Here is a 72,089-nt window from a genome sequence, read left to right as displayed (position 1 = left end):
TGGTTCCACACATAGCCAACCACTCTGATCTTCAAGAGGACCAATTTTATCCCTTACAATCCTTTTGCTCTTAATATACCTGTAAAAGCTCTTTGGAGTATCCTTCACTTTGACTGCCAAGGCAACCTCATGTCTTCTTTTAGCCCTCCTGATTACTTTCTTAAGTATTTTCTTGCACTTCTTATACTCCTCAAGCACCTGATTTACTCCCTGTTTCCTATACATTTCATACAAGTCCCTCTTCTTCTTTATCAGAGTTGCAATATCCCTTGAGAACCAAGGTTCCTTATTCCTATTCAATTTGCCTTTAATCCTGACAGGAACATACAAACTCTGCACTCTCAAAATTTCTCTTTTGAAGGCTTCCCACCTACCAATCACATCCTTGCCAGAGAACAACCTGTCCCAATCCACTCTTTTTAGATCCTTTCTCATTTCTTCAAATTTGGCCTTCTTCCAGTTCAGAACCTCAACCCTAGAACCAGATCTATCCTTGTCCATGATCAAATCGAAACTAATGGTGTTATGATCACTGGAACCAAAGTGCTCCCCTACACAGACTTCCGTCACTTGTCCTAACTTGTTTCCTAACAGGAGATCCAATATTGCATCCCTTCTACTTGGTCCCTCTATATATTGATTTAGAAAACTTTCCTGAACACATTTTACAAACTCTAAACCATCTAGACCCCTAACAGTATGGGAGTCCCAATCAATGTATGGAAAATTAAAATCCCCTACCACCACAACTTTATGTTTCCTGCAGTTGCCTGCTATCTCTCTGCAGATTTGTTCTTCCAAGTCTCGTTGACTATTGGGTGGTCTGTAATACAATCCCACTAATGTGGCCATACCTTTCCTGTTTCTCAGCTCCACCCATAAGGACTCAGTAGACAAGCCCTCTAATCTGTCCTGCCTGAGCACTGCTGTAATATTTTCCCTAACAAGCAATGCTACTCCCCCACCTTTCATTCCCCTGCCTTGATCACATCTGAAACATCAGAACCCTGGGATATTAAGCTGCCAGTCCTGCCCCTCCTGTAGCCAAGTTTCACTAATTGCTATAATGTCATAATTCCACGTGTCAATCCACGCCCTCAACTCATCCGCCTTCCCGGCAATACTCCTAGCATTGAAATATATACACCTCGGAAGATTTTTACCACCACTCACAACAGCGCCTCTTTCACCTCAGACGGATGAAGAAGTTTGGTATGGGCCCCCAAATCCTAAGGACTTTCTACAGGGGCACAATTGAGAGCATCCTGACTGGCTGCATCACTGCCTGGTATGGGAACTGTGCTTCCCTCAATCGCAGGTCTCTGCAGAGAGTGGTGCGGACAGCCCAGTACATCTGTAGATGTGAACTTCCCACTATTCAGGACATTTACAGTGACAGGTGTGTAAAAAGGGCCCGAAGGATCATTGGAGACCCAAGTCACCTCAACCGCAAACTGTTCCAGCTGCTACCATCCGGGAAACGGTACCGCAGCATAAAAGCCAGGACCAACAGGCTCCAGGACAGCTTCTTCCACCAGGCCATCAGACTAACGCAACTGTATTTCTGTTATGTTGATTATCCTGTGGTACATAATATTTATTATAAATTACTATAAATGCACATTTCACAATTGGACAGAGACGTAACGTAAAGATTTTTACTCCTCATGTATATGAAGGATGTAAGTAATAAACTCATTTCAATTCAATTCAATTTCATTAGGGATTCGAAGAGATTTGGTTTGTCACCAAAAACACTCGCAAATTTCGGCAGACGTACTGTGGAGAGTATTCTGACTGGCTGCATCACTGGCTGGTGCGGGGGGTGGGAGGGGGCGACTGCACAGGATTGAAGTAAGCTGCAGAGAGTTGTAAACTCGGTCAGCTCCATCATGGGCACTCGTCTCCGTAGTATCAAGGACATCTTCAAGGAGCGATGCCTCAGAAAGGCGGCGTCCATCATTAAGGACCCTCATCACCTAGGACATGCCCTCGTCTCATTGCTCCCATCAGGGAGAGGTACAGAAGCCTGAAGACACACACTCCGTGATTCAGGGACAGCTTCTTCCCCTCTGCCATCCGATTTCTGAATGGACATCGAATCCATGAACACTACCTCATTATTTTTTAATTTCTTTTTTTGCACTAATTTAATTTAACTATTTAATACATATATATATACTTACTGTAATTCAGATTTTTTCTATTACGTATTGCATTGTACTGCCGCCAGAAAGTTAACAAATTTCACGACATATGCCGGTGATATTGAACCTGATTCTGACTCTGAGAATAAAACCGGCTCGGTGTAGTGCTGGTGTGACGGGGTGGTTGATGATCGGCATGGAGTCATCTTCTGTGCCTTATCGATGAGAAGTGAGATGGGAGAAACAATGACATTGGATCATTGGGAGTTAATCCTGTCACCTCCGATTCACTTTTCAGGACACGGGTGGCCCTGGTGACACCCACATTGGGTGGCCCTGGAGAAGGCAGTGGTGAACATCTGCAGTCCCTCTGGAGAAGGTGCTCCCGCGGTGCCGTTGAGGGAGTTTATACCCACCGGGCAGGTGGATTATATTCCCAAGCGGGCATGGTGTGGAGCGTGCCAGGGGAACCTGCAGGTGGTGGTGTTCCTAATGACCCACAGCCCTTCCAGGTGGTGAGGAACTGCCTCCTCCAAGAGGACCACAACCTTGTTTTGGTTTGGAGGCTTGCGTCCCTCAGTGACCCAGAGAGCCATGCTGGCTGGAGTCAGGGCTTTGTGCTTTGATTCCTGGTAGGGTCACCCATGCCAAACAAATCAAAGGTCAGAGACCAGACCAAGAGTGGTCCACCGGTCCTCCAGGTTTGGGTGGGTTCAGCTCAGGGCTAACAAACCTGACTGATCAAAACAAAATTGTTACGGAAACAGCAATGAAGAATCCTTCTACATTTGAGTGCAACAGTATGACATTCATTGAAGGAGGACAATAGACAACACAATAGGTGCAGCAGTAGGCCATTCAGCCCTTCAAGCCAGCACCACTATTCACTGTGATCATGGCTGATCATCCACAATCAGTACCCTTTTCCTGCCTTCTCCCCATATCCCTTCACTCCACTATCTTTAAGTGTTCTATCTAACTCTTTCTTGAAAGAATCCAGAGAATTGGCCTCCACTGCCTTCTGAGGCAGAGCATTCCACAGAACCACAACTCTCTGTATGAAAAAGTTTTTCCTCAACTCCGTTCTAAATTGTCTACCCCTCATTCTTAAACTGTGGCCTCTGGTTCTGGAGGAACTTCACTGCTGTCCTTAAACAGCCTCAGTGCAATGGGGTGTAAGTCAGAACTGCCTGGGTGAGCTACAGCAATGTCGGTGATTGATAAGCTTTGAGTGAGGAAGTGGAGGGAGAGTGAGAGGTCGAGATCTGCATTGATGGCGGTGGAAGCGAATGTTTAGGGTGGGCGACGGGCTGACGTGCTCTAACAAACAAGAGCCTCTGTGAGTTACGAGGTCCAGGTAAAAGGATGGAGTAATTGAAATGAGGTGCGGGTGAACAGAGGCACTACTGGAGACTGGGATTGATGTTAATTATCGTGCAGTCAGGAGTACTGCAGGCGGGTGACACTCACTTATCATAGAGAGCTGAGCCGGCAGCAGATGAAAACTCACTAATCCACTCAAGCTAATTAACTGGGGCAGGAAGGTTGCCAGTTTGAGATTACACTCTGGTTTAAACTCTTGTTTTCTTCCTAACGGATAAATACATGTGTATTCCAATCCATGCCCTCTTTGTGAGCAGCTCTCCCATCGCCGTATGCTCCTCTATTCATCCCGCCCTCACCATTAGGAGCCGTGAATCAGGCATCTCCAATCTCCACCACCCACCTCTCTAAAATAATCCCTAAAACCTACTTCTTCAACTGGGATTTTGCTTAATGCTGGACAAATCTTTGGCATTATTTTAGTGAGCTGTTAATCTGGTGCCTAAAACCGGGTCCAAAAGTATAAACATTCAACAGTGACTGACAGTAGTTAGTTGTTGCAATGTGCTTATGTAGCGTTTGTATTGAGTTCGGGTTCCTGTCATCGACACCAGAGACCAAAGGTTGGAAGTCCAGAAGCTGACATCCGATGGCTGAGGCCTGGAGACCAGACGCCTGGCGGCCCGTCCTGGAGTTGGAGGGCCGTCCATGTGTGTGGCTGGGTTGGATGGAGGGAGGAAAGGGCCTTCATTTGCTGCTACACACATCAAAGTTGCTGGTGAACGCAGCAGGCCAGGCAGCATCCCTAGGAAGAGGTACAGTCGACGTTTCAGGCCGAGACCCTTCATCGGCCCAAAACGTCAACTGTACCTCCTCCTAGAGATGCTGCCTGGCCTGCTGCGTTCTCCAGCAACTTTGATGTGTGTTGCTTGACTTTCCAGCATCTGCAGAATTCCTGGTGTTTTCATTTGCTGCTGTTGTTCTGTTGCCTGTTGTATTATGTCTTGCTGTGTTTAGTGTTGTCTTCCTAAACATTGTGGGCACGCTCTGCTGACGCTGGAATGTGTGGTGGCACTTGTGACTGCATAGGTGTTAGTTGTTAACTCAAAAGATGCATTTCACTGTATGTTACAATGTACTTGTAATAAATAAATCTTCATCTAAATCTGTAGCATATGGACTGTAAATGCAGTGTGAACCTGTTGGAGAATCATATAGCGTGCCTGCTCTGTATTAACATAACAGTAACATTTAAGAGGTAGTCGTTTGCTTGTCAGACTGAGCGCTAAAGCTATCCACACGCTGAGTCTTCTTGCGCCTGCTTACGACTGCTCTTTCCAGTTTGTGTCATTGCTGCATCCCCATCCGATGCGCCAATTCAAATGCGCAGGATCAATAGAGAGCAGTGAACTCTGCCCGAAACATCATGGGCACGTCCCAGCACTCCATCTGTAGTACAAACGTACCTACAGGAAACACTGCCTCAGGAAGGCAACCTTCATTGTCAAGGTCTCCACCACCTGTACCATGCCACCTTCTCACAGCTACCATTAGGCAGAAGCCTGGAGTCCCAGACCAGCAAGTTCAAGAACAGCCACTTCCCTTCAACCTTTTGCTTCTGGAACCAACTTGTACAATCCTAATTGCTACCTCAGTATAGTAACACGACTGATGTGGTGATCACTTTGTACTACAATGGACTGTTGTTCTAATTGTGCACTATCTTACAAAATGGTGTACACTTTATAAGTTATGTTTTTCTTGTGATTGCTGGTTAACTAGAGTGGCAGGGTGGAGGTACGTCTCTACCAGAGGTGTAAGGCGCTCTTTCCCTCCACTAGCCTGCAAGGTGCAGTACCTGCTTAGGGCCCCCCCCCCCCACTCGATCAGGGTCATGTGAAGTCATGGGAGCTGGTGGTGGATGGTCATATGAGCAGCTGGTGCACATCACAAGTCCTGGTTATGCAACCAGTGACACCAGACAATCTCTGAAGAGTATTGATAATGGCTAGGCTCACCTGTCTTGTAAAGACACTGTCCAGAAGAAGACAATGCCAAAACACTTCTGTAGAATTTGTCAAGGACAATCATGGTCCCAGATCTTAACCATCTATGCCATATGACACAGCACATGATGATGATAATGTATTATCCCTACGATGCTGTTCCAAGTGTTGAACCTGTGACCAAACATTTTAATTCCAATTCCCATTCTCATTCTGAAGTGTTGATCCATGGCCTCCTCTTGTGCCAAGGTGAGGCCACCCTCGGGGTGAAGGAGTAACACCTTATATTCCATCCAGGTAGACTCCAACCTGATGGTATGAATAACGATCTTTCCTTCTGGTGAACAAAATTCTCCCCCCTCCTCTATTCCCCACTCAGACCTTTAACTCCTTCTCACCTGCCTATTCCTCCCTCCTGACCCTCCTCCTCCTTCCCTTTCTCCTTTGGTCCACTCTCCTCTCCTATTAGATTTTCTTCTCCAGCCCTTGACCTTTCCCACCCACCTGGCTTCACCTATCTAGCCTCTTATGCTAGCCTCTTTCCCCTCACCCCACCTTTTAATTCAGGCACCTCCCCACTTCCCTCTCAGTACTGAAGAAGAGTCTGGGCCCAAAACATCAACTGTTTACTCTTTTCCATACAGGTTGCCTGACCTGCTGAGTACCTCCAGCATTTTGTGTGTGTTGCTTTGTATTTCCAGCTTCAGCAGATTTTCTCGTGTCTGTGCACATTTGTCCTTCTGCAGATGGTGATAAACTTGTCTTTGACCTTGTTATATAAGAGGAAATGATAAGGCAGTGTAACATTCACTCATGATTTAGTGGTAGATAACATTAATGCCGCTAAGTACCAGACAATGACTACCTTCAACAAAGGAGAATCTCAGCAGCTACCTTCGGCATTCAGTAACATCGCCATCACTGAATGCTCCCTCCACTGACATCCTGGCGGACCCCACTAACCAGAAACACAACTAGATCAGCCGCCTGGATACTACAGCTTTAAGATGAGGACAGAGGCTGAGACTACTGTTGAGAGTGTGTCACCTATGGACACCCCCAAGCCTCCCCATCTCCTACAAGGCTTCACCTCCTCTGTTGTGAGGAACGACAAAGGGCAGTAGATACATCTGCATTTGGTGGCCTCCCCTACATCCACGAGGCCCAGCGCAGAATGGGCACCTGTTTCGCAGAGAACCTACACGCACTCCACAGTGGCCATCCCGAGCTCTCAGCTGTTGACTATTCCAGTTCCCCTTCCCACTCCCACTCCCACACCGACCTGCCCATCTTCAGTCTCCTCTATGGCCAGGACGAAGCCCAAATCAAACTGAAGGAGCATCTTGTATTCCACCTGGGTAGTCTACAACCCGAGGGCACGAACACTGGGTTTGCCAATTTTAGGTAATCCTCCTCTTTTCTTTTTCTCTCCTCCTGCCCCCCCCATCCTCTCCAGTGGTGTTCTTATTTTTGTCCTCGTCCTTCCTGCGCCCCCACCCCCCATCCCATCCACTCACTACACACACACACCACCCTGAGGCTCCCTCATCAACACCTCCCCCCACCTGTTTCTGATTTGCCTTTCTCCTCTCCCCTTTATGATTCCCACACTTACCTTCTATACTTACCCGATCCAAGCCCATGGTGTCCTGTCTATCTCCCTCCAGCAGCCGTCTCCATTCTCTGTACTCCTCTCCCTACCTTGCTCCATCTGCTTTTTTTTTTAAATCGTGCTCTGTCTCTGTGTTCCTGACCCCCATCCGGTGGAAATGTCCCCTCCCTCGACCTCCCAGCCAAAACTGATCCAGCTCCTCCAAACACACCCAATGTTATTCCAGTTACTAGACCACTGTCAGTCAGTAACAACCAAACCAGCAACACCCATACCAGTGACACCCAAACCAGCAACACCCATACCAGTGACACCCAAACTAGCAACACCCAAACCAGCAACACCCATACTAGTGACACCCAAACTAGCAACACCCCATACCAGTGACACCCAGAGTGCTGAAACCTAGACCGGTGACAACCAGATCAGTAACAGGTGGTTGATGACCCCAAGACTGGTGACACCCACACCGATGACGCAACTAAATTCTCTTAGAGTATGAAAAGCTTTCCATAAACCCAGGACCCCCATTAGAAAACCATTAGGCAGTAAAGACACAAGGGTGTACAGTTACAGCAGGAATCTTTGAAGAAGAAAGCAGCCCCTAATCCATTTCCACTGAGTGTATTGGTACAGTGAAGGGTTTGAGTCAGCTGATTAGACAAAACCAGAACAGCATCTATTATATTACAGGCCAAGTGGTGTGGAACTGATCATTGTACTCACACAGACAGGGACTGGACCCTCAGTCACACCTATAGATAAATATAGTTGGGTCAGAACAAATGCAACATTAACATCTGGTGTTCTTATTTAAAGTAATGTTAGGGAATTTGGCTCCATTTCTAGTTGTATGTTCAATGCGTTTCTGGTCTGATACTCACGCTGCTCACGTAGTCGCATGGCTCTTTAGGGTTAATGATGTACGTCCCACTGTTCGGAGAAATACTCACAAAATGCTGGAGGAACTCTGCAGGATGCTGCCTGGCCTGCTGAGTTCCTCCAGCATTTTGCGTGTATTACTTTGATTTCCAGCATCTGTAGATTTTCTGTTAAGAGTCAGGAACTAAGAACAGGGAATATCCCGCAAGTTGAGAGCATCCATGGACAGAGAGAGGCAGAATTAACGTTTCAAGTTGAAAACATTAACGGTTTCCCTCTCTACAGATGCTGTCCAACCTGACGGGTATCTCCAGCTTTTTCTGTTTTACTTTGTGGAATTCCAGCTGTGACCCCAGTCCATTCCACAGCTGCCCAGTTCCATTCACGCAAGCACTGATCTGCTCTTGCTGACCAATCGAACCCTGCAGGTTACCACCTTTGCATTTCAACCAGTTTCCCTGTCTCTCACTCTCAAGTGTCACCAGAGCTGTTGAGAGCCTGGTGGTTCTGCTGGGTTAGAGGCAGAGACTTCACTGCCAACCAAGTCAACCCCAGCACCTGAAATCTTAGAGTGACACAAGTCAGGAGGCCATTCAGCCCACCATTTTCCATGCTTGCTCTCCGGGATGTATTCTACAAACCCCCACCTCCTCTGCAGATGTTTCATTGATCAGGAGCCACAGCTGTTCACAAAGGAAGCAGAACTATTTTATTGAAGGCTCCTGTGTTTCCTCCCAGCCCCCTGTCAGCCTGCTGAAGATTCCTCAAAGTTCTAATAAAGGGCCATCAACGCAGGACACTCACTGATCCTTCTCTCTCCTCAGGCGCTGCCTGGCCTGACGTGCATCGCTGGTGCTTTCTGCTGTTTAGCTCAGATTTCCAGTGCCTGCAGCTCTCTGCTTTCCTGTCACCGCCCATGAGGGTTTAAGTCTGTGAGGGACCAAGGGTGAGCACCTACCCCTTGCCTGCCTCTTTACACCACAGGCGTACAAGATTATGAGGGGTATAGATAGGATAAATGGATGCAGGCTAATTCCTGTCAGGTTGGGTGAGACTGGAATGAGAAGTCATTAGTTTGGGGTGAAAGGTGAAATGTTAAAGTGAATCTGAGGGGGATCTTCACTCAGGGAGTGGTGAGAGTGTGGAATGAGCTGCCAGTGGATATGGGTTCAGTTGGAACACTGAAGGGAAGCTTGGACAGGTACATAGATGGCAGAGACACGGAGGGCTATGGTCCAGGTGCAGGTAGGTGGGACTAGGCAGAGAACCAGGCCGTCATGGAATAGATGGGCCAAAGACTTGTTTCTGTGTTCTGACTCTCCGATCGTACAAAGGGATGGGATGCAGATGTTGGTGTGAAGCACAGATACTCAGGAAGCCTCCAGATCTGTGCTGGACACCAACTCTCTCCAGACTCAAGCATCTGGTGGGGATGACAGGTGAACTGTGTGTGTGGAAGGGCAGAATAAACTCCCCACACCCCAACCCTCCCCCCACCCCCAGCTGGGGGGGCAGACAACACTTGGGGGGAACAACAGGGTATTGGGCGCTGAACGAGTATCTGAAGCCCGTTGCCCATCCTCAGGGGCTGCAGCAGGCAAGGGATTACCTGGCTCTTTGACCCAACCAGTGATGCCCAGCTGTTCTCCAACCCTCTCTACTCCTTCTACCCCAGACCTCCGGTTCATCTTTGGATCCACAGCTCCTCCTTTTCAAGATTCTTCCAGCTGTAAAAACATCTCAAAGTCCACCCTGAAGGTACCTATACATGTGAATACATACTGAGTAATCCCTATACAAACTGTATATTACACATATTACTGCAGAGAGAAAATGCAAACTCCATACAGATAGTACCGAAGGTCAGGATCGAACCTGGGCCACTAGGTAATACTGAGTGGTTGGTAAACTGGGCAGGGTTATAACAGATGGAATTTAATCCTGTGAGTGTGTGTTAATGAAACAGAGTTAAGCAATGTTAACTCCGCTTCCCACTCCCATTCAGATATGTCCATACATGGCCTCCTCTACTGCCATGATGAGGCTAAACTCAGATTGGAGGAGCAACACCTCATATACCGTCTAGGTAGTCTCCAGCCCCTTGGTATGAACATAGAATTCTCCAACTTCCGGTAATTCCCTCCCCTCCCTTCCCCTATCCCTATGTCACTCTACCCCTCCCCCAGCTGCCTATCACCTCCCTCATGGTTCCGCCTCCTTCTGCTACCCATTGTGTTTTCCCCTATTCTTTCTTCACCTTTCCTACCTATCACCTCCCTGCTTCCCCGCCCCCACCCCTTTATCTTTCCCCTTACTGGTTTTTCACCTGGAACCTACCAGCCTTCTCCTTCCCACCTTACCCCACCTTCTTTATAGGGCCTCTGCCCCTTCCCCCTACAGTCCTGACGAAGGGTTCCGGCCCAAAACGTCAACTGATCATTTCCACGGATGCTGCCCGACCTGCTGAGTTCCTCCAGCGTGTTGTGAGTGTTGCTTTGACCCCAGCATCTGCAGATTATTGTGTGTTAATGAAATGTAGGAGGTCTAATTAGGGAAGGATACACACAATGAATGGTAGAGCCCTAGGAGGTGTTGAGGAACAGATGGACATTGATGTATATCCAAGAATCCTTGACAGCACAGGTCGATAAGCTGGTGAAGGTGGCAAATACAACACTTACTTTCATTAGCCAGAGCACAGAACGTACGAGTAGGGGCATCATAACACCACTTTATAAAGCAGTGGCTAGACCACAACTGGAGTATTGAACACAGTTCAATCATCACACTACAGGAAGGGTGTGATTGCACCAGAGATCATTCAAAGGAGATTCACCAGGATGTGGGCTGGATGGAGTGCTTCAGTTACAGGAGACTGGAGAGTTGGGGTTATTTTCCTTGGAGCAGAATTGGCTGAGGGGGGACCTATGAAATGCTTTGAGAGGTTGATCATGACTAGACTGAACCCTTGCCTCAGGAAGGACCTGGACCCATTGCAATTTGCCCATTGCCACAAGATGTCAATGGTTGATGCAATTTCAATGGCTCTCCACACGGCCTTAGACCACCTGGACAGTACCATCACCTACGTCAGGATGCTGTTCATTGACTATAGTTCAGCATTTAATACCATCATTCCCACAACCCTGATCGATAAGTTACAGAACCTGGGCCTTTGTACCTCCCTCTGCAATTGGATCCTCAATTTCCTAACTGGAAGACGACAATCTATGCGGATTGGTGATAATATCACCTCCTCGCTGACGATTAACTTTGGTGCACCTCAGGGGTGTGCACTTAGCCCACTGCTCTACTCTCTATATACTCATATAACTGTGTGGCTAGATATAGCTCAAATGCCATCTATAAACTTGCTGATGATACAACCATTGTTGGTAGAATCTCAAATGGAGACGAGAGGGTGTACAGGAGCGAGATATGCCAACTAGTGGAGTGGTGTCGCAGCAACAACCTGGCACTCAACGTCAGTAAGACGAAACAGCTGATCGTGGACTTCAGGAAGGGTAAGAGGAAGGAACACATACCAATCCTCACGGAGGAATCAGAAGTGGAGAGAGTAAGCAGTTTCAAGTACCTGGGTGTCAAGATCTCTGAGGACCTAACCTGGTCCCAACATATCGATGCAGCTATAAAGAAGACAAGACAGTGACTATACTTCATTAGGAGTTTGAAGGGATTTGGTGTGTCAACAAAGACTTCTATAGAAGTACCATGGAGAGCATTCTGACAGGCTGTATCATTGTTTAGTATGGCGGGGGGGGACTATTGCAAAGGACTGAAAGAAGTTGCAGAGGGTTGTAAATTTAGTCAGCTCCATCTTGGGTACTAGCCTACAAAGTACCCAGGATATCTTCAGGGAGCAGCATCTTAGAAAGACAGCATCTATTATTAAGGACCCCCAGCACCCAGAACATGTCCTTTTCTCTTTGCTATCATCAGGTAGGAGATACGGAAGCTTCAAGACTCACACTCAGTGATTCAGGAACAGCTTCATCCCCTCTGCTATTCAATTCTTAAATGGACATAGAACTCATAAACACTACCTCACTTTTTAATATATATTATTTCTGTTTTTGCATGGTTTTTAATCTATTCATATACATATACTGTGATTGATTTATTATTTTTCCTTTTATATTATGTATTGCATTGTTGCTGCTGCTAAGTTAACAAATTTCATGACATATGCTGGCGATAATAAATCTGATTCTGATTCTAATGGAAGTGTACTAAATTATGACAGATGTAGATGGGTACCGATGGTCATCATGGGCAAGATGGACTAAAGGGTCTGTGGCTGCTGGGTATCTCTATAAATTATCAGGTCTTATTCCAACAGCTCACTTCAAATGATAACAACTCCAGCTGTATTTGGAAAATTTGACAATTAATTCACCTCCTGTTACCCATGCCCTACTGTTGGAAATAATTTCTCTCAATTTACTGTCAAACAACACATTATGTAGTACACCTTAATTAAATTTCTCTTTAACCCTCTCTGCTGCAAGGCAAACATCCCTGATAAATTCTCTGCAGATTCTGATAAATCTATGCAGCCTCTCAAAGGACTCTGGAGATTGTCTCAGGAGGTTGGTGGAAAATATTGGATATTATAAACCATTTCCTTCCCTATCTCTGGTAGTTTGTGAGCTCAGAACTTGGCTGATAGCTGACCCAAGGCCAACTCTGTGTCAAGGTGTCCTCCGACATCGGAACAGAACTGCACTCACACACATGAAGCTGAAAGGTTAAGGTTATCTCTGTAGTCATACATGCTACACACAAAATCCTCCTGAAAAGAACATTTTCCTTTAAACTCTACATTACCATTATACATTTTCTTGAGAACATTTGTTACCAATTCATGCATCAGAGTTCCTATCTAAATTGCATTATAATTCTCCTTCCTTCAATTAAATACTTTGCCATACTGTCTGCTCCTATCCCTTTCTAAAGCTATGCTAAAAAGTCAGGGAGCTGTGATCAGTGTCTCTGAAATGCTCACCCACCAAGGGATCTGACACCTGACCAGGTTTATTCACCAGTACTAGATAATACACTAGATATTATAGTGGAGTAAAGGGAATTACAGAGGCATGAGAGAGGAACTGGCTAGATAGAATTGATTGGAAAAGAACACTAGCAGGGACGATAGCAGAGTAGCAAAGGCACAGGATATATACATCCCAGAGGACAAAGTATTCTAAAAGAAAGATCTCACAACCATGGCTAACAAGAGAAGTCAAAACCAATATAAAAGCCAAAGAGAGGGCTATAATTAGGGGGAAGTTCAAGGATTGGGAAACTTTTAAAAGCCAACAGAAGGCAACTAAAAAAAAGAGTAATTAAGAAGGCAAGAAGAAAGCTAGTCAATAATATTAAAGACGATACCAAAAGTTTCTTCAGATACATTAAGTGTAAAAGAGGCGAGAGGGGATATCGGACTGCTGGAAAAACAATGATCGAGAGATAGTAATTAGTGACAAGGAAATGGCGGATGAACTGAGTAATTATTTAGCATGTCTTCACTGTGGAAGACACTAGCAGTATGGCGGAAATTCCAGGTGTCAGAGGTTTTGAAGTGCTTTGGAGACCACAGTGGGAGCATGGCATACAGCTCCAGATCCATATAACAAAGAACATAGATACGCTGAAAAGAGCAGCAAGAATAGAGAGGTGACATCCATCGGGAAAGACCAAGCAGGCTGGGGCTTTTATCTAGGAAAGAGAAGACAGAACTGAATGGACAAGGATCTGTCAGGTTGTAAATGGTTAAGACATGGTGAAGGTGTTTCCATGTGTAAATAAATTCCTCAAACAGCTGGAGACCTACCAACCAGACCAGACAGCACAGCTCCGTGGTACATCAGAATGAGGGATTGCAAATACTCAAAGTGCTGGAAGAACTCAGAAAGTCAGGTAGTATCTATGTTAAGGAGTAAACAGTCGACATTTCAGGCTGAGAATCTGATGAATGGTCTCAGTCTGAAACATTAAATGACTGTTTATTCCTTTCCATTGCTCATGCCTGACCTGCTGAGTTCCTGTGTGTTTTGCTCTAGATTTCTAACATCTGCAGGATCTCATGTTCCCAAATACTCAGGAGCTTGGGATGTGAGTGAATAGAACAAGTCTAAAACAATCAATGGAATAATTGCAATACTCTATTTTCAAATGCAATCAAAAAAAGGAAATTGTTTCTCACTAGTCTGATACACCCTTCCAAAAGCAGGGTTAAAAATCAGACTCAGTAAACCTTGAATTGAACTGTCTGGAAAATAATGTTCAGAATTTTTTGTACTTCAAGCGGCTTTCACTGAATCACTCCATGTTTGTGTCCAACTTCGAGGAAGGCCTGCACGCACCGGTCGATATCCTCATCGCTATGGGACGCAGAGATCTGCACACGGATCCGTGCTTTGTCTTTCGGCACCACAGGGTAGCTGAAGCCTATCACGTATATTCCTGAGGAAAGGAAAGACAAGCTGAATATTAGATTGGCTTAACAAATCCTGGATAGGGAAGTATTTCCTGATAATTACAGTGTGTACGTCATCAAATCCTGCTGCAGAGGATAAAGCCAGCTGAATCTTTGCTGGAAGATTCTGATCAGCCAGCATGGGGTTGACTCAGAGGAACGATGTGGCTAACCTGGTTAATCTATCCTTCAGTCTCTGAAGTACAGAAGCCCACTCAATTCAAAACAAACCAAAGGAGTGGATTTAACTCCCACTCCAGTCTGGAAGGCCACGTCCAACAACCCTGCTGAAATCCTGGCATTCAAGGCCCTGATGGAAAGACCAATCAGATGGCAGGGAGCTGACTCAGTGAATGAAAATCAAAATGCTGGAGCTCCAAATAAAAACAGAACAGACAGGAAACACTCAAAAGGTCAGGCAGTATCTGTGGAAAGAGAAACCAGTAACATTTCAGGTGTGGAGGCCATAGTCAGAAAAAGAAATGAGAGAAAAGAAGTTAGTTTTCAGTAGCGAAGGTTGAGAGGGTTGGGTAGGACAAAGGGTTGGGAGACGCCAGAGAATAGTGGTGGATAACTGTGTGTCAGATTGGAGGACGGTGTGTAGCGGTGTGCAGTGGTGTGCCTCAGGGATCTGTACTGGGTCCAGTGTTGTTTGTCATATATGTTAATGATCTGGATGATGGGGTGGTAAATTGGATTAGTAAGTATGCAGATGATACTAAGATAGGTGGCGTTGTGGATGATGAGGTAGGTTTTCAAAGCTTGCAGAGAGATTTAGGACAGTTAGAAGAGTGGGCTGAAAGATGGGAGATGGAGTTTAATGCTGAAAAATGTGAGGTGCTACATTTTGGTAGGACTAATCAAAATAGGACATACATGGTAAATGGTAGGGCATTGAAGAATGCTGTAGAACAGAGGGATCTAGGAATAATGGTGCATAGTTCCCTGAAGGTGGAATCTCATGTGGATAGGGTGGTGATTAAAGCTTTTGGTTTGCTGGCCTTTTATTAATCAGAGCATTGAGTATAGGAGTTGGGGTGTAATGTTGAAATTGTATAGGGCATTGGTAAGGCCAAATTTGGAGTATTGTGTGCAGTTCTGGTCACTGAATTATAGGAAAGATGTCAATAAAATTGAGAGAGTACAGAGGAGGTTTACTAAAATGTTGCCTGGGTTTCATCTCCTAAGTTACAGAGAAAGGTTGAACAAGTTAAGTCTTTATTCTTTGGAGCGTAGAAGGTTGAGGGGGGGACTTGACAGAGGTGTTTAAATTTATGAGGGGGATTGATAGAGTTGACGTGGATAGGCTTTTTCCATTAAGAGTGGGGAAGATTCAAACAAGAGGACATGAGTTGAGAGTTAAAGGACAAAAGTTTAGGGGTAACATGAGGGGGAACTTCTTTACTCAGAGAGTGGTAGCTGTATGGAATGAGCTTCCAGCAGAAGTGGTTGAGGCAGGTTCGATGTTGTCCTTTAAAGTTAAATTGGATAGATATATGGACAGGAAAGGAATGGAGGGTTGTGGGCTGAGTGCAGGTCGGTGGGACTAGGTGAGAGTAAGAGTTCGGCACAGACTAGAAGGGCCGAGATGGCCTGTTTCCGTGCTGTAATTGTTATATGGTTATATGGTTAAAGGGGATATCTCTAAAAGGTAACAGTTCATGTAAATGCCCCCACCAAATCACTTGCTCTGCATTTCTGACAAGGTATCCCACTCAAGCATTAGTTTTCTTCCTACTGATGTTGCCTGACCTAACTGTTGCAAGCATTTACTGTTTTTGTTACAACAGACTGAGTAATGCAAGTTAGCTTTGCTGCAGCAGTTTGTAGGGAGGGTTCCTAAAGAAGTGAACAGGGAAAGACTGCATAAACTGGGAATCTTGACATGACAATGAGTAGCCAGTGGTACAAAATAACAACAGAGCTGGAAAAGATCAAGTCAAATTGAAAGAAAATGGTGCATTTATATAAAGTGTTGTTGAACGATCATTGCTGATGATGTAAGACATACAACTGAACCTCAAAAATGTGGTAACTGTTTCAGTGGAATTAATTGAATAACTCAAAGTTCAAAGTAAATTTATCAAAGTACACATGTCACCGTATGCTACCCTGAGATTCATTTCCTTGAAGACATTCATTTAGAACAAAGAAATATAACAGAGTCAGTGAAAAACCATACACTGAGACTAACAAACAACCAATATGCAAAAGACAAATTGTGCAAATCCCAAAAATAATAATAATAATAAACAAACAAATAAGATGGAGAACCTGAGATGTTGAGTACTTAAAAGTGAGTCCTTAGGTTGCTGGAATCAGGTTTAGTGTTGAGGTGAGTGAAGTTATCCACACTGGCTCAGGAGCCTGGTGGTTGAAGGGTAGTAACTGTTCCTGGACCCAAGGCTTCTGTACCTCCGTCCTGATGGCAGCAGTGAGAAGAGAGTATGGCCTGGATGGTGGGGTTCCTTGATGATGGCTTTCTTGTGGCAGGGCTCCTTGTAGAGGGCTTTGCCACAGATGGACTGGGCTAAATCCACCAATTCTTTTGTAGACTATTCCATTCTTGAGCATTGGTGCCACCAGTCAGGATATTCACCACCAGGAATTTATGCAAGTTTGTCAAAGTTTTAGACAGTATGCCAAATACGCGCAAACGTCTAAGAAAGTAGAGGTGCAGCCCTGCCTCCTTTGCGATGCTGCTTCCAGGACAGGTCCTCTGATATGATAATGCCCTCATGTAATCTGGCTCATGGATCTCCAGTTTCCTGCTCCTGTAGTCAATAACCAGCTCTTTGGTTTTGCTGACGTTGAAAGAGAGGCTGTCACTATGGCACCATTCAAACAGATTTTCAGTTTCTCTCCTGTATGCCAATTCTTCACCACCTTTGATTCGGCTGACAACGGTGGTGTCGTCAGCAAACTTTAATACGGCATTTGAGCGGTGCTTAGCCTCACAGTCGTAAGTATAAAGCAGGTAGGCAGCACACAGCCTTGTGATGCACCTGTGCTGATAGTGATTGTGGGGGATATAATGTTCCTCATCCATACTGATTGGGGTCTGAAAACTCTCACTAGCCTGGCTCCCTGGGATTACTCCTGAAGTTTAATATCAAGGCTGACAGTGCAGCACACCCCGGGCACTGCACTGAGGGATCTGCCAGGTTTGCGCACCTAGGTCTCTGGAGTTGGCCTCGGCCTTCTTACCCGGAGGGCGAGGGACGGTGAAGGACAGCTCCACTGTCAGGGAGCCACATGGAATGGGTCCCAAGGGAGACCATGCTCGGCTGGGTCAGGCAGACTGGGGAACAGGGAGGTCCCAGATTTTGATGGGTCATCACCTACAACCTCCTACAATATCCGGCCCTACTGCGACTGGCACTGGTTCACAGGGGACGTAGGTTCAAGATAAGGAGGCGGTCACTTTCAACTGAGGTGTGCGGACATTTCTTGTGGAGGATGGGAAATGTCTGGACTTTGCTATCCAGAGGTGTGGAGGCTAAAGTTAAAGTGGAAAAAAGTTCAGGGAATGGAGTTCATAAGGTGGATTTAGGCCCGCGGGTAGATAAGAATGGCGGGGAAGCTTAATGGACAGAGCAGCCTCTTCCTGCTTCCATTTTGTATCGAGTCAGAAGCAGCTTGATGGTCAATGGGAACGCATGGAACATCACTCTGACAGCTGGGCACAGCCACAAAACAGTAGAAGTGGTTAAATCTACAGGAAGAGGGTGCACTGGCTACGGTCACCCACACAGACAGGAACAAAACCAGAGGATGGAGCCCACACTGGACTTTCAGACTCAGTCACTGCCTTGTGACTTACCCCGTTGCAGCATGTCCTCTGCCATAGCTGATGCCAGCCGGGCATCGCCCAGCATCACCGGGCAGATGGGATGGTCTGCTCCACCAATGGTGAACCCTGCGGCTGTCATCTGACTGCGGAACCTGTGCAAAACAGCCAATCAAAATCCAGTGAGAAAGGTGTAAGCCTGCCACCTTTCCCCCTCCCAATCACCCTTGGTCAAAGTTGGAGAGCAAGGGTTAAAACGTTACAGAACCGAGCTAGGTAGATGTAATTAAAAATAGAAGAGCAAGGTTAAGGAGCTGATGGACTTTACTCAGAGACAGAACAACTGGGATTCTTTTAAGTGTGTTCCTTGCCACCACAGTTAGCTTAATGTTTTACAGAGCCAGCGACCGGTTCAATTCCCACCACTGTCCGTGAGAAGTTTGTACGTTCCCCGTGTCTGTGCGGGCTTCCTCCCACATTCCAAAGACGAATGGGCTTGTAGGTTAATTGATTACATGGGTGTAATTGGGCAGAGTGGGCTTGGTGGCCTGTTACCGCACGTATCTCTAAATTAAAAGAATAAAAAATCAATGAACTGTGTGCAGCATGAACTGCTCCACCCTGACTGAGCAACAGGGCCGCCACTCTGTGGAACAACAAACGCTCACCTCTACAGCAGTCCCCATCTCCCTGCTCTCCCTCTGCCCCTTTTGCCAAACCTTCAAACAACAGGAGCCCCCTCAATCTCTCCAAGGGAAACACCACATGTCACCCGTCATAAGAACACCACTTAGCTCCACAACTCTGCTAATTAATACAATCCTCAACCCAACTCCACTCTGCTCTACCTACAGTTCCAAAATCCCACCAGCTTTAAAACTGTCAGCATTTATAAAACCCTCAGCTGGAGAAATGCAAGGACTTTCAACACTGCAAGTGCTGTGTTACCTCACCTCATGCTCAGAGACCTTTGCCCTGAAGACCTCTATACTGTCGGGTACAACCACCTCACCCAAGGTTCTCTTCAGTGTTGTAATACTGGAGGAAGGGAGCACACGAAGGATGTAGCTCAGGAGCAGACCACTGGAGCTGGATGAAGAACTTACACTCAGGACGAAGACTGAGCTTAAATAACAGGGCGGAGGTGTTAAAGAGGCTAGTGAAAGCAGGGCTGCTGGTTGAGTGTGAATGAAACCTGGATGGCAGGACTTGCAGGACTTCAGTGCAAATAACCTACAGAATGCGCCAGAGGGAAGGCAGACTGCCAATGCTGGTTCATGAACCCTACAGACAATGTGAATGAGGAACCGAGCAGCTGGGCAATGTTACAGAGAAGGCAGTGAATGAATGAACAAGCTTACTGGGTGGGAAGCAGCAAATAAAATGCATGTGGACTCAGCAGGAAAGCAGAGATCGATTAATACACAGGGGGCTGTACCAGAGGGTGATCAGAAACATGAGAAAACCTGTAGGTGCTGGAAAACCAGAGCACACAAAATGTTGCAGAGGAACTCAGCAGGTCAGGCAGCATCAATGGAAAAGAGTACACAGTCAATGTTTTGGGCTGAGAACCTTCATCGGGAATGGAGAGGAAGGGGAGAAGTCAGGGTAAGAATATGGGGGAGGAGAGGAAGTAGTACAAGATGGAAGGTGATAGGTGAAACTGGGAGAGGAGAGGGGAGGGGTGAAGTAAAGAGCTTGGAAGTTGATTGGTGAACGAGATCAGGGCCGGAGGAGGGGGAATCTGATAGGAGAGGCAACAGAGGGAGGTGATGGGCAGGTGAGGAGATAATATGAGAGAGGGAATCAGGAATGGGGAACGGTGAAGGTGGGGTCGGGGGGCAAATGAGCATAAGTTGGAGAAATCAATGTTCATGCCTTCAGGTTGGAGGTTACCCAGAAGGAATACAAGGTGTTGCTCCTCGAACTTGAGTGTGGCCTCATTGTGGCAGTAGAGGAGGCCATGGACTGACATGTCAGAATGGGAATAGGAAGTGGAATTGAAATGGGTGGCCACTGGGAGATTATGCTTTTTCTGGTGGACAGAGTGAAGGTGCTTGGCGAAGTGGTCTCCCAATCTACGTCGGGGCTCACCGATATACAGAAAGCAACACCCGCAGCACCAGGATGACCCAAACAGACTCACAGGTGAAGTGTGGCCTCACCTGGAAGGACTACTGGGGCTCTGAAGGGTAGTGTGAGAGGGGGTGTAGGGGCAGGTGTGGCACTTGCTGTGCTTGCAAGGCTAAGTTACAGGAGGGAGATCAATGGGGAGGAATGAGTGGACAAGGGAGTCCCACAAGGAGCAATCCCTGGGGAAAGCAGAAAGTGTGGAAAGATGTGTTCGGCGATGGGATCCCATTGGAGATGGAGGAAGTTACGGAGAATTATGTACTAGACACGGAGGCTAGTGGGGTGGTAGGATTGATTAACTAATTGATCTATTTATCTCTCCCCTCAGTGGTAATTACTGACTGGCCTCAGGGGAAGGCAACACAAAGGTGAACAACCAGCATCTCAAAGATAGACTGGAGGGCACGTGGTATCCCTTAATATCCACACCAAGCAAGGCAGCATTTCATTAAAGGATGAGAGGGAACAGGCCCGGAAAATTTATTTTAAATAAAATCAACCATCTACTGAGTCTGCCTGCACAGGGTCAAGGCCGTGGAACGTGGTCTTCAGAGACACATGTCAGGAACCTCAGGGTCTTTTCTGGCTTTCAGTAGGTTTCAGTGATCTCTGATGAACATCAGCCACCTGGACTGGTCCTGTGTCCCCAAAACAGAAATATCTTGAATGTTATTTATGTTGTTTGATCTCCAGACTCAGCAGCTTTTTGAGGAGTGTTGTAGAAAGGGAAGGAAACTGCCCCGTTCCTGATCTCACTCCGAATGCCTAGTTCTAGTTTTAAACACTACAGTCTGCCCAGCTTCTCATATCTGATCCAGCCAACTCTCCAACCATAGAGTGATTTCCCCACCCTCACCGGCACTCGCCTGCTCCCCCAAAGGGAAGGAACATCAACTCAGACCATGAGAGGCCTGCGTCGGGCATTTTCATGCCTTACAAGGCGCATATTGGAAGTCTGTGTGGGGCGCCACTCATCGCACAGACTAGAGCAATCTGTGATTAAGTGCCTTGCTCAAGGGCACAATCACGCTGCCACAGCTGAGGTTCGAACTAGTAACCTTGAGGTAACTAGACGAACGCCTTAACCACTTGGCCACGTGCCCACGTGCCCAACACAAACCCCAAACCCCCAATCCATCTGCAGGATGGAAAAGATAGGAACCATGGTCCTCGAGGAACGTTGTTTCGTTTTTACTGTGCACTGTACCAGCAGTTCTGGTTGAAATGACAATAAAAGCAACTTGAAACTTGAAACTTGAAACCAGATTTATCCGGGAATAAGAGTCTTCCTTTCACCTGCAGGAACCACAAGCAAATGTCCTGACAAGTTAACCACACTTGAGACAGAGGTCAACTGGGAAGGCATGACACCTACCGCCTGGTCTTTGATGCCATGGTTTGGGCAATTGTGTTACTGTCCATCAGGAGGTCCAGAGCTTTGGAGGCACATCCGACCACAGGAGGGGGCAGGGTGTTGGAGAAGAGGTAGGGCCGGGAGCGCTGACGCAGCAGGTCAACGACAGCCTTGGGCCCTGTGGTGTATCCACCTTCAAAAAAAAAAGGGAATGGTTCAGGTCATGATGCAGCCACAATAGGACTGTCAACCCACTAATCCAATGACCAGTCTGAGAATTCTCCAGTCTAGTCCCTCTCACCTGCAAGCATCTGCCCTAGAAGCAGCTGTATTTCCTCATTTTCTTTTGAAAGCTATTTTTGCCCTTTCTCTGCCCTTTTATGCAATGCATTGCAAACCCAAGCTAAAAGCAACAAAGCAAATAATTACAAACATGAGGAATTCTGCAGATGCTGGAAATTCCAGCAACACACATCAAAGTTGCTGGTGAATGCAGCAGGCCAGGCAGCATCTCTAGGAAGAGGTACAGTTGACGTTTCGGGCCGAGACTCTTCGTCAGGACTAACTGAAGGAAGAGCTACTAAGAGATTTGAAAGAGGGAGGGGGAGATCCAAAATGATGGGAGAAGACAGGAGGGGGAGGAATGGAGCCAAGAGCTGGACAGGTGATTGGCAAAAGGGGTATGTGAGGATCATGAGACAGGAGGCCCAGGGAGAAGGAAGGGGGGGGGGAACCCAGAGGATAGGCAAGGGGTATAGTGAGAGGGACAGAAAAAAGGAGAGAGAGAGAGAGAGAGAGAAAGAATGTGTGTATATATAAATAAATAACAGATGGGGTATGAGGGGAGGTGGGGCATTAGCGGAAGTTAGAGAAGTCAATATTCATGCCATCAGGTTGGAGGCTACCCAGACGGAATATAAGGCGTTGTTCCTCCAACCTGAGTGTGGCTTCATCTTTACAGTAGAGGAGGCCGTGGATAGACATGACAGAATGGGAATGGGACATGGAATTAAAATGTGCGGCCACTGGGAGATCCTGCCAAGCAAAGTTACTTTGTTCATCATTTTAAATCTATGTCCCTTGACTGCAATCCCTAGCACAAGCTTGAGTGAGCCCAAAAGAACCCAGTCATTCACACCAGCACCAAGAGGCTCCTCACAGTTCCCTGTGGTAGCGGGACCATGTAGACTCTACCGTCTGCTGCTCCTCGGCCTGGTGGGACTGTCCCAGCGAGGGGGAAGACAAGGTGTGGATGCTCACCAGCCAGAATCAGTTGGTAACGATGTTCCAGCTGCCATTCAGTAACAGAGTGCACGGGAATCACTTAGGGCAGGTGCAGGAGTCCATGTTCTGAACCGACAAGATTTTCACCCCAGTTATCCAGCAGAATTTACCTCTCCCAGCACAGCAGAGTTGGGAACCCGCTCTGCTTATGAACACTGCACGGGAGGGGGAGGAAAAGAGCCATTGCTGGCCACTGGATCTGTGACAGGCACTGAATCTAATTCCACTGGCCAACAGCACTCGTGGGACCCGGGATGTTCTGTGTACACACTAACTACAGTGGCATGGCAACTAGGTGACACTCAAAGGTAGAAGTGACAGGCTCACAGAGGACAAATTTACCACTCCCCATGACATCACCCAGATTGACCAGGTTGAATGGGCAAGGACTGTGGCAGATAGAATAGAAATGGAAAGGAAAATGAATGGGGGAGAAATGAAAGTAAAATGGAGGACTGTGTTAGACAGTTAGATTGATCATGGAGTAGGTTAGAGTCTGAACAATATTGTGGGCTACAGGGCCTGTACTATGCTGTACCGTTCTATGGTCTAGTACGTTCAAAGGTTCACTTTGTTATCAAAGTAGGAAGGGTGATTGATAAGTTCGTAGCCTAAGGTAGAAGCAGTCAATTTTAGAAAACTTAGCACATTTATTTTTCCTACATTTACACACTTAGTCCAGTGGTCATGGAGCATACGGATCCCTTCTTTGTAGAAGTGGTCCACAGCAGGAGTGATTGATACGTTCGTGGCCTAAGGTAGAAGGAAATGAGTTATTAACTTCAAACTTTGCGTCTTCACTCAGAGTTGAACTGCACGTGCACGTAACAAAAGCTGTATAACTCATCGCCTTCTACCCAAGGCCACGAACTTATCAATCACCTCTGCTGTGGACCACCTGGAGGTCCAAGGTGCTCTTGTTACCTGCACGTGCAGTTCAACTCTTTGAGTGATAATGCAGAAAGTTTGAAGTTAATAACTGATCTCCTTCTACCTTAGGCTACAAACTTATCAATTACCCCTACTGTGGACCACTTCCGGAGGTCCAAGACGCCGACTTCTACAAAAAGATCCATATGCTCCATGACCGCTGGACTAAGTGTGTACATGTAGAAGGGGACTATGTTGAAAAATAAATATGCTAGGTTTTCTAAAATTGACTCCTTCTACCCTAGGCCACAAACTTATCAATCACTCCTTGTATGTACGCAGAATACAACTCTGAGATTAGTCTTCTCCAGATAGCCACAAAATACAGAAAAACCATGGAAGTCCTTGAAAGAAAAGAAGTCCTCAACCATTAAACCCCCCACCGCTGTACAAAAAAGAAAAAGGGACAAAACTCACAAACCCCCACCCCTCGCACAAAAGCTAACAGATGCCCACCTGGACACAGCAGTTCTGAAAGTGTGAGGTTATCCACTTCCAGGAAGAAAAAAATAGAAAAGTAGGATATTTTTAAATGGTGAGAGATTGAAACTGGTTTCAGTCAGAGGGACTAGGTGTCCTCACATGCACACTGAAAGTTAACTTGCAGATAGAACAGAGGACTAGGAAGTTGAACTGTATATTACCCTTACTGCTAAAGGATTTTGTATGAGGAACAAAATCGTGCTCCAGTTACAATGGACTCCGGTGAGACCATGGATTGAATAACTTGTATAGGTCTGGTCTTTCTTCAGAGAGAATACACTTGTGATAGAGGAGTACAAAGAAGGAATTCTGGGATGGAGTCTTGTCCCATGAGGAAAGATTAAGCAGATCACATTTAAGACTACAACATTCCACGGGTGCATGATGATACTTCACCTGGCTGGGTGCTCATAACATGGGGTCAGTCACTCAGAACTGAAGTGAGTAATTTCTTTTCCTGGTGAGTAGTAATCAGCGGTAGCACCCCAGAAGCTCAGTATATTCCAGAAATCGACTGATAGTTGCATTTTAAGAAAAGTGTGGGATTTGGGGTTAATAGAGCGGTGCTGCAACACACACAAAACTCAGCAGGTCGGGCAGCAACTATGGTGGGGAATCTACGGCAGTCCGGTCCAAAACGTTGACCGTTTATTCCCCTCCATAGATGCTGTCTGACCTGCAGAGTTCCTCCAGCACATTGTGCGTGTTGCTTGATATTTTTAGCATCTGCAGAATCTCTTGGGGCTGCGAAAAAAAGATAAGACACCGTCGTATCGAATCGGGAAGCAGATGGGTGGGGCACCATTTATGGAGGATTTGGAGCTTAGAGAGAGGCCGCTGAGTACAGCTGGTCAATGCTGATGTTGCACCATCTGTCCCCACCCACCCAACTTTACATCACTGACTTCATGCCCTGCCCTCCCTTTAGCTCAAACCAACAGAATAGCCTTCTATTCCTCCCTCCCTGGCATCCATATCTGGTAATCTCCTTAAATAATCCTTTACCACTCCCTGTGATAAAGAAAGTCTGTACCACTGTGAGTATTGAGAAGCCACTATTGGACTGGTGAGTAATTATTTACTTTCCCTACCCCTTTGTCAAATTCTGTCTTGGAGAATTCAGCCAAGCCTAGTGATTAGTTTCAATAGGTTTAGACTTAGAAATGGCAGAATGCTGATGAACCCTTCCTGCATCTTTTCCAGCTCCTTGATATAATTAGAGGCTGGATACGTGCAGTATTCCGTATGATCTCACCATGGTCTGAAATTAATTTATAACACAATGCCTCTGCTTTTCAGTTGTGTCCCTGGCCCAGGCACTCACCTGCTGCTCCACCCAGCGCCTTCCCAAGAGTGGAGTTGACGATGTGAACACGATCCATCACTCCCAGCAGCTCATCAGTGCCCCTGTCACAGAAAACAGAACAAAATTTCACTCAGTTACACTGCTCTTAGTTTACGGGAAGCATCTGAATGCCTGATTGACGTTGTGAAACGGGAGCAGTGGTGAGAAGGTGAATGCGACGTACGCTACAGAGATGGAAACAGAACACACTTACTTTGAGGAGGTTTACAAAGACATCAGGATAGATAAGGTGAATGATCACAGACTTTTCTCAGGGAGGGAAGGAATCCAAAACTGGAGGGCAGATTTAAGCTGAGAGGGGACAGACTTAGAGGGGACTCAAGGGGAAGTTTTCCACACAGGGAGTGGCTGGTATATGGAATGAGCTGTCAGAGGTGATGATAGAGGTGGCTACAATGATAATGCTTTAAAAGGCACATCAAGAGATACATGGATAGGAAGGGCCTTAAGAGATATGTTCCACATTCAGGCAAATGGCACTAGTTTAGATAGTCATCTTGGTCAGCATGGAAGAGTTTCCATTCTGTATAGCTCTATGATTCTATTATCTTTGGTGATTAAGTCCAGACCTGATAATGCCAATGGTTTTCTTCAGTGTAGCAAGTTTTCTGTGTGAGGGAGAAGATTAAGGAGTCCTTGGACAGTCAGGTTAGGGTACTGCTTGCTGGCCTGTTCCCATGGCGACTTCAGTATAACACCCCTGAAGTTTTCCACAACCCCACTCAAGTCATATGTATCAGTAATAAAGGCACCAGCCAGTATCCTCTACCAACAAAGACATTACCATTATTCAGCCAATGGCCACATTCAGGCTGGTACAGTACACCAGCTTAAGTTAATTATGTTAGGCACACCAAACACCTAATCCGCTCCTCCCCAGACACATCAGCAAATGGCTTGCCACAAGGCAGGGCTCCATACCGTCCATTGGGTCCCAAGAACCCAGTGGCATGACATTCGTCAATGAAGACCAGGGCGTTGTATTTCTCTGACAGGTCACAAATTTCTTTAAGTGGAGCCACATCGCCATCCATTGAGAAAACCCCATCCGTAACTATCAGTCGGATCCGGTATTTCTGGAAGAGAGTTTACAGTATGGAAACAGATCATTCAACTCAACTGGGCCAAGCACACCTGATCCACACACAGCTGCCTACCCCTCCACATCGCACCATATGCACCTCTCCTGCGACTACACTCAGCTCCCCTGTAAATGGGTACATTATTCAGTCCTTCTGGTAGCAACTTGACAGCATTTTGCTTGCTTTAATTGACTGAACTTAATAGGCAGAAGATTAGAGTGAAGTGGAGGAAAATTTTCACCTGAAGTAGGGTTCTGGAAGGGCAAAGGAGGCAGAAACTCTTTATATTTAATGTGTACCTGGATAAGCAACTTAGATCCTACAAGACACCATGTAAATGGAAACCTATTCCACTCCTTCACAATTCTTTGGTTAAAGAAGTTTCTCCTGAACTTTCAGCTGGATTTATACTTTACAGACACTGATAATGGCTGCTCCTACAAGTAGAAACTTCCTCTGAATCTAAACCTCCTCCAAGTGCTAACTTAAAGCCTTCATCTCGTGATTCCTTTATTTACTCCAGACCCCACTCCCCAGTTTCCTGAAATACAAGATGCTTCAGGTGTGCTTTTACTGATTAATCTTTCCGCACCCTTTTCAGTTTCAATGTCATTGTTAAGACTATGAGGAACAAAACTATTCACAGAGGAAATGATGAAAGGGCAGGGAAGACTGATCAGGTCAGGAGCTCTGGGCAAGGGTTGCAATGAGATAGAACCAACAACCTTGGTTTCCTTACAGAGTAACGTGGAGCTCCAAGACAGAGTGGAACACGGTTTAAAATGTTAGTAGAGTCATAGAAGGAAAATGGGCCCCTTGCCCACTGAATTCATGTTGGCCATCAAGCTCCCATTCCTGCTGACAGCTTATTCCACGTCTCACCACCCTCTGATTGAAGAAGCTCTCCCTCATGTCCCCTTAAACATTTCACCCTTCATCCTTCACCCATGACATCCAGTTCTAGTCTCACCCAACCACAGTGGAAAAAGCCTACTTAATATACTCTATCTATACCCCTCATAATTTTGTACACCTCTGTCAAATCTTCCCTTACTCTCCTACACTCCAGTGAATGATAGACATCCGTTAGTCTCGCGAGACCATGGATTTGCGCCTTGGAAGGTTTCCAGGGCGCAGGCCTGGGCAAGGTTGTATGGAAGACCGGCAGTTGCCCATGCTGCAAGTCTCCCCTCTCCACGCCACCGATGTTGTCCAAGGGAAGGGCACTAGGGTCAATACAGCTCGGCACCGTGTCATCGCAGAGCAATGTGGGGTTAAGTGTCTTGCTCAAGGACACAACAGGCTACCTCAGCTGAGGCGCGAACTAGCGACCTTCAGATCACTAGACCGACGCCTTAACTGCTTGGCCACGCGCCACACTACCAGCGAATGAAGTCCTAACCTATTTAACTTTCCCTGTAACTTGGGTCCTCAAGTCCCAGCAACATACATAGGGCTAGAAATTATTCTACACTGTTCTGGGGCCTTCCTGAACTTCTAGAATTGATGCTCATACTGCCGTCAGGTTAGGAGGAAAACCAGTGGGCTCCCATCCTCTACTGGGTGGTCTCCTGCAGCATCAGCTCTCTGGTATTGTCCTCACTAGTGCACTCAAGTTAACTTCCCCAGACAGCAGTCACATCTGTAGGGACCTCGCAGTCTGGGACCCACAACCATCATGAATATTGTACAGCACGTTGGAGCCACATCTTGCAGCTGGGTAACAGCCACGGGAAAAGCACTGTGGTACAGCGATGGGGCTATTGGTAAATGTGCAGCAGAGAGCATTCTGACTGGTTCAACAACCAAAAGGCTCACTTTCCAGGACTCTCTACAGCGCACGTTCTCAGTGTTATTTTTATTCGCACCGTTCATCTTAGTGTGCCAACGGCCTTTGTCAAATTTTGTTGTTTATGTATAGCTTATTTGCGAAATTTTATTGTAATGCTTTTTCCTTGTAAAGGCTTGCAAGAAATTGTTGACACTGTGGGCTGCCCAACACAATCCTCACCGATCTGACTTGACACAAACGATGCATTTCACTGTCTGTATCAATGTACATGTGACAAATAGAGCTAACGTTTTATCTTTTCTTTTCTACAGCCTTGGCATCATCCTTAAAGTGCCTAATAATGTCTAAACTTGGAGCACAGCTACCTTGTATCTGTACGCCACACCGTGAATAAATCTAAAACATTCCTGTACACATTCCACCTGTATCAGCACCTTCAACTATTTGTAAACATGAACGTGATACATCGAAACTAAGTGGTTCATTTGTCACCATTTGTTCCACAGACATGTGACAGTACAGTGCAGGAATAGGTCCTTCAGCCCATAGGCTCTGTGCCAACCATGATGCCTGTCCAAACTAGAGCACCCGGGGGTAATGCGTAGTCACACAACTCCATGCAGAGAGCACTTATAGTCAGAATAAAACCTGGGCGCCAGAGCTGTCGGACAGCTGCACTACCCGCTGTGCCACCCAGTACAAGCAGACCTCAGCTGAGTGTACCTGAGCTTCCTTCAGCTTGGCCTCCAGGTCGCCGAGGTTCAGGTGTTTGTAACGGTACTTGTTGGCCTTGCACAGCCTGACCCCGTCGATGATCGAGGCATGGTTCAGCTCGTCAGAGAGAATCGCATCGTCAGGAGTCAACATGGCCTGCAGGAGGCAAGAGGACAGAAGGGGAGCTTGTGTTAGGCTTACTTCAACATTGTTTTCAACCACATCCCATCTCCCCATTTCTCTCTCTCTCTCTCTCTCTCTCTCTCTTCTGCCCAATAGTCAGCTGCAACAACCCCCCCCCCCCGCCCACAATGTAGCGGCCAAGATTCTGACTGCTCACACGTACAGTTCCAGCTATCAAAGGACATATTTCTCAAGGAAGGAGATCCCACAGGACTTGATGGGTGATGCTTTTTATAAGCCTGTAACCAATGAATTTATATGCTTAAAGCCAATAAAAGTAAAAGGTTACAATCCCAGGGTGAGGTTAATGTATGTTTGAACAAGTCCAACCACCTCATTTTTCAAAATACTGCAATTTCACCTAGAACAGGATTAGAATGTAAATGAACAATAGACTGGAAAAGCAATAGCAGTTCTTAATAACACTGGGATCACTTTTACTCCCAGCAATACAAATCCAATTCCCATTTGTAGGTACTTGTTGAATCTGCTCCTGCTCTTTCAGATGAACGATCATAGAAATTTGTCACTTAACAGAAACTGTTCTCATCTTCTACCAGCCTGCATTGTTATTCTGTACACCAGCTAGCTTAAAAATATTAACTAGTTACCTGCCTACTTGCCACAAGAAATGGCTCACTTTGGCACTGGTGAGAACCACACAGGTTCAGAGAGGCCGTCAGGGACAGAACAATCAGTGGGACGCGCTGCCGAGGTGGTGGTAGATGCAGACACACGGGACATTTAAGAGATTTTTAGATAGGCACACGAATGAAAAAAAAAAATGGAGGGCTACGTGGGAGGGAAGGATTAGATTGATCTTACAGTAAGTTTTATGGGCACATGGTAGCATAGTGGTTAGCACAATGCTTTACAATTCCAGCGAACCGGGTACAATTCCCACCGTTGCCTGCAAGGAGATTGTATGTTATCCCCATGACTGTGTGGGTTTCCTCCCACAGTCCAATGACATACTGATTGGTAGGTTAATTGCCATTGTAAATTGTCCCGTGATTAGACTAGGGTTAAATCAGTAGTCGTTGGGCAGTGTGGCTTGAAGGGCTAGAAGGGACTATTACATGCTGTATTTTAATAACAATATGATAATAATAATAATAATAGGGACATTTAAGAGACTCTTAGATAGGCACATGAATGAAAGAAAATTGGGCTATGTGGAAGGGAAGGATTAGATTGATCTTAAAGTTAAAAGGTCAGCACAATACAAGGGCCAAAGGGTCTATATTGAACTATTTTATGTTCTATGTTCTAATCAAATATCTGCACAAGATGAAGTAGCATGGGGCTTCAAGTAGGGATAATGAGTTAACTAAGCACTGTCCTGCACAAGGCCATGTATAGGCAGCTTCTCAGTCTCAAACCCAGAAACGCCTGGAAACACTCAGATCACGCAGCATCTAAGGAGGGAGAAGCAATTAATGTTTTAGGACGGAATCCTTTGTGAGGATTGTGATAGAGACAAAAACAAGTTAGTTTTAAAACTAAAACAGAAAATGCTTGAAATACTCAGCAGGTCAGCCACGTCAGTGGGAAGAGAAACAGAGATGACGTTTCAGGTTGCAGACCCTTTGCCAGAACCGGGAAGGAGACAAAAGAGGTGAGAACTCTCTTAAATTAAGTTAGTTTTCAGTGTCTCAGTTTGTCTGCTCAGCTGCTATTGCGCTTCAGATGCATGCAAACTCAACTGATTGCCATATTCTAGGATAAAGTGTGTCCAACCTGCACAACTGAAAATAAAAACAGCGGGAGGAGAGGGAAGCAGCACACCGCGCGTGCGCAGCCCTCCGGTGAAAAATGATATCGTATCCGTTAAATAGGGGCCATGGACAATTCTGATTTGACGGAGAATGGACGTGAAAGCACAGAGGAACATCTGGAAAAATTTCTGAAACGCTCGTTCGCTGCTGTCGTTACTGTGCGGTTGGGAATCTTTCGGAGGGAAGGCCTCAAAATCCCCGGCTTTGCCTGCTGTTGGCGACCGAGATGGAGGTCGAATTGTTCGGACAGAGATGGCGCTCAATACTCAATGCCGGAAAGCTGATCAGAGCTCAAAGTTTTCGGATGACTTAGAGTCAGACCGTGGTTGGGTATGGCAAGGAGAGATTTTCTTCCTTCTCCCGTCTGCGTGAGATGTGGGACATTTGAGAGACTTTGAACTTTTACTGTGCTCATGGACTTCTTCATCAAGTTATGGTATTGTTGCACTGTTGTAACTATATGTTATAATTATGTGGATTTGTTAGTTTTTTTCAGTCTTGGTCTGTCTTGTGTTTTGTGATATCACACCGGAGGAAATATTCTATCATTTCTTAATGCATGCATTAATAAATGACGATAAAAGAGGACTGCATGTCTTCATAATCTAAATCTAAAAATTCACCCCAGCAGTTGACTTAGATTAATAATTTGTCTCAGCTTGCGATCACAAATTTCTCCAAATGGACCTCAGAAAAGCAGAAAGCTCACTCTTCAGCAGGTTATATCACTACAAAAGGTTTCAACATAAAATAGCGTATTTAGATGGTATATATCCCACCTCAAAAATCCCAGCATTGGCATCAAAACAGCTAGCATAGAGAATGGCATCTTCCCGCTTGTGAAACTTAGCAATCTTGGCCTCGAGGTTCTTATGCAAGTTCTAGGGATAAAAATACAGAGAAAGAGGGAGAATGGTTAGTTCTCTCTCCACCTTCATTCTTCCTCTGGTGAAAACATTCCCCAGATTCCTGCTTTGTGGGAGATGCAAGGCCTCATGGGTCAATGGGGGGAATGGGCATCCATGCTGAAAGTGGGACAAAGAGGGAGGATAGAGGAGAATTTGGAATGGTAAAGTTGGAGGGAAGGAAAGGAATAGGTAAAGGGTGGGAAGAGGTGATGGGGATGGAAGGAGATGAATATCTGGGATGGATAGGAAGGGAAAGGGGGAATCTGGGAAGTGTTCAAGATTGGAAGAAAAGGAGAGATGACGGGAGAAGGGAAATAAGAGAAGGAAAAAGGGAGATGTGTCCTAGATGGGTGAGAGAAGAGGGCGCACACACACATCAAAGCTGAAAGGTTGGTGTGACATGATACTTGCAGGGTGACGCTGATCTGTTGATTTCCAACAACTAGCTTATTGTCCAAGGGCCAGATTAAGAACTTCGGATCACTCAGCTCAATACTGGTGGATTAGAAGGCTTGCACTGGGTTGATCATGACATTGGGACTGTGGAGTTAAGTCCAATAACGTCACTTTAATGCTAAATGCTCTCTTGGACTAACCTGAGTGCCACAAATGAATCGGACAGAACTTAGACCGGCTCCGTACTGATCCAGGGCTTCGATTCCTGCCTGTATCACTGCAGGGTGGCTGGAAAGGCCCAGGTAGTTGTTCGCACAGAAATTCAGAATCGCTATGGAAGGAGAGCAATTGGAATCGGTGATTAACAGTGGGCACACAATAGTACACTGTCTGATCATTCCCTGGAGGTTCTATCACCACAATCCCCCATCTGAGCATGTTTCAGTTCAAGGAACCAACAGGGTTTGCCCTCTGTGACCTTCCCAAATGCCAGAGCTTTGCTGATAACACTACAAGCCCTCTGACTGGGACTTCTTCATCTCCCACCAATCACAGCTACAAATAATTAGCCATTTATATATGCACCAACAACTGCTGCCCCTTGCTATACCCCCCCCCTCCCCAGCCACTGACTATTCAACAAGCACTGCCCTCAATGACTGCTAGCCCTCTATAAGTACTACTCCCTGACAACCCCTCAACCTAGGCAGGAATACAAGAACAAGCAAACAAGAGTGGGAGCCCCTCGAGCCTCACCCACCTTTCAACATGATCATGGCTGACCTATGCTGGCCTCAACTCTTTTTCCGTGCCAGTTCTCTGTAAGCTTCCGTTCCATTATCTTGCCAATATTTATCCATCTCCCTTTTAAATATATCGAATAATCTGACCTTCACCACCCTCGGGCAGAGAATTCCAGAAATTCACTACCCTCTCAAGAGAAGACATTCCTGCACCTCTCAGTTTTAAATTTCCAGATTCTCATTCTGCAGTAATGCCTTCCAGTTCATGAATTTCCCCGTAAGTGAGAACTTCTCAACACCTAATCTGTCAAGCCCTCTTAGGACACAAACATGAGGAATTCTGCAGATGCTGGAAATTCAAGCAACACACATCAAAGATGCTGCCTGGCCTGCTGAGTTCACCAGCAATTTTGATGTGTGAAGCCCTCTTAGGATCTGGGATGTTTGAATAAGATCACCCCTCATTCTTCAAAACTTATAGGAACAAGGACCCAGACTGTCTAACTTCTTTTGATTTGGCAACCTACTCATCCCAGGAATTAGCTTGATGAATTTTTCTTGCGACTACCTCCAACGCTACTGTATCTTTTTGTAGGGAAGGGGATGAAAATTGTCCAAATGTGGTCACACCAATGCCCTGTACAACTAACAAAACATCACCATCCTTGAAATCCAACCCCTATCCATACAGGCCAGTTCCCTTCTTAGCTACTGTTGGACTTGCCTGTTAATATTTTGCGACTCATGCACCAGAACACCTCGACCCCTTTGAACTTTACTCAATGGAGAAAGTGTACAAATAGGATAATGATCTGCCTTTTGATTCCTCTTACTGAAGTGTAGGGTCGTTCGTGCACCTTCCAACATTCAGCACTATTTGCCAGGTTTTCACCTGATCACTCTATCTATCTATACCCTGCTACTGTCTCATGATGTCCTCATCACATGTCCTGTCACACATTTCCATTTCATTGACAAACTTGGAAATCTTAACACTTCCTTCCTCCTCTTACGCAAACACTGAACAACTGAGGCCAAGAACTGGTCCCTGGGATACTCTTAGTTACATCCCTTCAGCCTGAAAAGAATCAGAATCAGGTTTGTTATCACTGACGTATGTCATGAAAATTGTTCTTTTGTGGAAGCAGTACAATGTGAGGCAATATTACTGTAAGTTACAATAAAAATAAATTAATTAATGTGAAAGACGAATAGTGATGCCAGAAGAGAAGCTGCTCCTAAAACATTGATTGTGTGGGTCTTCAAGCTCCTGTTCCTCATCCTTAATGGCAGTAATGAGAAGAGGGGCATGTCCTGGTTGCTGAATGTCCTCAGTGATGGATACCCCTTTTTTGAGACATCAATTGATGGTGATGAATCAGCATGAGACTGAAAATCTGGCTGAGTGGTGCCTTAACAACAACCTTTTACTCAACATCAGCAAGATCAAGGAGCTGATTGTTGACTTCAGGAAGTAGAAACCAGGGTTCCATGGGCCACCTCGCCATAAGGTCAGAGGAGGAGAGGGTCAGCAACTTTAAATTCCTCGGTGTTATTATTTTAGAGAACCAGTCCTGGGCCTCGCTCGCAAGTGCAATTACAAAGACAGTATTGCCGTACCTCTACTTCCTTAGGAGTTTGTGCAGATTCAGCATGACATCTAAAACTTTGAACAACTTCTATAAATGTGAGGTGGAGAGTATATTGACTGGCCACATCACAGCATGGTATGGAAATACCAACACCCTTGAATGGAAAATCCTACAAAAAGTAGTGGATACGGCCCAGTCCATCACAGGTAAAGCCCTCTTCTCGCTGCTGCCATCAGGAAGGTGGTACAGGAGCCTCAGGACTCACACCACCAGCTTCAGAACAGTTACTATCCCTCAACCATTAGGCTCTTGAACCAAAGGGGATAATTTCACTTGCCTCATCATTGAAATGTTCCCAAACAAATCATCATCATCATCAGGTGCCATGCCCAGTTTGAGCTTTGACTGCCGTGGCCCACACACTCCTGTTTCGGGTCAAGTGGATCAATTCATTGGCATTCATTTCCAGTTCTCTGGCTGCTGTCTCCATCATCATTTGTCTTTGTCTTCCTCTTGCTTTCTTCCCTTCAATCTTTCCGATAGTTACCGTGCATTCTAACTCCTCTTTCCTAATCACATATCCAATAAAGTTACGTTGCCTTTCCGTGATCTCATACATTATTTCTCTTTCTGTGTTTGCTCTGTTCATGACATCCTCGTTAGATATTCGTTTCGTCCATGATATTCTTTGCATCCTCCTCAAAAACCACATCTCTGCTGCTACAATTCGTTTTCTCATGTTACTAGATATTGTCCAACATTCTGAGCCATATAACATAACTGGATAAACGTAACATTTCAGTATTCTGAGATGGGTTGTCATGCCTAGTTTAATGTTGGTCAATATACTGTTCATTCTCATAAAGGTGTCTTTTGCCATCCCTATTCTTCTTTTAAGGTCCATGTCACACTTGCCATTTGATGTCACCCAGCTTCCTAAGTAGCAGAATTTCTGTACTTGTTTTATGTCTTCCCCATTTATTCTCAGCCTGCAGATAGGATTTTCCTTCTTTTTGGATATCACCGTATATTCTGTCCTTTTGCAATTGATAGATAGACCCATTTTTGCACTTTCTTCAACAACTATATCAATTAAGTTTTGTTGTTCTTCCTCCGTACTTGCAATTAACACAGTGTCATCTGCATATCTGAAATTATTGATATTTTCACCGCCAGCTTTGATTCCCAAGATGTCTCTTATTTTTTATATTGTTTCACTGTACACATTAAACAAATCGGGGAGAAAACACACCCTTGTCTAACACCTCTCTTGATTTTCATAAACTGACTCACTTCTCCATCTATTCTTACAGCGGCAGTTTGTTTCCAGTAAAGATTTCTAATTAGGCGGAGGTCTTTCGAATCTAGATCAAGAGTTTTCTGTAGTATTTCAAATAACTTATTGTTTTTCACCTTATCAAATGTTTTGGTGTAGTCGATAAAACAATCTTTTTGCACTTGAATAGCTCGTTCTGATAGTATCCTTAACATCAATATTGCGTTTCTTGTACCTTTGTCTTTCACAAAACCACATTGCTCCTTGCCTATTTCAGCTTGTATCTTACTTTTAGCTCTTGTCATCAAAATTCTTAGAAGTATCTTGGTGATATGACTCATTAAACTTATGGTCCTATGTGATTCACATTCTACTGCTCCAGGTTTCTTAGGAAGAGTGATAAATACTGATTTTTTCATCTCTTCTGGTATTATTCCAGTCTCATAAATCCCAAACAAATAGACTCACTTCAAAGATTCTTCATCTCACATTATCGATATTCAGTGATTATTTAATTATTATTTCTTTATTTTTGTATTTGCATAGCTTGTTGTCTTTTGCACAGTGGTTGAACAACCAAGCTGATGTAGTCTTTCATTCATTCTATACTTGTTACTTCTCTATAGATTTATTGAGTATTCCCGAAAGATAATAAGCCTCAGGGTTGTACATGGTGACATAATAATAAAGGTACTTTAACCTTTGACCCTTTTGAAGATGTCCTCGATGGTGGGGAGGTTTAGTACCCGTGATGGAGTTGACAGCCCTCTGCAGCCTCTTCTGATCCTGTGCACTGGAGCCCCCCATGCTAGCTGGTGTTTCAATCAGTCAGAATGCTCTACCATACATCTGTAGACGTTTGCAAGATTTTTCAGTGACATACCAAGCCTCCTCAGACTGCTAATGGCAGACCCGCTAATTCCAATTCTGTTTTCTACAAGACAGACAGTTTTGAAACCACACCAACACACACCCTCCCATACCTCGGGCTCATAACCTGGGCACCGGCCTCATATGCGTCACTTTGCCAAATGCCTTTTGGAAAGCTAAATACACCCGATTGTTGGATTAGAATCCAGACAGTTGCTTTATTGTGGTTTTTTTCCCTTGTAGTTTTAAGTTCCTTTACACTTGTTTACATGTTTGCAAAACCACCTATTTATAAACTTTTTAATTTTTTAGCAGTTAACTTGCTTCTATAGTTGTGTTGTTCCTGCAGAAGTATAGTCCCAAATGAACTATACAAACCTGTCCAGTCAGTACCCGTTAACCAGGTTTCTTAACCAGTCCAGAATGGTTACTAGAGTAAAATGAAAGCATAGTTGAGGTTCCTTTGTTAGTCTGTACGTATATATTACATACACACACATTCCTACTGTAATTTACAGTATTATTTATTGCAATGTACTGCAGCCACATAACAACATCACGACATATGCCAGTGGCAATAAACCCGATTCTAATTCTGATAACAAATGGGTCCATAAACAAATGGCAATTTGGAAAGGGCACTGTGGAGGAACAGGACCAGTGAAAACTGGGCACGAGGAGAAGCAGTATTCATGTAATCTAGATATGCTGCTTAAACGGAGTCAAATTGTGAAAATTGCTTCCCAGGAAACAACAAGTGGAGATTCAGAATGGAGGTGCAAAGGGAGACATTTAAATAAGGGATTGGAAAGATGGAGGAATGAAACACTGGAACATAGACAGTAAAAGATGCTGGGCACTTCAATGAACAGAAACGTGTGAAACATTCCTACTGACAGGTGGACTAGAGGAGGACAGGGAGGCAGGCATGAAAAATTTACTTCATATTCCAATATACAGTTGTAGTCATATCACATATCACACATTCAACAAATTCTAGCTCCCTATATCTCTATTTAGGGAGATATAGGGTCAGAGCCGTCTCTATTTCCTGAGGAGACTGAAGTCCTTTAACATCTGCCGGACGATGCTGAGCATGTTCTACAAGTCTGTGGTGGCCAGTGCGATCATGTTTGCTGTTGTGTCCTGGGGCAGCAGGCTGAGGGTAGCAGACACCAACTGAATCAACTAACTTATTCATAAGGCCAGTGATGTTGTGGGGATGGAACTGGACTCTCTGACGGTGGTGTCTGAAAAGAGGATGCTGTCTAAGTTGCATGCCATCTTGGACAATGTCTCCCATCCACTACATAATGTACTGGTTGGGCACAGGAGTACATTCAGCCAGAGACTCATTCCACCGAGATGCAGCACAGAGCGTCATAGGAAGTCATTCCTGCCTGTGGCCATCAAACTTTACAACTCCTCCCTTGGAGGGTCAGACACCCTGAGCCAATAGGCTGGTCCTGGACTCATTTCCTGGCATAATTTACTTTTTACTATTTAACTATTTATGGTTTATTACTATTTATTATTTATGGTGCAACTGTAACGAAAACCAATTTCCCCCGGGATCAATAAAGTATGACTATGACTAGTTCCTGATCAGATTCTCTGCTTCTGACTCTCACCAGCTTACCCCCAAATTCCACTACAGCCCATCCCCCGGGAACGAACAGGTCCCGTATTTACAGACGTCCATCAGTTTGTCTGTAACTCAGTAAACACAAAAATCACTCAATATGGTAACTATACATTAACAGTACTGTAACGAGTGACATCAAAAACACGCAGGGCTGATAAGAAAGAAAATACTAAAAGCAGACATAGAAAAAACTACACCTGCTGTTTGTAGGAACAAATGCATATTAAAACTTTTATACTTAATAACATTAAGGGGGCACCTTCTTCAGTAGAAATGTCCGTAAGTTGGCTGTTGGTAGCCCTGGGACAGCCTGTATTCTAATGTGCTCCATGTCAGCCTTCCAGCCTCCATCCAAACCCTCCCTTGACCTGCACCATACCAGCCACCAAGTGCCCCATTTAGCAACACCCTCCAATACCTCACTACTCCCTGGCTCTAACCTCCTGCAGCCCGTTATGCAACCCAACAGGAGCCCTGCAATTCACCACAAGCGTCAAGAGGAGAGCACCTCACTTGGAAACTATAATTTCCTTCACTCTTAGGCCGTGTCTTCAGCAGCCTTGGCCTCAAGGGATTCAAATGTGCCAATGAAACCTTGAACAGTTGATCTGGCACAGACGCAAAGCACATTGTAGTAAAGTTCCTCAGCTGGATTAGGGAAGTGGAAAGGACAGGCCTCCTGATCCGGTTCGCCAGCCAGCAAAAATGAAGTTGAGAATGGATTTAAAAGTGACACAGTAGTAACAAGACTATCAGCAGACTATATTTTTCAATAACAAGTCTACTGGAAGACCATATCTTTCTATAGGAAGTCTCTCCGCAGAACACACAGTTGAAGTCAGAAGTTTACATACACCTTAGACAAATACATTTAAACTCAGTTTTTCACAATTCCTGACATTTAATCCTAGGAAATATTCCCTGTTTTAGGTCACTTAGGATCATTACTTTATTTTAAGAATGTGAAATATCAGAATAATAGTAGAGAGAATGACTTATTTCAGCTTTTATTTCTTTCATCACTTTCCCAGTGGGTCAAAGTTTACATACACTTTGTTAGTATTTGGTAGCATTGCCTTTAAATTGTTTAACGTGGGTCAAACATTTTGGGCAGCCTTCCACAAGCTTCTCACAGTAAGTTGCTGGAATTTTGTTCCATTCCTCCAGACAGAACTGGTGTAACTGAGTCAGGTTTGTAGGCCTCCTTGCTCGCACACGCTTTTTCAGTTCTGCCCACAAATTTTCTATCGGATTGAGGTCAGGGCTTTGTGATGGCCATTCCAATACCTTGACTTTGTTGTCCTTAAGCAATTTTGCCACAACTTTTGAGGTATGTTTGGGGTCATTGTCCATTTGGAAGACCCATTTGCGACCGAGCTTTAACTTCTTGGCTGATGTCTTGAGATGTTGCTTCAATATATCCACATAATTTTCCTTCCTCGTGATGCCATCTATTTTGTGAAGTGCACCAGTCCCTCCTGCAGCAAAGCACCCCCACAACATGATGCTGCCACCCCCACGCTTCACAGTTGGGATGGTGTTCTTCGGCTTGCAAGCCTCACCCTTTTTCCTCCAAACATAACGATGGTCATTATGCCAAACAGTTCAATTTTTGTTTTCTTTCTCCCTAGGCCTCCTGTCCCATGATCCTCACCCTTCTCCAGCCTTGTATCCCTTTAGCCAATCAACTTTCCAGCTCCTAGCTTCATCCCTCCCCCTCCTGGCTTCTCCTATCATTTCGGATCTCCCCCCCCCTCCAACTTCCAAATCTCTTACTATCTCGTCTTTCAGTTAGTCTTGACGAAGGGTCTCAGCCCGAAATGTCGACTGTACTTCTTCCTATAGATGCTGCTGGGCCTGCTGCGTTCCACCAGCATTTTGTGTGTGTCACTAGGATATTAGTCTCCCTCCATTTCAGGTGCAAACTGTCCCTTCTGTATAGGTCCCACCTTCCCTGGAAGACAGCCCAATGATCCAAAAATCTTATGCACCCCCCCCCCCAACACCAACTCCGTAGCCACGTATTAAACTGTATAATCTTCATAGTTCTGGCCTCACTGGCACATAGCATGGGTAGCAATCCTGAGATTACAACCCTGGAGGTCCTGCCCTTTAACTTAGCACCTGACCCCCTGAACTCCCTATGCAGAAACTCGTCACTTGTCTTACCCATGTCATTGGTACCTACCTAATGGACCATGACTTCTGGCTGTTCACTCTCCCACTTAAGAATGTTGATGACTCGATCCCAGCTATCCCAGGCCCTGGAGGCAACATGTCATCCTAGAATCTCGTTCTTGCCCACAAGCCTCCTGTTCGTCTGTCCCCCCAACTTCCCCTGCCACCACAGCGTGCCTCTCCTCCTCCTTCCCTTCTGCATCACAGAGGCAGACCCAGTGCCAGAGACCTGACTACCGTGACCTTCCCACTGGGTCATCCCCCCGACAGAATCCGAAGTGATATACCTGTTGTTGAGCGGGATGGCCACAGGAGTACTCTGCACTGGCTCCTTAACCCCTTTCCCCTTTCTGACTGTCACCCAGTTTCCTGTGTCCTGCACCTTCGGTGTAGCTACCTCTCTATATGTCCGATCACCCCTTCAGCCTCCCGAATGATCCGGAGAAGGAACAGGTCAGTGAGGCATTTTAGATAAAACTCTCAGCAGTTAGTTCAACAGCACCAACTCTGGTGAGGTTGACACCAGGATTACTAACCTAAGCCCTGTTCTACCATTACAATGAAAGGTCAGGTTGAGTTTGATGATAAACTTGATTGTCACCAAGTCTAGAACATTCAGGTCTATCGACACTCCAAAATTGACAGCAAACCCCATCAAACTATCCAGTACAATCTTGCTGGCCGTCTACCAACCAAGGGAAAACTGGAAAGGCTATAAACAACTGAAAAAAACACAAGGCCTTGGAGGCGGACAGATTTCTTGCTGACCTCTGAAACTTGGTGGAAAGGAATTTTGGTTACTGATTCACAATTTCATCTCTCAGATCGGGGAAGAGAAGGACCATATGCTGTATACACCACTTTATTAAATTCCACTGAGTGTATGCTCATGGTCTTTTGCTGCTATAGACCATCCATTTCAAAGTTCAACACGTCGTGCATTCAGAGATGTTCTTCTGCACATCACTGTGGTTATTTAAGTTACTGATGCCTTCCTGTAAACTTGAACCAGTCTAGACCAGGGGATCCCAATCTGGGGTCCATGGACACCTCGGTTGATGGTAGGGGTCCATGGCATGAAAATGGTTGAGACCCCCCCCCCCCACACAATCTAGGTGAAGGGTCTTGAGCTGAAATATCAGCTGTCCATTTCCCTGCATCGATTCTGCTGGACCTACTGAACTTTATATATTGCTTCAGAATCCAGCACCTGCAATCTCTTGCATCAAGAGACCAATGCCCCATTAGGCAAGGGGTCTGTGGACTCCATGTTGGGAATCCCTGCCTTCACCCTTCTCTCCTTGGTGTGTGTATCTCCCACTGTGGAGTGGAGCTAATGAGAACCTCCACTCCAGAACCTAGACACCCCAACCTCGATCATCAAGCCGCAGCACACTGAAAGGAGCTATGCGAAGCAAGTTATCTTCAGCCTGTGAGATACTCAGCAGGGTCCCCTGTGTGGTGATGATTCAGCTCCATCAAATGGAACCAGAACCAAGACCCTGGAGGGGCAATACTCCTGTCTATGATAATACCCACCCGAAAACACTCCGCTGTAAGCCTTATCCACATACTCTCCCCAGACCTTCTGTCCTGGCCTCGGGGCTCTGCAACCCCAAATCCCGGCCTCCAGCCCCGGGGCCTGAAAACAACTGGCCCCAGACCTATAGAATATCTTACCTTTACTTCCTCTCCCCGGTACCCAGCCCCGCAAGCCCCACGCCCCGCTCTCCGAGCCTCGCCCACCCCCAAATGTCCACTCCCCCCTTGTAGGTCCCGTTCCCTCCACCCCCGCCGTCGGGCCTACCTCCCTCGCTGCCCTGCACATTGATGTGCGGCCCTTGCCGGGAGGTGATGACCCGCTCGTTCTTCCAGGTGCCCGCCCCGCGGATGCGCTCTAGCTCGGCCTCCAGCACCGCATTGAGCTGCACCAGGGCACTGCTGGGCCGGCCGATCCCGGAGAGCCGGCGAGCCGCCGCCGCCACAACCCTCCGCGACAACATGACAACCGAGACACCCAGGCCAGGAGGGGCGGGACTAATGTTATCATCGGGGGGGCGGGTGACCAACATCCAATCACTGAGAGGGGCGTCGGTCGGGGCGTAGCTTTACTTCACCAATCAGAACCGAGGGCAGATCTTTTAAAGGGACAGCTGCAGACGACATAAAACAAGTACAGAACTTTTGCAACTCAGGAAGCTGGGTGACATCAGATGGCAGGTGCGACATGGGACATCAAAAGAAGAATAGGGATGGCAAAAGACACCTTTACGATAATGAAGAGTATACTGACCAATACTAAACTAGGCATGACAATCCGTCTCAGAATACTGAAATGTTACGTTTATCCAGTTATGTTATATGGCTCAGAATGTTGGACAATATCTAGTAACATGAGAAAACGAATTGTAGCAGCAGAGATGTGGTTTTTGAGGAGGATGCAAAGAATATCATGGACGAAACGAATATCTAACGAGGATGTCATGAACAGAGCAAACACAGAAAGAGAAATAATGTATGAGATCACGGAAAGGCAACGTAACTTTATTGGACATGTGATTAGGAAAGAGGAGTTAGAATGCACGGTAATTATGGAAAAGACTGAAGGGAAGAAAGCAGGAGGAAGACAAAGTCAAATGATGATGGAGACTAACCACTAAGCACATCTTTCCCGCTCCACCCCTCTCCGCTTTCCGCAGGGATCGATCCCCCCGCGACTCACTTATCCGCACATCCACCCCCACGAATCTCCCACCCGGCACTTATCCCTGTAAGTGTAAGTACTATACCTGTCCCTACACCTCCTCTCTTGCCACCATTCAGGGCCCCAAACAGTCCTTCCAGGTGAGGTAACACTTCACTTGCGAATCTGTTGGGGTCATCTATTGCATCCGGTGCCCCCGGTGCGGCCTCCTCTACATCGGTGAAACCCGACGCAGATTGGGGGACCGCTTCGTCGAGCACCTCCACTCAGTCCGCCACAACAGACAGGATCTCCCGGTAGCCACCCACTTCAACTCTGCTTCCCATTCCCATTCAGATATGTCCATACATGGCCTCCTCTACTGCCATGATGAGGCTAAACTCCGGTTGGAGGAGCAACACCTCATATACCGTCTAGGTAGTCTCCAGCCCCTTGATATGAACATAGAATTCTCCAACTTCCGGTAATTCCCTCCCCCTCCCTTCCTCTATCCCTATTTCACATCACCTCCCTCATAGTTCTGCCTCCTTCTACTATTGTTCTCCTGCCAATCATCTCCCTGCTTCCTCTCCCCCACCCCTTTGTCTTTCAAATTACTGTTTTTTTCAACTACCAGCATTCTTCAAACCCTCCCCAAAGTTCTTCCTTCAGTCCTGACGAAGGGTTTCGGCCCGAAACGTCGACTAATCTTTTCAACTGATGCTGACTGACCTGCTGAGTTCCTCCAGCACATTGTGAGTGTTCTGATGATGGAGACAGCAGCCAGAGAACTGGAAATGAATACAATGAATTGATCCACTTGACCTGAAACAGGAGTGTGTGGACCATGGCAGTCAGAGCTCAAACTGGGCACGGTACCTGATGATGATGATGATGATGATGCAGGCGGCCACCGACCTCAGGAGCTGGAATATCGTCCTGCGGCTGTTGGTCTGCTGTAGCTTCACATTCCCACCTCATCATACCTCCGACATCGTTTGACATTCAAATACCTGTCCTTCAGCTGCAAATACATCAATAGCACCATAAGATATAGGAGCAGAATTAGGCTATTTGGCTCATCAAGTCTTCTCCGCCATTTCATTGTGACTGATCCATTTTTCCACTCAGCCTCAATCTCCTGCCTTCTCCCTGTATCCCTTCATGCCCAACCAATCAAGAATCTTTCAACCTCTGCCTTAAATAACCCCAATGATTTGGCCTCCACAGCTGCTATTGGCAATGAATTCCACAGATTCACCATGCTCTGGTGAAAGAAATTCCTCCTCACCTCCATTCGAAAAGGACAGACCGCAAATCTAAGGCTGTGTCCTCTGGTCCTAGACTCCCCACCATAGCAAACAACTTCTCCACATCCACTCTATCGAGGCCTTTCCTCAATTAGGTCACTCCTCGTTCTTCTGAATTCCAGTGAGCAGAGGCCCAGAGCAATGAGAACATAAGAAATAGGAGCAGGAGTCGGTCATCTGGCCCATCGAACGCGCTCCGCCATTCAATAAGATCATGGCTGATCTGGCCATGGACTCATCTCCACCTACCTGCCTTTTCCCCATAACCTTAAATTCCCCTACTATGCAAAAATCTATCCAACCTTGTCTTAAAAGCGGGAGGAGAAGATGGCGCTGTGCGTGTGTAGCCCTCCGGTGAAAAATGATATTGAATCTGTTAAATAGGGGCCGTGGATAATTCTGATTTGATGGAGAATGGACGTGAAAGCACAAAGGAACATCTGGAGAAATTTCTGAAACGCCCGTCCGCTGCTGTCGTTACTGTGTGGTCGGGAATCTTTTGGAGGGTAGGCCTCAAAATCCCTGGTCTTGCCTGGTTTTGGCGACCGAGAAGGAGGTTGAATCATTCGGATAGAGATGGTGCTCAGTACTCGGTGTCGGAGAGCTGATCAGAGCTCGAAGTTTTCAGATGACTCAGAGTCGGACTGTGGTCGGCATGGCAGGGAGAATTTTTCTTCCCTCTCCCATTTGCGTGAGATGTGGGACATTTGAGAAACTTTGAACTTTACTGTGCTCATGGACTTCTTCATCAAGTTATGGTATTGTTACACTGTTTGTAACTATATGTTATAATTATGTGGTTTTGTCAGTTTTTTCAGTCTTGGTTTGTCCTGTGTTTTGTGATATCACACCAGAGGAAATAATGTATCATTTCTTAATGCATGCATTACTAAATGACAATAAAATAGGACTATGTGTCTTCATAATCATAAATATATTTACTGAGGTAGCCTCCACTGCTTCATTGGGCAGAGAATTCCACAGATTCACCACTCTCTGGGAAAAGCAGTTCCCAGTCATCTCCGTCCTAAATCTACTCCCCCGAATCTTGAGGCTATGTCCCTATATAGTCATAAAACACTCCTCGTATGATAAACTTTCAATCCTGGAATCATTTTCGATACAGCCTCCTTTGAACCCTCTCCATCCTTTCTTAGGTAAGGAGACCAAAACTGCTCACAATACTCCATGCGAGGCTCGCCAGTGTTTTATAAACCTCAGCGTTACATCCTTGCTTTTATATTCTAGCCCCCTCGAAATGAATGCTAAGTCGTTAGCTAACTTTCTCTCATTCAGAAAGGACTTACTTAAATTAGGCAGCTCTGGGAAGATAGATAGATAGATACCTTATTGATCCCAAATGAAATTACAGTGTCACAGTAGCATTACAAGTGCACAGATATACAAATATTAGAAGAGAAGTAAGAAAGAATAAAAAATAAGTTACCTCAGACAGTCTTACAAGCGGGGGGGGTGTAATCATTTCCATGGCTATAGTTGACTCATTATAGAGCTTAATGGCCGAGGGTAAGAAAGACCTCATAGCGCTCTTTGGAGCAGTGCAGTTGTCTTAGTCTGTCACTGAAATTGCTCCTCTGTTCAGACAAGGTGGCATACAGAGGGTGAGAAACATCGTCCAGAATTTGCAGGATTTTCCAGAGGATCCTTTGTTCTACCACAGCCTCCAGTGTGTCCAGTTTGACTCCTGAGACAGAGCCAGCCTTTCTAGTTTCATCAGACTGATTCCTGTGAAGGAAGAGGTGCCCTGTGCAGAGCAGTTCAGCAGGATGGGCTGATACCCTCCGCAATTTAAAAGGAGAAGTGGTCGCATTGAATAAAGTGTTGATGGGGCTTGACAAAGAGGATGCTGGGACAGTGCTACCACATGGGGGATTCACGGCCAGAGGTTAGATTCGGAATCAAGTTTATTATCACTGTCTTAGGTGACATGAAATTTACTGTTCTGCGGTAGCAGTGCATTGCAAAGTCATAAGGTTACTATAAATTACAAATTAAATCTATAGTGCAATGAAAAGAGTAATGAGTTAGTGTTCAAATCACAAACAGGAGAAAGTCTGCAGATGCTGGAAATCCACGCAACATGCACAGAATGCTGGAGGAGCTCAGCAGGCCAGGCAGCATCCATGGAAAAGAATAAATAGTCGATGTTTTGGGCCGAGACCCTTCAGCAGGACTGGAAAAGAAGGGGAGAAGTCAGAGTATGAAGGTGCGGGGGGGTAGAGAGAGGAGGAAGGTGGCAGGTGATAGGTGGAACGGGAGGGGGAAGGGGGAAGTAAAGAGCTGGGAAGTTGATAGGTGGAAGAGATCCAGGGCTGGAGAAGGGGGAATCTAATAGGAGAGGATAGAAGGCCATGGAAGAAAGAAGAGGGGAAGGAGCACCAGAGGGAAGTGATGGGCAGGTAAGGACATAAGGTGAGAGAGGGAAATGGGAATGGGGAATAGAGAAGGAAGGGCAGTTACTGGAAATTCAAGAAATTGATGCTCATGCCATCAGATTGGAGGCTACCCAGACAGAATATAAGGTGTTGTTCCTCCAACCTGAGTGTGGCCCCATCGTGACAATAGAGGAGGCTGTGGACTGACAGTTAGTGTTTGTGGTTTCATAGACCATTCAGATCAGCCTATGAACCTTTGCAGACCTCTGAGATCCTACACATTGGGATCGGAATCTGGTTTATTATTGCTGATCCTCGTCATAAAACCTGTTGCTTTGCAGCAGCACAATACATAAAAATTGCTAAAAGTTTCAAAAATACATGGTGTGAAAAAGCAAATAGTGAGGTAGTGTTCGCAGATTCATGTGCGGTTCAGAACCCGACGGTGGAGGGGAAGAAGCTGCTTCTGAATCCCTGAGTGTGGATCTTCAGGCTCTTGTACTTCCTTACTGATGGGAGTGGATGTCACTAGGTTCGGATATGGCCCAAGGGCAGAGTGAGAGGCACCGAGGCTGGTCGATAGTTCACAGACTTTAATATGAACAATGTTAAAGAGAAAAGAAAACAATAAATGCTGGGCCAAAACAGGGCTGTTGACTAGAACTCTCGAACGGAAAACGAAGACTACACTGCGGCTGAAAAGACAACTAAGAATAAAATGAATATCGCTAGTCTTCAGAGTCAGTTGACTCGACAGTCCAATTTCTCAGGCAAGGCGCAATGTAGATAACAAAGCGTAGCCGTGTCCAAGTCTCGACAAATACTATGATGGAATGAATGGAGTTAAATACTATCACAATGAGATAAAAATTAACTGACACGTGCATATTCATGAGTGCAATTGCCGTATCTGCCGCGCTGCCGGATCTGTGGTTGTGACAGTAAAGAGAAGGGGGCATGTCCCAGATGGTCAGAATCCTTAATAACGGATGCCATCTTCTTGGGGCACCATCTCCTGAAGATATCCTCAACGGTGGGGAGTGACTAACCCTCTGTAGCCTCTGCATTGGAGGCTCCGTATCAAACTGTGGTGGAACCAGTCAGGATGCTCTCCACCCTACGTCTGTAGAAATCTGCAAAACTCTTTGGTGACACAGCAAACCTCTTCAGACTCCTAATATGGCAGAGCCACTGGTGTGCCTTCTTCGGGATGACATTCATGACTGATGCCCAGGATTTTCGAGTTGCTCGCCCTGTCCACTGTTGGCCCATCATTGGAGACTGGAGTGTGTTCCCCAGCTTTCCTCTTCCTTAAGTCCACAATCATTTCCTTGGTCTCGCTGAAGTTGAGTGTGAAGTTATTGTTGCTCAACCCAACCAGCCGATATACGTATCTCACTCCTGTATGTCTTCTCATTGCCTTTTGAAATTCTCCCAGCGGTGCTGTCATCGGCGAATTCATGGTTCAATGGTTCAGTCTGATGTCAGAGAATGCATAGCCCTTTCCTTTGGACTGTGGAAGGAAACTGTAGCACCCAGAGGAAACCCACATGGTCACGGGGAGAACGTACAAACTCCTTACAGACAGCAGAATTGAAACCAGGGTCACTGGCACTGCAGTAACATCACACTAACCACCACCAAACCGTGTTGCCCTCAGTTCTGGATTAGGCTGGCTTTGGCTAGATATGAATCAGCTGTCCACGGTTGCACCTGCACAATACAGTTTAACCCAAAATCAGGAGTATGACGCACCAGTTAACTTCCTGCCACGGAGCCAGCATGCTCCACGGAGTATGCATCATGGGCACAGGGCTCTGGAACAATACCCGGTGTTTGCACTGCATCCTTCCACATTATGAAACTCCAGCATCGGTTCTTTTTTAATTCCGGATCTCCCAATATCGTTGGGCCACATTGTGGAATTTCTAGAGTGCAGGTTTCATAAACAGCCTGAATGAAGTGAAACTAGAGCAGGCCCCTTCCCCCCGAAAGATTGTGTGCTTCTTCAGCAACTAGTCATTCTTCTGAAACAGCCTGAGTCGCACCAAACTACCGTGTCACTTTCAAATCCATTCTCAACTTCATTTTTGCTGGCTGGTGAACCAGATCAGGAGGCCTGTCCTTTCCACTTCCCTGACCCAGCCGAGGAACTTTACTACAATGTGCTTTGCGTCTGTGTCAGATCAACTGTTCAAGGTTTCATTGGCACATTTGAATCCCTTGAGGCCAAGGCTGCTGAAGACACGGCCTAAGAGTGAAGGAAATTATAGTTTCCAAGTGAGGTGCTCTCCTCTTGACGCCTGTGGTGAATTGCAGAGATCCTGGTGGGTTGTATAACGGGCTGCAGGAGGTTAGAGCCAGGGAGTAGTGAGATATTGGAGGGTGTTGCTAAATGGGGCAGCTGGTGGCTGGTATGGTGCAGGTCAAGGGAGGGTTTGGATGGAGGCTGGGAGGCTGACATGGAGCACATTAGTTTGCAGGCTGTCCCAGGCTGCCCTGCCCCTCTACAGCAGGGGTTCCCAACCTTTTTTATGCCGATGAGCCTTACCATTAATCCAGGGGTCCATAGTCCCCAGGTCGGGGACCCCTGCTCTACAGAGCCTTTTCCAAATGCCATTTGCTCATGGACCCAGTTCTCAGGAGAGACCTGTTGAACTAGCGAGAGTAAAACATACCGGATCTTGTGCTGGATGACATTGAGTAGCAAAGACAGGGAAACCTCTGCCTCCCGATGCTGAGGCGAATTCTTTGAAACCAAAGTGCAAAGTTCAAAGTGAATTTATTATCTGAGTACATATATGTCACCGTATATAACCCTGAGATTCACTTTCTTGTGGGCATACTCAGTAAATTCAATGGTTTCAAAGGTACATTTGATGTCAGGGAAACGTATACAATATGCATCCTGAAATTATTTTTCTTCGCAACCATCCACAAAAACAGAGGAGTGCCCCAAAGAATGAATGGCAGTTAAATATTAGAACCCCAAAGCACCCCCCCAGCTCCCCCCCGCAACAAGTAAGCAGCAGCAAAGCGATGACCCCCCTCCCCACCGGTATCAACCCCCCCCACCGAGCACTCAAGTGTGCAGCAAAGCATCAATAAAGACACAGACTTGCAGTACTCCAAAGACTACTCGTTCACCCAGTAACTCGACATACTACAGGCTCTCTCAACCCCTAATAATGGAAAAAGAGGTATCGAATAATAACCATAACAGAATCAACATACTGTCCAACAAACTGTGCAAATACTAAAGGAAGAAATAATAGTAAATAAATCAATAAGCAATAGATATCGAGAACATGAGATGAAGAGTCTTTGAAAGTGAGTCTGTTGGTTTTGGGAATATTTCAGTGATGGGGCAATTGAAGTTATCCGCTTTAGTTCAAGAGCCTGATGGTTGAGGGGGTAATAACCGCTCCTGAGCCTGGTGGTGTGAGTCCCGAGACTCCTGTGCCTCCTTCCTGATGGCAGCAGTGTGAAAAGAGCATGTCCTGGGTGATGGGGGTCCCTGATGATGGATGCTGCGTTCCTGCGACAGCATTCCATGTAGATGTGCTCATGGTGGGGGGGCTTTACCCGTGATGGACTGGGCTGTATCCACTACTTTTTGTAGGATTTTCCATTCAAGGGCATTGGTGTTTCCATACCAGGCTGTGATGCAGCCGGTCAATATTCTCTCTACTACACATCTACAGACGTCTGTCAGCATTTTAGCTGTCATGGCAAATCTCTGCAAACTCCCAAGGAAGTGGAGGTGCTGCCATGCTTTCTTCATAATTGCACTTACGTGCCGGTCCCAGGACAGGTTCTCTGAAATAATAACAGGGAGGAATTGAAAGTTACTGACCCTCTGATGAGGACTGGCTCATGGTCCTCTGGTTTCCCTCTCCTGGTCTATAATCAGCTCCTTGGTCTTGCTGACATTGAGTGGGAGGCTGTTGTGACAACACCACTCAGACAGATTTTCAATCTCTCTTCTATATGCTGACTCATCACCACCAGTGAATGGAACAGAGAAGTGTGAGTGTGCTGACCCACTGAGAGGGGAGTGAGGCTACTGTCCCGGTGTGTATTGTTCACCAAGGCACCATGCCACGAAGCCCACGTTCAGCACCATCTCCTTTCTGCTTTATATTTGTGCTCTCTACTTTGACAATGTCCAGTTTCTTCACTTGCTCTAGCACAGTGGTCCCCAACCACCGGGCCGCGGACCGGTACCAGGCCGCAAAGCATATGCTACCGGGCCGCGAGGAAACGATATGATTTGGCGATATGAGACGATATGAGTCAGCTGCACCTTTCCTCATTCCCTGTCACACCCACTGTTGAACTTGAAATAACCTACCAAATCATACCAAATAACACATAAAACGTAAAATAATACTAACATATAGTAAAAGCAGGAATGATATGATAAATACACAGCCTATATAAAGTAGAAATAATGTATGTACAGTGTAGTTTCACTTAACAGAATCGGGAAGATTAAGCCAAAACCGATTTGTAGAAAAAAAATCGGTGCGTACAGGTGCCCGCGCAAGGCTTCATGGTCGTGGTAGTCTTTCTCGGGGTAAACACGAGCGTCCCGTATTTGACTGCTACTTTTGTCCCTTATTTGGGAGTGAGAAAGTTGGCGACCCGACTTGAACACCTCCCCCCTCCCCCCCCCCCGTCGGCCGGTCTGCAAGAATATTGTCAATATTAAACTGGTCCGCGGTGCAAAAAAGGTTGGGGGCCCCTGCTCTAGCAAACCTGCTCAATTTGACATGTGATCGTCGAAAATTGATGATAATTGACTTTATTTTTCAGTGTGGTTCATAGTAGCAGCTCAGATATTAAAAGATGCGAAGCTCCAACATCCTGATATGGTAGCGGAGTCACAGCTGTTTAGGGGGCAGTTACAGGACGTGTGGGGGCGTCGCTTTGTGGAGGGAAATTAGGAGCCACTTAGCAGAGGCTTTTATTTTGTCTGTCTACTAGGATTAGGGTGCTGGGAAGGAGGTACTTCTCTACCAAAGGAGGAGTAAGGCATTTCTTCTCTCCACTACCCTGCGTCACCCTTGGGCAAGGTGTAGCTCTTGCTCAGCCCCCACACCCCACTCTGATCGGGGACCCATGGGAGCAGGGGGTGGATGGTCGTATGAGCAGCTGCTGCACATCACAAGTCCTGGTTTTGCAACCACTGACGCCAGGCAGACAATCTCAGAAGAGTATTGATAATGGCTGGGGTCATCCGTCTTGTAAAGACCCTGCCCAGAAAAAGGCAATGGCAAACCAGTTCTGTAGAAAAACTTGCCAAGAACAATCACAGTGAAGCTCATGATCGCACACGTCACACGACGCGGCACATAATGAATGATTGAATGACCTCTCCTGGTAGCGTGCTCCAGGCGCCCAACACTCTCTGTAAAAATAACGTGTCTTGCAACTCTCCTTTCAATATTCCAGTGCTCACCTTAAACCCATGTCCTCTAGTATGTGATAGTTCCACCCTGGGGGGAAAAAAATCATTATAATCACGTAAACTCCTATCAGGTCACCTCTCAACCCCTGACACTCCAGAGAAAACCATCCAAGTTTGTTCAACCTCTCAATATAGCTAGAACTCTCCAATCAAGGCATCACCCTGGGAACCCCTTCTGCACACAGCTATGAAATCTGATTCAGTTAAAGCTGGAAAATGTAATTTTTTTCAGGAATGTGGAGTCATGGGTTTAGGCAGGAAGTAGAGTAGAGGCAGGCAACCAACCAGCTGTCATTTTACTAACTGGTAGAAGGGGCTCAGGGGGTGGATTAGTCAATTGAAATGCTTGTTTCCAATGCTCTTGTTCACAGTTCTCCATGATAGAGAATCGCTAAGCCACTGATTAAAGACTTTTCTCCCCATCCCTGCGCTAAATGTTCAGCTTTTCGTCCTGTGCATAATACATACCAGGGCTTATTTAACTGGTTTGATGGAGATTCAGTCTCTCTCCACTCCCACACCCATCCGAGCTATGGGGCCGTGCAGATTAACTACAAAGGTCCCAGACTGAACTACTTCAAAGCTGCTTTTGCCCTTGAATGCCCCCGAAGGCACCTTATCCAAGTTTCCAAAATAACTTCAAACCCATGTTGGAGCGTTCCTGGGAGGCATTTCATCAGCATGAGAGAATATGTTTGGTGTGTAAAATAAAACAATTCCGACCGTCTCTTAAGCCATTATCTTTGAGTTCAACGGGACTGTCAACGCATTGAAATTCCATGAACGCTACTGAATCATGAAACACGTTGAAATAACCTTAAAACCTTAGAAGTCTAAAATTTTCATTCTCCAACGCTCTCAAGTAAAAATTCTCAAGCCATCAAACGAAAATCAAACTTAAAAATACCCAGGGGCCATTGAAATGAATAAGCTAGGAATGTTCTTCATAATTCAGTAAGGTTGTGGATAATTTAATTGTAGCTTCAATGAATTTCTGTCTACCCCCAGTAACCTTTTGCCACCTGGCTCCACCTCCGCCAAAACCTCTACCTCAACACGGGCCACCGTGATTTTTTTAAAAAGTGCGTGGGAGGAGCCCTGACATCTCCCAAATGATTGCTCTTCTTTAAACTGAATGACACAGAAACAGGCCACTGGGTCCAATTTCATGCTCGGCATCTCTGATTGTGTGCCTTCCCACTCATTTCTTGTTTTTTTCACAGTCTTATATAACTTAAATGTGTCATATTACTTCTCTCTGTGTGTTGTTTGAACCTCTGTGGCTGTGACACTGATGCAGGCTAAGAGCACCAGAAAGAGGATTCAGAAGAAAGACACAAATTAAAGATAAATTATACACAATTCTTACAGGAAAGCACAACATTAGAACAAAATAGGTCAATTTTAGTGGAAAGTAATCTAAACTGCAGTCATTAGGATTTTTCCAGTTGGTTCAGAAAGCAAATGGTTGAAGGAATGCAGCTGTTCTTGAACTTGTTGGTGTGGGGCTTCAGGCTTCTGCACCCCCTGACAGGCTGCATCACCGTCTGGTATTGCGGGGGGGGGGGGTTCACTGCACAGGATTGAAGTAAGCTGCAGAGAGTTGTAAACTTAGTTATCACCATCATGGGCATTGGCCTCCGTAGTATCCAGGACATCTTCAAGGAGCGATGTCTCAGAAAGGCAGCGTCCATTATTAAGGGCCCCCATCACCTACGCCATGTCCTCTTCACACTGTTACCATCAGGGAGGAGGTACAGGAGCCTGAAGGCACACACTCAGCGATTCAGGAACAGCTTCTTCCCCTCTGCCATCCGATTTCTAAATGGATATTGAACCCATGAACACTACCTCACGACTTCTTTTAAGTTTCAGTTTTATTTTAATTTAACAATTTAATGCACACACACACACACACACACACACACACACACACACACACAATTCAGGTTCTTTCCTATATTTATCATGTATTTCATTGTACTGCTGCCGCAAAGTTAACAAATTTCACAACATATGCTGGATATTAAACCTAATTCTGATTCTCCTGCTCGATGGAGCTGGGAAAAGATGGCACGGCCTGAATGGTGGGGAGCTTTGATGATAAATGTTGCCATCTTAAGGAAGCACCTCGCGTAGATATTACCGATGGTGGGGAGGGATGTGCCTGTGATGCACCGGGCAGAGCACAATACCCTGTGCAGCTTCTCACATTCCTGTGCATTCGAGATGCTGTAACATTTCATGATGTAAACCATCCAGGATGATTTTTACAGCATCTTTGTTGGAGAATTCAGTGACAAGCTGAACCTCCTAAGAAAGATACTTACGTGCTTTCCTTGTGATTGTATCTAGAGCTAGGGCCAGGACAAGTCATCTCATATGTTAACTCATTGAAATTTAAAGCTATTGTCTCTCTCCACCACCAGCTCCCCAATGCAGACTGGCAGATGTCGGCCCTCCTTCATCAAGTTAACTATCAGTCCTTTAGTTCTGCTGACGTTGAGTGAGAGGTAGATGTGGCAGCCCACTCAACCAAGAGTCCTACCTCACTCTGGTAAGCTGACTCATCGACACTTGTGATCCATCCATCAGAGGTTCTTTTGTACCTGGCACTGAAGAATTTGCTTATTTGGGGAATCTGGCATTGGTGAATTTGCTCTGGCGTTGGAGCTGTGCTTAGCCACAAAATCATATGTGTTGTGACGAGAATACACATAGATAAGATGTTAGCTGTCCTGTGTGATCAGCAGTTGGTCTGCCACCTGTCTTCAAGAGAGAGATAAGGGACACAATGAAACAGCACCTGGAGATGTGTAGAGAGCTGTCTGCAGCGGCTCCCCCTTTGAACCCTGAACTGTTTGAAGTGGTGGACAGGCAATACCCCAGCAGGGGGATAAAAAGGGACTGGTTCGCTAAGGCAGGACACACACGACACCCGAGGTAACGAGACCCTGGAAGCGGTGCGCCTCTCACGAGTCGGTGGGAAGTATCGGACAACGCACAGGGTGGAAAGGTACGATCAGCGGGAACCCAGTGTGTGTCCGCCCTTGCTTGGGTGCCGGGTTCACTGCAGGGGATCGACCGCATCTGGAGGAGGGGTCACAGTCGGTGACCTCAGGTGACATCACCAAGGACCCGCCCGAAAGCTGCCTGTGAGCCATATCGCCGGTCTGTGAGTGAAGCCGTGTCTGAATGATCAGTCGTTCCCGTTCTCTCTCTCTCTCTCTCCCCCCACGTTGTCCATCGCCATGGCAACGATTACTGCGAACTGAACTAAATTGGACTGAACTTTTTGTCACTTTGAAATTTGGTCATTTACCCCTAGACAACGATAGAGCTTGATTGATGCTGTGATCTTAATTCTGTGCACATGTGTGACTATCATTGCTGAACTGTTGCATTTATTATCCTTTCGATTACTGTGTTGCTTGTTTCTTTAATACAACTTTCTTAGTTCTAGTAATCCAGACTCCAACTGAGTGATCCATTTCTGCTGGTTTGGCAACCCAGTTACGGGGTACGTAACAGTGTATAGAGAGCAGTACAGCAACACCAGCAGTGTGCCTGTGCTGATGGTCATTGAGGAGGATACTACCTCCGATCAATTCCTACTTTTCTCTCCCTCTTGTCAGGAGCCTGAAGACCCACACCCAACGTTTCAGGAACAGCTTCTTCCCCTCCGCCATCAGATTTCTGAATGGTCTATGAACCCGTGAACTCTATCCTTCTTTCAATTGATTTATTTATTTATTATTATTTGTAACTTATACTTGTTTTTACGTCTTCCACTGTACCGCTACCACAACACAACAAAATTTGCAATGTATGTCCAAGAATTGTGGTGTTTTGTGGCAACAGTACAAGACTGAGACCTGATTCTGATAGTGATTCACTCCATTGACATTCATTTCAAAAGAACTAGAATACAAAAGCAAGGATGTAATGTTGAGGCTTTATAGGGCACTGGTGGGACTTTACTTGGATTATTGTGAGCAGTTTTGGGCCCTTATCTAAGAAAGGATGTGTTGACTTTGGAGAGGGTTCAAAGCAGATCCACAAAAATGATTCCAGGATTGAAAGGATTGCCATATGAGGAGTGTTTGATGGCTCTGGGCCTGTACTCACTGGAATTCAGAAGAATGAGGGGCGACCTCATTGAAACCTATCGAGTGTTAAAAGGCCTTGATAGAGTGGACGTGGAGAGGATGTTTCCTATGGCGGGAGAGTCTAGGACCGAAGGACATTAGCCTCAGAATAGAGGTGTGTCCTTTTAGAACAGAGACGAGGAGGAATTTCTTTTGCCAGGGAGTGGTGAATCTGTGAAATTTGTTGCCAATGGCAGCTACAGGGGCCAAGTCATTGGATATATTTAAGGCAGAGATTGATAGATTCTTGATTAGTCAGGGCATGAAAGGATATGGGGAGAGGCAGGACATTGGGGCTGAGTGGAAATGGATGGGCCATGAAGAAATGTTGGGGCAGACTCGATGGGCCAAGTGGCCAAATTCTGCTTCTATATCTTATGGTCTTATTTGTGCTGTTTAGTTTATTCTGTATTTTTGTATGTGATGTATAAATTATGTTAATGTTGACTTATGTTTGCAATGCTGCTCATTTTCATGGCATTTATGCCCTGGGTACATTGGCTCATGACTTTAAACTTGGAGCTGAACTTGAACTTGAATGGCTTTGATCTCATAGTATCTCACTGTGAGTGTCAGCCTCCAGTCTAACCCTTTCACCCTCCTGATTCTACTCCGACTTGATGTCACTGGGGAAAGACATGGTAAACATGAGAAATCTGTAGGGGCTGGAAATCCAAAGTAACACGTATCACATTTGTGTAAGAGTCTTTGGCGTCACACCGAATCTCCTTGAACTGCTAACGTGGAGCCATTGGCACCCTTTCAACATGATTGCGTCAACGATTTGGGTCCAGGGTAGATTCTCTGTGACATTGAGGCCCTTTCCTCCACTGACCCCTCAGTGAGGTGGGTGCGAAACAGTGGTTGATTCAAGGACAAGGGGTGGGGACAAAGGCTGCAGATATGAGGGGAACGGTTTCAAGACTAACAGCATTGCCAATTGTTACTTGTAAAGGTGCCTTCCCCTTTGCTTCATGCCTCAGTCTCCCCACATCTGTTCTGAAGGTGAGGCTTTCCTTTCCAGAACATTTGAGGTGTCTTCCTTCTTCAGGGTTTCCCTCCCTCCTCCATTGATGCTGTGCTAACCCATATCTCCTCCATTTCCATCGACAATGATAAAGTTCCTTGCGTCCTTGCCTAATTTCCCAAAAGCCTCGACATCCAGCACATTATTCTCCACAGCTTCCACCATCTTCAACAGGATCCTACCACTGAACACATCCTTACCTCCCCTCTCCCATTCTCTGCTTTCTGCAGGAATCGCTCTCTGCGTGACTCCCTTGTCCGTTCGTCCCTCCCCACTGATCTCCCTCCTGGCACTCCTCCCTGCAGGCAGAACAAGTGCCACACCTGCCCCTACACCTCCTCCCTTGCGACCATCCAAGGCCCCCAAACAGTCCTTCCAGGTGAGGCAGCACTTCACCTGCGAGTCTGTCAGGGTCACCTACTGTATCCGGTGCTCCCGATGCGGCCTCCTCTATCTTGGGGAGACCCAAAGAAGATCGGGGACTGCATTGTGGAGCACCTTTGCTCCATCTGCAAGGAGGGGGATTTCCCAGTGGCCAACCATTTCCAATCCTCATTCCCATTCCAACACGTTGGCGCTGCCACAATGAGGCCACTCTCAGGTTGGTGGAGCAACGCGTCATATTCCATCTGGGGACCCTCTAACCTGATGGCACGAGCATCGATTTCTCCACCTTCAGTAATTTCTCCCCTTCCCCCTTCTCTTCTTTTCCATTGCTTCTTCTGGCTCCCATCATTCCTCATCTCTTCTCCCCACCTGTCTATCACTTCCCTCTGGTGCCCCTCCTCCTTCCCTACCCCCATGGTCCGCTGTCCTGCCCTATCAGGTTCCTTCTTCTTCAGACCTTCTCCGCCAATCACCTCTCAGCTCCCCTTCCCCACCCACCCATCTTCACCCTCACCTGGCTTCACCAATCACCTTTCAGCTTCAATTTCTTCCTCTCCCCCTCCTCCACCTTCTTATCTGGTTTCTTCCCCCATTCATTTCCCGTCCTGGTAAAGAGTCCTGGCCTAAAATGTCCCTCCATTTACTCCCCTCCATTGACACTGCCTGACCAAACCAGCAGCTACAGAATCTCTTGTGTTTACAACTTTGTTATAGTAGGAGGTGTTAACTTTATTAGTACAGACTGGGTCTGTCATAGTGCTAAGAGCTTAAATGGGGTGAAATTTGTTAAATGTGTTCAGTAAAGTTTCCTCAGGTACAGGACCCTACTAGGGAGAGGGCAAAGTTCAACCTGGGTAAAAGATGAGGAATAGTTTTATTTGTCACACATGTAAAGTACCTTGTGCAGGAGGCAAAGCACAAGATTCGTCACATGTAGCATGCCACAATCCCAACCCTAACCGTAAGCCTTTGGAGCAACACACATAAAAGTCGCTGGTGAACGCAGCAGGCCAAGCAGCATCTCTAGGAAGAGGTACAGTCGACGTTTCGGGCCGAGACCCTTCATCAGGACTAACTGAAAGAAGAGCTAGTAAGAGATTTGAAAGTGGGAGGGGGAGGGGGAGATATGATCTTGGCCCGAAATGTCGACTGTACCTCTTCCTAGAGATGCTGCCTGGCCTGCTGCGTTCACCAGCAACTTTTATGTGTGTTGCTTGAAATTCCAGCATCTGCAGAATTCCTCCTTTGGACTTTGGGAGGAACCTGGAGCTCTCGGAGGAAACCCGCGCAGTCACGGGGAGAGCATACCATTTCCTAACAGACAGTGGTGGGAATCGAAGCCCAGTCAGTGATTGCCAGCACTATACAGCGATTTCACTAATCGTGGTGCTACCGTGCAGGGTAGGACGGATGTCTGAGGCACCACTTATACACAGAGGGTGGTGAGAACATGGAACGAGCTGCCAGAGGAAGTGGCTGAGGCAGATGCAGTAACAACCTTTAAGAGACTGCTGGAGGCAGCTAGGAACGGTTTAGAATGATATGAGCCAAGCACGGGCAAACGAGACTAGCTTGGATGGGGTGGGGCGGTTGGGTCAAGGGGCCTTGTTGCAGGCTGTACGACTCTTGCTCAGACAGTGGTGATAACCAGAAGCTGGCTGACTACAGGGCGGGAGGAAGCAGTCAGTCAGTGTCTACTGAAGGGTAAAAGAGTGCATCAGAGCTGTGGGGGAAGGAGCAGGCCTGAAGGGATGAATTCCAAAAGCCGGCGTAGGCTCAGTGTGCTGGCGGATTCAGTGACTGGAAAACAATGTGCAGCTGATTCTCGGTATGGCTGTTTTTCTGCAACAGTAGGAACGGCAGTCACAGGAGGTGTGAGCAGTTGTGGACAGGGACTGCTCTGCAGAATAACGTACAGCCTCAGTGGGTCTCAGTATGTGAAGGTGCAGAGTATCAGGACACTGGTATATCACCACCCATCTATAGTCCGTGGCCAAAGGTACAGGCACGGGCATTGCGAGAATCCCGTTCCCAAGCACAAGCTCCATGCAAGATCCTTTGCTGTGCTGGCTTCATAAAGGGGCATCCACCGTGAAACGTGGAAGAGCTCAGTTCGGTCTCCAATAAGATCGGTCTGGGGAACCACACAGATTGCATCCTCAGCATCTTCTCTTGGCCTGCCCAGTGCCCCTGGGCCTGTGTGTTTCAGCAAGACGAGAAAGAGAAGTTCCCATTCTCCTTAAAGTTAAACATTTGGCCGCTGACGCACTGGGCTTGCTTGCCACCCCTCCAGCCCTGATCCCTCACCTGCTCAAGTAACGGCAACTTCCATTCATACACTAGCTTTAACGGAATAAAATGTCCAATGGGGCCCCATAGGGATATGGCTAAACACAGGGGGACACCAAGGCACTAAGGAACAAGGTCTGAACAAGACAATGGGCTTTGGGGAGAATCTTGGGGCGGCACGGTAGCGTAGTGGTTAGCACAACGCTTTATGGTGCAGGCGACCCTGGTTCAATTCCCGCCGCTGCCTGTACGTTCAGAAGAGTTGACCTGGGTGGAGACTGTGCTGCTGTGTGCTACTTGGAGGCACTGGAGTTGGTGCCTTCGAGTTGGCCTGCAGTGGAATGTGAGTGACCGTCTTGGATATTTCTTTTGCGGTCGCAAGACCATGTTGGGCCCTGATTGCCACAGGCCTGATGTCCATGTTGGACACTGATCGCCGCAGGCCTGCTTCCCTTGTTTGGTGGCGAGGCAGCAGTGTCACCTCGGTTGTAGCTAAGACTAGGCCTTCGTCCTCAGACTTGCGATGCATCCAGGCTCGGTTGAGGGGGGTAGTGGCCTCTCCCATCTGTGCTGCCCTCCAGTGGTGGATCTGTGGAATTACAAGCTGGACTGCGGACTGCCATTTGCAGGACTTGTTTGTTGAGGAACTTGGTCTAAAAATTTGTTCACTTACATGGCAATGTTCTTTGTTTCCTTTCTTGTTATTTTGAATGCACGTGTATGTTTTTGCACCTTGGTTTGAAAGACGATTAAATTTGATTTGATTTGATTTGATTTTGAAAAGGGGGAAGATGTCAGAATAAAGTGGCGGGGGAGGGGAAGGAGGCTAGCTGGAAGGTGATAGGTGAAGCCAAGTCTGAGAAGAAAGAATCTGATAGAACAGGAGAGCGGACTATCGGAGAGAGGGATGGAAGAGGGGACGCAGGGGGAAATGATAGGTAGGGGAGAAGAGTGGGGAATGGGGGGGGGGATTTTTTTTACCGGACGGAGAAATCGGTATTTGTACCATCAGGTTGGAGGCTACTATACATCACAAGATCACTAAAGATGATTCTGCAGTAGGTGATAAGGTCTGGACAAGGTAACCAAGGGTTCCGAGAGTCTTATTTGGGCTCAATCCTGACATCTACTGGTGTACCAAAGTATTGCCAATCTGGCAGGGAGAATTAAATGGAAAACTTCTGTGTAACATTGGACAGAATGGAATCACTCCTCACACGTACAAAGCCAGGGCGAATTGACCAGTTAGCTCACTGTTCACTGTTTCTTTGATGGATAAAAATAAACCTGGCCTTTGTCAACTTGACATTAATTCACTGCTTACAAAATCCCATGAGTTTTTTTTCTGTGAGAGTTGATGCATTAGATTGTCAGCTGTATTTGGCACAAGGATTTGATGAAAAGCTGGTCAGGATGACGACTAATACATAATTGACAATAACCTTTATATGCTGAAGTAATATTAGTGCCTGACCCTGTGTCTTTTAAAGTGAATACATATTCAGTTCACCAGCATCGTGCTGGAGGGCACTGGCCTGACATTGGTTACAAAATATTAAAATTCTCATCTCCATCTATGATCCCTTCACACAGTCTGCAACCTCCTCCAGCTCCGCAATCCTCACAAAGATCTCAGCTCCGCAACGCTTACAAAAATCCCTGCTCCTTGTTGCTGGATTTATGCGTGTCCCTGAGCTTAATTCCTGAGCCTTGAGCTGGTAAATCAGTAAACTGCTTTATCATCATCACTGAGCACGCTATCCATGCAAATAACATCAGTACATCGAGGCGGTACGGCGAAACGATAACCAAATACAGGGTGTAGTGTTACAGTGAGAGAAAGTCCAGTGCACGCAGACAATAAGACGTAAAAGGCAATGATGAGATAGATTGTAAGTTTAGGAGTCTGTCTTATTGTACAAGAGGTCCGTTAAGAGCAGGGTAGAAACTATCCTTGGGCCTGTCCTTGTGGCATTTGTATCTTCTGCCCAGTGGAAGAGGGTAGAAGAGGGAACGTCTAGGGTGGATGGGGGCTTTGGTGATGCTGGTGGCTGTCGCTGAGGCAGTGGGAAGTGTAGACAGAGCCCATGGAGTGGAGGCTGGTCTTTACAATGTGCGCAACTCTGTACACTTCCCTGTGGTCACGGCCACACCAGTCTATGAGGCATCCAGGGTTCCTGAGAAAGCACCTGACCTTCCACCCTTAAAGAGCAGGCTGGCACTGACGTTTTCCTCATAACTCCACCCCAGGCAGCGTCCTGATGAGTCTCTGCTGCATCCTCTTCAACGCAACCGTGTCCTCCCCGCGACGTGGCAATCAGAACTGCGCACAGCACTCCAGCTGTGGCCTACTGACTGTTTTATAAACTCGTACCATAACCTCCCTGATCTTATATTTTATGCCCCAGACAATCCAGCATCCAGGATGTCTTCTTAACCATCTTGGAGATGCAGACCAAGATTCCTCTGTTTGTCAGTACCAATCAATTCCCTGGAAATGTACTTCCATCATTTTTCTGGATTAAACCCCAGCCATTTCTCCGTCCATTTTATCAACCAATTCTTTCCCTGTAGACTAGTCTCTCTGCTATCAACAATTTCACCAATTATTATGTCATCTGTGACCTTTCTCCTCCATCCTCACCCAGTTAATGTACTGTGTAAAGCCAACGGTGAAGGTTCCCCGTGAAACACACTGGTCACAGGCTCTCAAACTATTCCAAACCTTCTCCAATGATAGGGTGAGGCTAGGTCAGGGGTTCCCAATCTTTTTCATGCCATGGACCAATACCATAAGCAAGGGGTCCGTGGACCCCAGTTTGGGAACCCCTGGACTAGAGGGTCAGCATCTCATATTCCCTCTGGGCAGTCTGCAGCCTGACGCTGTGGACATTAAGTTCTCCAGTTTAATGCAGCCTGCTCCTCTTCACCCCTTTTCTCTCTCCTGATCTGCTCAGACCCTCTTACACATACCCTTCTTTCCAAACCTCCTCCTATCAGACAGTTTCTTTCACCTCCCCACCTGCCCACCACTGGATCACCCATCCCCTTCCGCACCCCCCCCCCAACTATTCCCATCTGCCAAGCATCACTCCTTGTCTGGTTCCTTTTCAACTTCCTTTCTTATCAGATTCTACAGCACCTTGTTGTCTCCAGCAATCACCTCCCAGCCTCTATCTTCTCCCTTCCCTCCCCATCTGCCCTTCAACCCTCCTCTCCTAGATGTACCCATTACTTGCCAGCTCTTGTCCCAGCCCTCCCCCTCACCTCCACTCTTTCAGTTCCAATGTAGGGTCTCAGTGAGAAGTGCCAACTGTCCAATTCCATCCACAGATGCTGAGTTTCCTTTTTAGCTCTAGATTCCACTATCTGTGGTCTCCTGTGACTCTTCCACCTTAACCTCCCGCCTGCTATGACCAAATTTGGACCCAATTTGTCATTTTACCCTATATCCCATTGGTTCTTCCCTTTGGACCAGTCCTGTATGTGGAACCATGTCAGAGGCCTTACTGAAGCCCAAGCAGACTACATCAACCATGCTGCCACGCTTTGGAAAAGTCAATCAAATTGGTCAGACAGGGTCTCTCCTGACAAAGCATCGTGACAAACTTTGATTAAACATTGCTTCTCCAAGTATACTTTTGGAACACTTAATAATTTCATTACCACTGATGTTAGACTCACAGTGTTCTAATTACCTGACTTACCCCTGTTACCTGTGGCCAACAATCTTTTCCTCACAAGTATTGTACCAGGCCTTGAGATTATATTTATCTTTAAGACTGACAAATCCAAATTATCCAGATATTAGATAATCTCCTCCTTTTCATTGCAATTTGTTTGACCTGCTCCCTTGAATTTTCAAATGACAATGTCCTTTTCCCTAATGAATACAGATAAGAAGGCATCATGCAAACCTCATTTCTGTTCACTCCACACAAATCCTACAGAAAGCCATGGATACAGCCCAGTCCATCACGGGTGATGCTCTCCCAAACATCGAGCACATCGACAGGAAAGCAGCATCCATCATCAGGGACCCCCACCTCTCAAGACAAGCTCTCTTCTCGCTGCTGCCATCAGGAAGAAGGTACAGGAGCCTCAGGACTCACACAACCAGGTTCAGGAACAGTTAATACCCCTCAACCATCAGGCTCTTGAACCAGAGGGGATAACTTCACTCAGTTTCACTTGACCCATCATTGCAATGCTCCCACAACCAATAGACTCACTTTCAAAGACTGCTCCTCGAGTTGGGCATCTAGGTGGACTGTTCATCTAGGGAATGCCCTAGCTGGGCGGTCTTACATTGATTCTGTTATAGTTATTAGTCTCTCAATTTGTTGAGTATTACCACAAGAAAATTCATCTCAGGATTTTATATGGCGACATATATGTTCTTTGATAATAACATTTACTTTCAATTTTGAACAACAGTTGCTATTTTGGTGTCTGATGGGCTCTGCTAGTTACGGTCCTGTCCTGAATGTTCTTGTAGAAGACTTTGAATTTTACTCAATTATGCCAGCTCCTTCTTCACCTAATTACATTTTTGTCTACTTCTACACTTTCTATATTTCTGCAGGGCCTTCCCTCTTTTCGATTGTCTTTAGCTAGCATTATTTACATTTTTTTCCTAACGCTTAACATCCCTTGACATACCAAGTCCCCTGGACAAGGCAGCAGGATACCACAGTAGCTAGCGCATCGATTTACAGTTCCAGCGATCAATTCCTACCTCTGTCTGTAAGGAATTTGTACGTTCTCCCCGTGACTGCCTGGGTTTCCTCGGAGCGCTCGAGTTTCAAAGTTCAAAGTAAATTTATTATCAAAGTACACATGTGTCAACATATACAACCCTGAGATTCATGTTCTTGCGGGCATACTCAGTAAATCTAGAACCTTAATAGAATCGATGAAAGACCGCATCCAACAGCACGGACTAACAACCAATGTACAAAATACAAAGAAATAATAATAATAAAGAAGGAGTAAATATCATGAACGTGAGATAAAGAGTCCTTGAAAGTGAGTTCATAGATTGTGGGAACAGTTCAATGATGGGGTGAGTGAAGTTGAGTGAAGTTATCCCCAATGGTTCAAGTGCCTGATGGTTGGGGGGTAATAACTGTTCCTGAACCCTGGTGGTGGTGGGTCCTGAGGCTCCCGTACCTTCTTCCCGGTGGCAGTAGCGAGGAGAGAGCACGTCTTGGGTGGTGGGGGTCCCTGATGATGGATGCTGCTTTCCTGCAGCAACGCTCTGTGTAGCTGTGCTCCATGGTGGGAGGGCTTTATCCATGATGGACTGGGCCATATACACTCCTTTTCAAGGGCATTAGTGTTTCCATACCAGGCCTTGATGCAACCAGTCAATATACTGTCCACTACACATTTATAGAAGCTTGTCAAAGTTTTAGACGTAAACACGAGGTATTCTGCAGATGCTGGAAATTCAAGCAACACATGTCAAAGTTGCTGGTGAACGCAGCAGGCCAGGCAGCATCTCTAGGAAGAGGTAGTCGACATTTCGGGCCGAGACCCTTCGTCAGGACTAACTGAAGGAAGAGTTAGTGAGAGATTTGGAAGTGGGAGGGGGAGGGGGAGATCGGAAATGATAGGAGAAGACAGGAGTGGGAGGGATGGAGCCAAGAACTGGACAGGTGATTGGCAAAAGGGATATGAGAGAATCATGGGACAGGAGGCCCAGGGAGAAGGAAAAGGGGGAGGGGGGAAAACCCAGAGGATGGGCAAGGGGTATAGTCAGAGGGGCAGAGGGAGAAAAAGGAGAGAGAGAAAAAGAATGTGTGTACATAAATAAATAACGGATGGGGTACGAGGGGGAGGTGGGGGATTAGCGGAAGTTAGAGAAGTCTCCAGAAGTTAGAGAAGTTAGTGGAAGTTAGCCTCCAACTTGATGGCATGAACATTGACTCCTCTAACTTCTGCTAATGCCCCACCTCCCCCTTGTACCCTATTCGTTATTTATTTATATACACACATTCTTTCTCTCTCTCTCTCCTTTTTCTCCCTCTGTCCCTCTGACTATACCCCTTGCCCATCCTCTGGGTTTTCTCCTCCCCTCTCCCTTTTCCTTCTCCCTGGGCCTCCTGTCCCATGATTCTCTCATATCCCTTTTGCCTATCACCTGTCCAGCTCTTGGCTCCATCCCTCCCCCTCCTGTCTTCTCCTATCATTTTGGATCTCCCCCTCACCCTCCCACTTTCAAATCTCTTACTAACTCTTCCTTCAGTTAGTCCTGACGAAGGGTCTTGGCCTGAAACGTCCACTGCACCTCTTCCTAGAGATGCTGCCTGGCCTGCTGCGTTCACCAGCAACTTTGATGTGTGTTGCCCAAAGTTTTAGATGCCGTGTCGATTCTTCGCAAACTTCTAAGGAGGTAGAGGCACAGTCGTGTTTTCTTCGTAATTGCACAAACGTGCTGGGCCCAGGACAGATAACACTGAGGAACTTAAAGCAGCTGACACCCCCCCCCCCCACTTTACGGTTAGGGTCAGTAAGTTGTGGGGTTGCTCTGCGGGCACTGGAAACATGGTGACACTTCCAGGTTGCTCCCAGCACAATGCATGGACGGTGCTGTTCGTTGACACAAGACAATGCGATGTTTTGATCTCCAGGGCAAGCGACAAATAAAGCTAATCTAATCTTTAATCTGATCCTGCCTTTCACACTTAAGGAACTTGTTGGACCTGATCTCTTGTTATTTCATTTTTGAATAACTCCCACTCATCGGATGTAGACCTACATGCAAATGGTTGCTTCCTGTCCACTGTTGTTGGTCCTGTCTTATGATATTAGAACCCATACCCACCCACACCCATCCCATTTCCCAGTTCAGCACCTTACGAAGTCCTGACGAAGGGTCTCAGCCTGAAACGTCGACTGCACCTCTTCCTAGAGATCCTGCCTGGCCTGCTGCGTTCACCAGCAACTTTGACCTGTGTTGTTCAGCACCTTAGTACCTGCTTCATGTTGTCCTTTTCCGTAAGAATCTCTGAGCTTACGCGTTGTCTCTGAAATGCTCCCCCACTGTTACTCAAGTGGTACCAGTTCATGGATCTATGATGTTGTGGCCATTCCAGAGACCTGGTTGAGGAAGGGACAAACATGGGTGCTCAACGTCCCAGGGTTTTGATGTTTTAGAAAAGATAGAGAGGGAGGTAAAAGAGTGGTGGGGGGGGGGGAGTTGCACTACTAATCAGGGTTAAGGCCTTGTACTGCCATTCTTCCAGTAAATCAATCAAAATACTGGCTCAAATTTCTCTCCTGGAAGAACCTTTAAAAATCCATCTCATTAAACCTTTCACACTCAGGCAATCCCAGTTAATATTGGGGAAACTGAGATTGCCCATTTCCATCTCTGTGATCTATCGACGTTACTGTTTCTTTATCTCTTGTCAATTGCTGAGAGGTCTGACGTTATATTGAATTGCCCTCAAATTTACCTGGTTCATTTTCGACACCTCCCTCCCCTTTCTAGATCTTTCTGTCTCTGTCTCTGGAGACAGCTTATCCACTGATGTCTACTATAAGCCTACTGACTCTCACAGCTATCTGGACTATTCCTCTTCTCACTCTGTCTCTTGCAAAAACGCCATCCCCTTCTCGCAATTCCTCCGTCCCCACAGCATCTGCTCTCAGGATGAGGCTTTTCATTCCAGGACGAGGGAGATGTCCTCCTTTTTTAAAGAAAGGGGCTTCCCTTCCTCCACTATCAACTCTGCTCTTAAACGCATCTCCCCCATTTCACGTACATCTGCTCTCACTCCATCCTCCCGCCACCCCACTAGGAATAGGGTTCCCCTGGTCCTCACCTACCACCCCACTAGCCTCCGGATCCAACATATAATTCTTCGTAACTTCCGCCACCTCCAACGGGATCCCACCACTAAGCACATCTTTCCCTCCCCCCCCCGCTTTCCGCAGAGATCACTCCCTACGCGACTCCCTTGTCCATTCATCCCCCCCCATCCCTCCCCACTGATCTCCCTCCTGGCACATCCTTGTAACCAGAACAAGTGCTACACATGCCCTTACACTTCCTCCCTTACCACCATTCAGGGCCCCAGACAGTCCTCCCAGGTGAGGCGACACTTCACCTGTGAGTCGGCTGGGGTGATATACTGCGTCCGGTGCTCCTGATGTGGCCTTCTATATATTGGTGAGACCCGATGCAGACTGGGAGATCGTTTTGCTGAACATCTACGCTCTGTCCGCCAGAGAAAGCAGCATCTCCCAGTGGCCACACATTTTAATTCCACATCCCATTCCCATTCTGACATGTCCTCTACTGTAAAGATGAAGCCACACTCAGGTTGGAGGAACAACACCTTATATTCCGTCTGGGTAGCCTCCAACCTGATGGCATGAACATCGACTTCTCCAACTTCCGCTAATGCCCCACCTCCCCCTCGTACTCCATCCGTTATTTATTTTTATACACACATTCTTTCTCGCTCTCTCCTTTTTCTCCCTCTGTCCCTCTCACTATACCCCTTGCCCATCCTCTGGGCTTTCCCCCCCCCTTTTCTTTCTCCCTAGGCCTCCTGTCCCATGATCCTCTCATATCCCCTTTGCCAATCATCTGCAGATTTCCTCGAGGTTGCACCTGAACTGGAGGGGAACCAATATCCTGACCGGGAGGTTCGCTGGTGGCACTTGGGAGGGTTTAATCTGGTTTGGCAGAGGGGTGGGAACCAGAGTACCAGGTCAGAACATGCAGGGATGGAGAGGAAGGTAGATGTCGGCCAATAAAAACTGGCAGGGGCAAAAAAATTAGATTGTCTGAAGTGTGTGTATTTTAATGCTAGGAGTATTATGGGTAACGGTGATGAAGTTAGAGCATGGATCAGTACATGGAACTACGATATTTTGACCATTACAGAGACTTGGCTGTGATAGGGGCAAGAATGAGTACCTAATGTCCCAGGGTTTCGATGTTTTAGAGAAGATAAAGATGGAGGTAAAAAAGTTGGGGGGGGGGATGGAATTGCGTTACTAATCAGGGGCAGTATCACAGCTTCACTCAGAGGGACATAACGGAGGGCTCATCCACTGAGTTTATATGGGTAGAACTCCAAACTAGGAAAGGTGCAATTTCACTCTGACCCCCGAAATCACCGGGACACTGAGGAACAGGTATGCAGGCAGATTAAGGGACCGGTATGAAAACAATAGTGCTGTTGTCATGGGGGCCTCAACTTCTCTCAGTTGGAACCTTCTCGGTGTAAGAAGTTTAGGTGGGAAATAATTTGTCAGGTGCTTCTAGGAGGACGTCTTAATTCAATATGTAGATAGTCCAACAAGGCTAGGACTGGACCTGGTGGTGGGTAATGACCCTGGGGAGGTGACCGACCTTTCAGTGGTTGAGCAGTTAGGGAACAGTGCCCACAACTTCTTAAGTTTTAAGATGCCTATAGCTAAGGGTAAGTATGGACCTTGGGGGAGAGTATTAAATCAGCACAAGGGAAATTATGAGAGCACTAGGAAGGAACTAGGGAGAGTTAATTGGGAACGGCTGATTTTGGGCAAGCCCACACCTGACATGTGCAAGGTGTTCAAAGACCAACTGCACAGAGTATAGGGCAGCTGTGTTCCAGTCAGAAGGATGGCAAGGTCAGAGAGCCTTGGATGTCGAGGGAGGTGATGAATTTAGTCAAGAAGAAAAAGGAAAAGTATGTAAACCTTAGGAAGCCAGATTCAAACAGGGTCCACAAGGATTATAAAGAAGCCAGAAAAGAACTCGAGAAGGGTGTTAGGAAAACCAGGAGGGACCTGAAAAGCCCTTGGCAAATGGATTAAAGAGAATCCCAAGGCATTCTACACATACATCAGGAGCAAGAGAATAACTAGGGAGATGGTGGGACGACTCAGGGATAAAGGGGGCAACATTTGCTTGGATGTGGAGGATGTGGGTGAGATCCTTAATGAGTACTTTACATTAGTATTTACCAAGGAGAGGTGCCAAGAGTATTAATATGCCAGGGCATTTCAAAGTAAAGGAGGAGATAGTGTTGGGTCTCTTAAAGAGAATCAACGTGGATAAGTTCCCAGGGCCTGATGCGATATACTGTACCCCAAGTTATTGACAGAGGCAAGTGAAGAGGTTACTGCGGCCTTGACCAATATCTTCATGTTCTCCCGAGCTACAATTAAGGTCCCAGAGGACTGGTGAGTAGCTGATGTTGTTCTATTATCCAAGAAGGGAACGGGGATAATCCTGGAAACTACAGACCAGTGAGTCTCACGCGGTGGTGAGGGAGCTAACGGAGGGAATTCTTAGGGATAGGGTTGGTGAGCATTTGGAAAACCGTGCCCTACATAAGGAGTGCCAGTATGGCTTTGTGCAGGACTAATTTGATTGAGTTTTTTGACAAGGTGACATAGGTGATTGCTGAAAGTAGAACTGTGGCTGTTATCTAAGGTGCTTGACAAGGTCTCTCATGGGAACTCGTCCAGAAGATTAAGATGCAAGCAATCAATGGTGAATTGAGCATTTGGATTCAGAACTGGCTTGCTGATAAAAGACAGAGGGTAATAGTTGAAGGAACTCATTCTAGCTGGAGGTCTGTGATTAGTGGTATTCTACAGGGATCTGCTGTTTGTGATGCGTATAAATGACCTGGATGAAAATGTAGATGGATGGGTTAGGAAGTTTGCAGATGATAGAAAGATTGGTGGTGTTGTGGATAGCGTAGATGGTCATAGTCATAGTCATAGTCATACTTTATTGATCCCGGGGGAAATTGGTTTTCATTACAATTGCACCATAAATAGTAAATAGTAATAAAAACATAAATTGTTAAATAGTAATATGTAATTTATGCCAGGAAATAAGTCCAGGACCAGCCTATTGGCTCAGGGTGTCTGACCCTCCAAGGGAGGAGTTGTAAACTTTGATGGCCACAGGCAGGAATGACTTCCTATGACGCTCTGTGCTGCATCTTGGTGGGATGAGTCTCTGGCTGAATGTACTCCTGTGCCCACCCAGTACATTATGTAGTTGATGGGAGACATTGTCCAAGATGGCATGCAACTTGGACAGCATCCTCTTTTCAGACACCACCGTCAGAGAGTCCAGTTCCTTCCCCACAACATCACTGGCCTTACGAATGAGTTTGTTGATTCTGTTGGTGTCTGCTACCCTCAGCCTGCTGCCCCAGGACACAACAGCAAACATGATAGCACTGGCCACCACAGACTCGTAAAACATCCTCAGCATCATCTGGCAGATGTTAAAGGACCTCAGTCTCCTCAGGAAATAGAGACGGCTCTGACTTTTCTTGTAGACAGCCTCAGTGTTCTTTGACCGGTCCAGTTTATTGTCAAAGAATACTGGCAAAGAATACAACAAGATATAGGATATGGCGGAGGAGTGGCAGATAGAGTTTAT

General features: G+C 46.3%; 1 protein-coding gene and 1 long non-coding RNA gene across 2 annotated transcripts; one reads left to right on the top strand and one right to left on the bottom strand.

The window, feature by feature from the left end:
- Positions 1-14,137: 14,137 nt before the first annotated feature.
- Positions 14,138-42,994, bottom strand: gcat (glycine C-acetyltransferase). The gene is made up of 9 exons (XM_063062690.1): positions 42,774-42,994; positions 32,863-32,993; positions 32,138-32,239; positions 29,407-29,553; positions 26,731-26,885; positions 25,768-25,850; positions 21,768-21,939; positions 18,293-18,414; positions 14,138-14,456 (listed from the first exon to the last, which is right to left on the bottom strand). The coding sequence occupies exons 1-9, from the start codon at positions 42,967-42,969 to the stop codon at positions 14,305-14,307; spliced, it is 1,260 nt and encodes a 419-aa protein (XP_062918760.1). The 5' UTR covers positions 42,970-42,994; the 3' UTR covers positions 14,138-14,304.
- On the top strand, positions 25,379-31,938 carry LOC134354021 (uncharacterized). Its single transcript, XR_010019712.1, has 4 exons — positions 25,379-25,509; positions 25,743-26,038; positions 31,112-31,198; positions 31,304-31,938. It is a non-coding gene; the product is annotated as an uncharacterized LOC134354021 (long non-coding RNA).
- Positions 42,995-72,089: the final 29,095 nt, after the last annotated feature.

The sequence above is a fragment of the Mobula hypostoma genome, chromosome 11 (genome assembly GCF_963921235.1).
Source record: "Mobula hypostoma chromosome 11, sMobHyp1.1, whole genome shotgun sequence".
NCBI classification, from domain to species: domain Eukaryota; kingdom Metazoa; phylum Chordata; class Chondrichthyes; order Myliobatiformes; family Myliobatidae; genus Mobula; species Mobula hypostoma.
Note: the sequence above shows the minus strand (reverse complement) of the source record. Positions and strands in the feature narration are given on the sequence as shown.

Excerpts from the sequence above, each read along its gene's own strand:
- gcat (XM_063062690.1), bottom strand. The coding sequence starts at position 42,969 with ATGTTGTCGCGGAGGGTTGTGGCGGCGGCGGCTCGCCGGCTCTCCGGG. Across the intron at positions 25,851-26,730 it reads TTCTTGGGACCCAATGGACG|GGGCACTGATGAGCTGCTGG; the intron begins GTATGGAGCCCT and ends TTTCTGTGACAG. Across the intron at positions 14,457-18,292 it reads AGAGGACATGCTGCAACGGG|GAATATACGTGATAGGCTTC; the intron begins GTAAGTCACAAG and ends TCCTTTCCTCAG.